The sequence below is a fragment of the Zootoca vivipara genome, chromosome 8 (genome assembly GCF_965207765.1).
Source record: "Zootoca vivipara chromosome 8, rZooViv2.hap1.1, whole genome shotgun sequence".
NCBI classification, from domain to species: Eukaryota; Metazoa; Chordata; class Lepidosauria; order Squamata; family Lacertidae; genus Zootoca; species Zootoca vivipara.
This window is the reverse complement of record NC_142591.1, coordinates 34,347,941-34,408,888: the sequence shown is the minus strand read 5'-3', so window position 1 is coordinate 34,408,888 and position 60,948 is coordinate 34,347,941. Positions and strand designations below refer to the sequence as shown.

Below are 60,948 nucleotides of genomic sequence, written 5' to 3'. Positions count from 1 at the left end.
TTCAGTTGACATTCCTGCATTGCCCGGGGGGGGGGGGTTGGGCTAGAGGACCTTCAGGTTCCCTTCAAATTCTACAATTCTGCAATTCTATATTTTACCAAAGTTGCCTTCTTGCTTTTACCGCTTTCTTAATTTGTTCCTTTACTATACTTGTAACCCAGAAATTGTTTGGTGGAAGATATAATCCTCTTGCCTCTCCCTTTCAGCTAACCCCATATCTTCTAGAAACATCCTCTTGTGAAATTAAAATTTTCATGCACGCTAACCAGAGGGGACATCCTTGCACCTGGCCTTCGATTTGGCACGCTCTCTGTCTCTCTCTCTGTCTCTCTCTCTGTCTCTCTCCCTTCACACACACAGACACACACATTATATTATCAAAACCGAACCCCATCGTTCCTTCACCAACCGACTAAGCAAACTCGCCCTTCCCTTGCGAATAAATAGGCTGTGCATCTCGGTGGTACTTATATCTAAACTTTGGGCAATCTGTTCCACAATCCGGTCCGTGTGTGCCATGGGAGAGGCTTCCCTTTCTGAGTCTGTCCCATGCCTGAGACCCGCTGTGCCAGCCCCTTGACGCAGCTCTAGCAACAGGTCGGCATATTCCCCGGCTCCTAACCGGAAAGCTCACGACTCCCAAGACCTTACGGCCGGGAAGCACCGACGTGAGTCCTTTAAAGGCTGGGCCAGCGGGCTTCTGGGGCTCCTCGCCGTCCGCTTCGCTTCCCTTCTGGCCTTCTCTCCTTCCTGCTTCGCGGCCAATGATACCGAACCGAGCCGCCCGGACGGGCGCTGATTGGCCTTCGCGCCGTTCCAAAGGGGCGGGCCCCCGAGAGGATTTTAAGATCCGAGCGCTGTGCCTTTTGCTCGCTCTTCCATCGCTGCTGGACTGCAACTGCGAAAGGTGCACGTGGGAACGCGGCGCAGGGTGAGTAGCGGCTGAGTCTCGGCACAGCTAGTTCAAGGGAGAGAGGGGGAAGGGAAGGGAAGGGGGCTGCAGATCCGGGGTGCCGAGTTGGCAAACTTTGCCGGGATCCGCTTCCCTTCCCCACCGCCGCCGCTGCCCGCTTCTCATCGTGGGCAGATGGCGAGGAGGAGCCGCAGGGGATTTGCGCTTGTCGCCTCATCCCTTGGTCCCCTCCCATCCCCCGGCGGCCTCCCTCCGCTTCCCCCCGCCACCCTGCAGCTATGGCTGCGGCGCTGATCCTGTCCAGGGGTTGCAGGGCACTTCTCCGCCCTGGATGCCGTGCGAGGAGGTGGAAACCCGCCCCGATCCGCAGGGTGAGTGGGCTCCATCCAGGCGGTGCTGCCTCCAGCAGGGCGGTGCTGCGGCTGCGGGACGGGACGGGAGGATTCCTCTTTGGGGAGCTGAATGGGCCTAATTCGGCCTTGGTGGGTCTCCGCCCTGCTTCCTTGGGAGCTGCGTGTCAAAGGGGCGAAGGGCGGGGCCTTTGTTTTCTCAGGGGCTTGAAGGTGTCCCGCAAATGGAGCTGCCCGATGTGCTCAGGGCCGGCCCACCCATGAGGTGAGGTGACTGCCTCCGTTGGCAGGATTCACAGGGTAGCAGTAGCTGCTGTACTGTATATCTTTAGCCGCCCCTCCACCCACGTGCCTGACTTAGATACTTCCTCACTCCTCCTTCCCTGGCAGGGAGGTGGGGGGGGGTGTCCTCATGTGGTGGTTGACAAAAATGTCTTGGGCCCAGGATCTCATCCCCGCTGCTGCTGCTTCCTGCTGCTATGTCTTTATGCTCTTTAAGGCAAATGGCGGGGGGGGGGGGGCTCCAAACTGCAGGCTTCTGTGAGTTGTGCCACTGAGGAAGGAAAACAAGTGCCTCTTGAAAGTGACAGGCCAATGCAGGATGCACCCTAAAGTGGAATGAACCTGCACAACAAACTGAACAAGGCAGGCTTCTTAAAATTGTAAGCATCTGAGTTGAACTGTGGGAAGAAAGATAAAAGTAGCTTTGTTGAATGCAGGAGCACATATCTCTTGTCATTGCTGACTACTGTGGTCTGTTTTAGGAATGGGCCTTCCATAGCCTCTGCATTTCCACACTGTAGCAATGGCACTGTGGCAACTTCTTGTACCCTTTCCTTCTTTCTGCCAGTTCCAGTTCCAGTTCCCTTTTGCTTCTCTCTTGTGCAGTGTATCTTCACTGGCTGTTTTTGCACACGTGCACAAGACAGCTTTATAGCGTGATGTAGGACTATTTGGATTTTTGTGTGAGAAGACTGACCTCTGTTCTGGGACTGAAAACAATATTCTGGGCTAAGTATGTGCTCAAAGGCACATTCCTTCCCTAATTCTAAGAATGCTGCCCCCTCCAACTTTGCACCTTACTGAAATTGGCAAAACTGAGGCGTCTGTGACAAAAAAGAATCCCACAAACTAGATGACTCTATTTGATCCCAAAAACCTGGTATGCTAGTTCAGTGTGTCCTCATGCCCACAAGCCATAAAAACTGTTTTAAATTAATGTTAGTCTAGTCTGTAGGCGTGAGTGATATGGCCAAAAGGTTCTGGGTTTTTTCTCTCTCATATTTGTAAATACTTCTGTGCTGAATGTCTTAAAAATATTTAAAGGTGGTTATCAAGCAACAATCAATTAAAAATACCCATGAATGCTGCCCCCTCCAACTTTGCACCTTACTGAAATTGGCAAAACTCAGGCATCTGACAAAAAAGAATTCCACAAACTGGAAGACTCTTTGATCTAAAGAACCTGGTATGCTAGTTCAGTGTGTCCTCATGCCCACAAGCCATAAAAAATGTTTTAAATTAATGTTAGTCTAGTCTGTAGGTGTGAGTGATATGGCCAAAAGGTTATGGGTTTTTTTTCTCTCATATTTGTAAATACTTCTGTGCTGAATGTCTTTAAAAATATTTAAAGTGGTTATCAAGCAACAATCAATTAAAAATACCTAAAAACAAAAATAACTAGAGAGTTTAAAAATTTAGAGTTTTGCTGAGCTGTCACACGCTCAGTGAAAAAATATAAATAAATCACATCAACAGCTGGCTTATATTGAATTAGACCATTGGTTCATTTATTGTTTGTACTGACTGACAGTTGCTCTCCAGAGTTTCAGACAGCATATTGAACCTGATACTGTACCACTTACCTCCCTGCTTGTGCAAAATCATAGAATCATAGAGTTGGAAGAGACCACAAGGGCCATCCAGTCCAACCCCCTGCCAAGCAGGAAACACCATCAAAGCATTCTTGACATATGGCTGTCAAGCCTCTGCTTAAAGACCTCCAAAGAAGGAGACTCCACCACACTCCTTGGCAGCAAATTCCACTGCCAAACAGCTCTTACTGTCAGGAAGTTCTTCCTAATGTTTAGGTGGAATCTTCTTTCTTGTAGCTTGAATCCATTGCTCCGTGTCCGCTTCTCTGGAGCAGCAGAAAACAATCTTTCTCCCTCCTCCATATGACATCCTTTCATATATTTGAACATGGCTATCATATCACCCTTTAACCTTCTCTTCCCCAGGCTAAACATACCCAGCTCCCTAAGCCGTTCCTCATAAGGCACCGTTTCCAGGCCTTTGACCATTTTGGTTGCCCTCCTCTGGACACGTTCCAGCTTGTCAGTATCCTTCTTGAACTGTGGTGCCCAGAAAAGCTTGAGAAAGAAGTAATTCTTTGGAAAGCCCAAATCCCAGATATCAAAGCAGGAAGCCCCTGGAAGAAGGACCTAGAAATGTGCCACATTGGGCAATGCATTCAGATATTGCAGCTGAGAGTGGAGTGGAAAGTGATTTGAAATCCTCCTCGTGTGGTGTACTTGGACTCAAATCTGGACGAAGCCCACTAAAGTAGGCAGCATGAATACTTGATTCTATATTTACTGCCAAATGACACTCTACCTACAGCACTGCTGGAAAACTGCTGGCTGCAGAAATTGTTCTATTAGGACTTGGTGTATGTGGGTGGGAATACTGTACTAAGGAACGAAGTAAACAGTAACTGCCATTGTTAAAGTGACACTCCAGAGTAGATCAGTTGTGTGATAACAGAAGACCAATTGAAACGTTAAACTCTGCGAAAACCTGTTTGCCAAGCATGAAAATTCTTCCAAGGCTGGCACAAAGCAAATTTAAAAGTTCAGGTGCTCAGCCACTTTCCATTGGTGCTGATTAGTTGTGGCATGTTCCTGAAGATGGCACACACAAAAATGTGCACAACCACTTTCTTTCTTTTGCTTATATTGCAAAATGTTGATTGTTGAATGGCTGGGCTGGGTGATATATTGTCCAAAACCTGTTTGAAGTCCATATCATCATATCAGTTTCATAATTTTTGGCCTGGCAATATATCTTGAATCGTGTGTGTGCACACCCTATGCAAAAATCACAATGTGGGAAAAGCCATGAATCCAGCCAATGCTTTTCCTAATTCCTGCAGTCCCTGTTAACTCTACTGGCTCACCTCTCCCCCTGGCTCCTGCAGAACGAGCTAGTTCATGAACACACCTTGATTTTGAAACTTGCTGTTGAGCCTTTGCTGTTGTATGTAACAATCCCTGCAGATGATTTTCTCACCACAAGTACAGTGGAGTCTGTCAAGCAAAGTGGGACAAGATATACACAGCTCATCTTAAATTGATGCTTGTCACAAGAGTGACCTCCCCTGAAACTGCAGAGTTTTAAGTAGAGAGCTGACACTGCTTTTCTTAGTTTGCTTACTTCCATCATGTGATCTGCAGAATGATTCACGGTGAGGTGCCTCGTTTATCAAGTCCTCATGACTTCCCTGAAACTGCAGTGAGGCAGTTTAGAGGCAGACATTCACGTGTAAAGTATAAAGGCACCCTCTTGTCAGTTAATACTGCAAACTTTTGGAAAGCTCTGGAGTCTAAATATCATTTTCTCCCTCCCCTTTCTTCTTTTTTCAATTTGCCTTTTAGATTTTTCAGCCGCACTATTCAGATCAGAAAATGTCATCTGTCCTTGAGCCCCTCTTTGAGTACGTTGACAAACACCAGGACCTGTATGTTGAGGTAAGTAGCCTCTTCTGTGGATATTTTAAATCCAGTCTTTGCTTTCTCAGGCTGCAGAGCCCTATACCTTACATCCTGATTTTGCTGCCACCAGTAGGAGCTTCACTCAGGGGACATCCCACTGGCAGAGGAGAAAACGTTTGCTACTGTGCTACGGCAGACTCTTGTCTCCAAAAATCCACTGGGGACAAGTTGGGAGATCCTCTAGAAATGGGGGTTGGGGGAGGAATCCATTAAAACTACCACCTACCCCATTCTCCTTCTGCTGGATCAAAAGTCTTCCCTGGACTGAAAGATGCTTTTTATTCCCAGAAGGCTTAAGTTTGGATTCAAACCTGTATGCATATGTTGAGCTGCAAAATTCCTTCTCTAAATAACAGACTTGTGAAGCAAGTGTTGCAGAGCAGTTGCTGGCTAGTCTTAGGTGACAGCCAAAAAGTTGATCTGCCTGTTCTAAAACCCACATGCTGAGTGGGAGGACTGTATCCTTAGTGGCTTGGGAATTTTTCATTTGCAGAGCCGCCCATCTCTAAATGCTTCCTGTTCCATAATTTTCTTAAACCACAAAGTTGGTGCAGACATACTATTCCAGTCTCAGTTAATAAACTGAAGAGTATTGCATGCTTCTCTCACTCTGTCTCCACACCTACCACACCTTAACAATGGTTAAGGTTTCCATCAGTGCATTAATAGTACTAGCCAAGGAATAAAGAACATTAATTTGGTGCATGCTCTAGTTATCTCCCGCTTGGACTACTGCAATGCACTCTACGTGGGGCTACCTTTGAAGGTGACTTGGAAACTGCAGTTAATCCAGAATGCGGCAGCTAGACTGGTGACTGGGAGTGGCCGCTGAGATCATATAACACCGGTCCTGAGAGATCTGCATTGGTTCCCAGTATGTTTCCGAGCACTATTCGAAATGTTGGTGCTGCCCCTTAAAGCCCTAAACGGCATCGGTTCTGTATACCTGAAGGAGCATCTCCACCCCCATCGTCCAGCACGGACACTGAGGTCCAGCACCGAGGGCCTTCTGGCAGTTCCCTTGCTGCAAGAAGTGAGGTTACAGGGAACCAGACAGAGGGCCTTCTCGGTAGTGGTGCCTGCCCTGTGGAATGCCCTCCCAGCAGATGTCAAGGCAATAAGCAACAATTTACTTTTAAAAAACTGTTTAGGGAAGTTTTTAATGTTTGATGCTGTATTGTGTTTTTGATATTTGGTTGGAGGCCGGCCAGAGTGGCTGGGGAAGCCCATCTAGATGGGCGGGGTATAAATAATAAATTACAGTCATACCTCGACATCCGAACGCTTCGACTTCCGAAGGTTTCAACTTCCGAAGTCGACAACCCCCGGAAGTCCTTTTGCCCTGCGCACGTTCTGCGCATGCGCAGAAGCACGAAATCGCGCTTTGACAAGCGAAAACCTCGACTTGCGAAGATGGCCGTGGAATGGATCGTCTTCGTGAGTCGAGGTACCACTGTATTATTATTAGTAGTAGTAAGCCTGTGTTAGCCATAAATGATTCATGGGCTGCAATGAAACCTATCTAGTTGTTGTTTCCTTTGCAGAGAAAAATACATACAGATGATCAAGAGGTTGGAGGAAACTAATATAATTAATGACTTATTTCTGTGAAGATTTTCAAAATTCTTTACTACTTAGATTGAGGAAAGTGTACATTTTCTGAATCTGGATAATATCAGTTCAGACTGCAAGTGTGCGTGCGTGCGTGCGCACACGCTTTTGTGTAGAGGAGCATTCATTCATATGATTCCTTAGCAGCAATCGGAACTGGTATAGCTTAGACACAGGTTTGCTGCCTCATTTAGAGGCCCTTAGATGCTTTGTGAAATGAATGGAAGACTGGGAAATAGGAACAGTGTTTTGCAGTTGCGTCCACACACACACATATATTTTGAGTAGCACTATCACTTGGCTGGAGGAAATGAGCCTAGTTGTGCCTAGCAAGTTTTTTGTTGACAGGAGCTAGAAGCTCCAACAGCCCTTGTAAACGGCCACTTGTCACCATGATAGCCATATTGGATAGAAAAAGCCTGTGTGTAGTCATAGGAAACATGGGAAGCTGCCTTTATATCGACTCAGGCCCTTGGTCTATCTGGCTAACTGATTTTGTCTACACTAACTTTGCCAAAGCTTACCAAGATTTCAAACAGGGGTCTTTCTCACTTCAATTTGGAGACACTGAGGATTGAACTTGTGGCCCTTGGTGTGCAAATCAGGTGGTCTGCTACAGTGCTGTGGCTCTGAAGTGGGCTTTACTTGCTCCCGCATTGTGCTTTGAACTAGGCAAATGCAAAGAGGAGTGCTGGAGTGTGACCATAACCTGTTGTGATAGATTTCAACTTTACTTTAAAGTCAGAAGGTGTACTAAATGGTAAAAGGGTTGGGAGCTGCTGGGTAAGAATAGAGTGAAAACATCATTTAAGACATGACATTGTTCAAAAAAGCCTGGCTTTTTCCACTCTGGGTTCCACCCCAACTTCCAAGATTGGCGGGGTGGGGGTGTCTCTCGTTCTCACCAGTAATGGGGCAACGGCGCATGTGTGTGTGTTTGCACATGCACACACACAGAGTTGGAAAATAGAGAGGAGCATTAGTGTTTTGTCTTCCAAAACACCCACCTTTGCAGCTTGCCTCCTCTAAAATCCTAGCCAAGCAAAATAAAAGCCTCAGATGTTTTATTATCTTACCTCCGGTCCTGCTTCTTTCCTGAACTACTTACCTATAGCGGCTGGCCCAATGGGTGGCTATCCAGAGTGTGTCGGCATGGCCGGAAAAGAGGGGAGAAATCAAACGAATGATGGAAGTTGCTGCCAAGGACATTGAGCGGCTGGGTGGCACAACGGAGCTGAAGGATATCGGAAAACAGAAGGTAGGTAGATTTAGCCAAGGTAGTGCTTTCAATTGGATACAGCAGCCTGGGTTAGGGGTGTTTCCTATGTCCTGTTATGGCCTGTGGACAATTGCTGTACTTGTCTGGTCCTGGTGGGGGGAGGGGGGGAGGCGGCTTAGAAGCAAATAGCAGCACCCAGCTGCCAGAGCTGTGTTACATGTGCTTAGTTTACTGCCTGAAGAGCTCCATTTGTGGCTTGCTTCACATCTTATAAATATTGCTGCTTTCGCGGTCTTCTTTCTAAGACCTTGGGAACTAGCATGGCTTGGCTGTTGATGGGGGACAAATTTCTGTATGATCTGGAGGGAGTCATGGAGGGTGCTACTTGAACCATGAGCCTTGCTTGCTCTTCAAAGCCTTGTATTATGCCCAGTCTGTTCTATTTATTTGTGGGTTGTGGGTGATTTTGTTTTGCGTTGCTTTTACTTTCAAGGGCAGGCTTGGTCTTTGTTTTCTGGTAGCCCTGCCTTTGTCTCAGGCTGTGTCTCAGTGGTTGAAAACCATTGCCATGTAATAAGAATAACTCTAGTTTTGCATTAGAGCCACTTGGATAAGTAACATTTTTTTCAATCCAGTGGCTGTTTTGAGAACCACAAAGGGAGGGAAGAGTTGTCTTCCCTGCCTGCTGCAACCCTGATAATGATCACACATCCCTTCTGATGCTATCTCCACTTTTTAAATACAGGTGTTAAATGCAAAGATGTGTTAGAGCCACAAGCTAGATGTGATATTTAAGTCTCCAAACTTAGTTTTGCCAATAGCAGCCTGCTCTTTTTCTGCTTAGGAAAACTTGCAGCTCACCATTCTGTCACTTGTGTCTACAGCAAAAGGAGTTTGCTGTAGACCAGATGTAGGGAACCTTTTGCTCTGCAGATGTTGCTGAATGTCCCATCATCCCCAGCCATTGCCCATGCTTGCCAGGGACTGATATTTTAGCAACAACGTGCAAATTTAATAAATAATAACATACCAAATAACATCTGAAGTGTGAAAGGTTCCCCACTCCTGCTGTAGACTGTCATCATGAGAACCAATCAAGTCAAACAAGCTCTAGCAGGAAACTTGAAAAGGAAACCACCATATTTCATGACTCATTTGGTTTTAATATGTAGAAATTAGATTCTGCTCTCTCTGTAACTGCCAGATGAGCTATTATTACCGTAACTATGTTATAGGAACTTCTTTAATGTATTGGACGGTTCCTTTTGAATTTGCATTCTTTCCCCCCTGCTTGCACAATGTAGCAGTGCATTGCTTACAGAAAGTTAAAATTATTGATAAATATTTCCTGCAAACTTAAACTGTGCACTCAATATTATTCATTTCAGAGTTGCGCATATTTTCTGATTGCAGACCACCACATGGGTTGCATTATAGAAGAAAAGACACTTCTTAAAACCTAATGTACCTTGTTTTTCAGAAGCGTAATGCAATGTTATCACATGAAAATGCATTGGCTGGGTGTTTTTACACTGCGTCCTTGCGTCCTTGGTATTTTAAGAAAATATGGAAGCTGCCACAGGAGTTTAGGCAGCCAAGGGGAGCAGCAGCAGCAGAGAAATACAGGGAAGGGGAAACAGGTCAGGGCTGCTAAGGAACAGCAGATCTTATATGGCCCACAATACCTTAAAGCAGGGATGGGGAACCTGTGGTCCTCTGAATTATGTTGAACTACAACTCCCATCAGCTCCAGGCAGTGTGGGCATGGATGGTGGGAGTTGTAGTCCAGCAGCATTCTTCATGACGACAGGTTCCTCCCTCCCTCTATGGAAACTCACAATAATAATAATATAGAAATGTGCTTCTGAGAACATTGGCTTATACCACCTTGCAATGGAATTCATGGTACCTCAGGTAAAAAGAAAAAAAAGCCCTTAAATGCATTTTGCTACTTAACGTTTGCATCTCTAATTCTAGCTGCCTGATGGTTCGGAGATTCCTCTGCCTCCAATCATTCTGGGCAAACTTGGCTCAGATCCTCGCAAGAAGACAGTTTGCGTCTACGGACACCTGGATGTACAACCTGCAGCACTAGAAGATGGCTGGGACAGCGAACCTTTCACCTTGGTGGAAAGAGACGGTAAGGCATGCAAACACCTGGCTCTCTGTGAATTTTTACCTGCAAAGATAAAATGCCTGTCAAACTAGACATTACTCTAAAAAAAGTAGCAGGAATTCCAACCACACAGTTAAATGCAGATAATGGTGAAAAATACAATAATGGTGCAATGGACCTGCTCTCCACCCATCTAAAGAAAAAACTAGTAAAGACTGAGTATGCTCAGTAGCCAGGAAATATTCCATTTTGTTCATTATAGTAATAAGTAGGCTTGTGGTTTTTGATTCAAAGGCTAACTACTAAGCTAATTCCAGACTTCACAAACTGACACTATGGTAACTATAGCTTCCTTGCAGCTCTCCACCCAAGGTTCCTTCATTGACCATTTCCTTGAATGGGACATTCCCCTGGTGGTGCAAGTGTGTCACTTGGGCTGGACCAATTCTTATTTTGGGGCTCCCTTATTGATTTGTGGCAGCTGTTGCCATTACGCAGAGATAACATTTTGCCCCAAAGAATGATGATGCAGCTTGAAGTGGAGAGTTTCCCAGTGATGAAGATGCATGATTTGGACTATTACCATTCACCTTTTTTGGTGTAGGGTCAAATAAACTTAGGTTGTTCACAGAGCTCTTTATTGAATAAGGAACTGGGAACTTGAAACATCAGAATCATAAAAAATGTATAAGACTGTGATAACTAAGGTCTCCAGATATTTTCCAACTACTTGCCCTCAGTAGTACCAATTTGCTACTAGATTTGGTCCTGGCTCATGTAGGCTCCTACTATAAATAATTTTCTTAATTATTATTATTTAAATAATAAAATAATTATTATTACGGTATGCTGTTTTGGAAGGATCTGTGCCTCTGAAAAGTGGCACTGCCTGTGAATTGCTTTAATTAAGAGTATTGTCACTCCTTCTGCCTAGGAAAGCTGTATGGCCGAGGGTCGACAGATGATAAAGGCCCAGTGCTTGCCTGGCTGAATGCCCTGGAGGCTTATCAACAAACTAAACAGGTATGGTTTGCCTTCTCTTTCAGCTTGCTTGGCTCGTAAAAGATTAAATTCTTGACCTTTGCTGCTTTAAACTACTGCAGTTATCAGTAAAGATTAAACCTGCTGGATACGGAATTAGTCCAAGAGCCATGGTTTGTTATCTGCTGAATGGCAAGGTTTTTTGACACTCTGGAAGTACTTGCTTGGTTTCCCCCCAGGTTGTTCTGCTCTCCAAGGCTGCAACAAGGCAACACTAGGCAGGCTATGTTTTAGGTTTGCTCCTTTTACCCCTTTCTTAGCCTTCATCATTGTCATTACCTATCTAGTTCTGAAAATTTCCTAGACACTATACAAAGATGAAAAAATGAGAGTGATCTTGTCCTTAGGTTTACAAGTATTGGAAGGGAAGATCAAACAGATATGAATACCCAAGACTTTTAGTTGCATCATGGCTGAGTGGATTGGCCATTGAGGAGGAGCCAAACAGCAATTGGTCTCAGTGAAGATGGTGGAAGGGGTTGTGCTGCCTCTCCCCATGCTCAGCTGCAGCCAGGTGGAATGACTGCAATTGCCCCATAGCACTAGATTGCTGACATTCAGCACCAGTTAAGTCGGGAGCTGCTCTGGTCCCAAGCCTGAGCACAGCTCTGTGCTCCTGCTCACTGTGCTGTGCTATAGAATCGTAGCGTTGGAAGGTGCCCCGATGGCCATCTAGTCCAATGCAGGAATCTTTTGCCCAATGTGGGGCTCAAACCCACAACCCTGAGATTAAGAGTCTCATACTCTACCAACTGAGTTACCCTAGCTTTTGCCAACCTGCTGCCCTCCTGATGGGTTTGGAGCACTACTGCCATCAGCCCCAGCCAGCCACCAAGTTGGTGAATGCTATTGTACTGGATAAATGACAAGGACAAGTTGGGGTTGGCAGCGGGGAGTGACTCCCACAGCACATGTCCCCTGTGGCACCGCCCATTCTATTAGTTGTTTAAGGCTGGAGGAAGGCGAGGCTGTTCTAGTCCTGAGTAATTTGCCACTAGGGTCATTTGCTATTCATAACAGAAGAGCAGTAATTTACGGGCTGATGTGCTCAAGGACTGGTACAGACATTATGTCCTCTAATCAAGGGGTGGGGGAAACCTGTTTCAGCCAGAGGAATCCGTAACCTTCTGGGGGCTCCATGCTGCCATGTGGGACAGAGACAAAAGCGAGTGAAGCAACAGATTTTATCTTTATACAATAGCCTAGTTTCTACACCCACCCACCCCCTCTGGTATCCTCCACCAGGCAAGCAAGCAGCATTATCAGAATTCAAGAACACAATCTAGGCAGGCAAAAACTCTCAAGGGCAGTGAGGGGTGTGGCTAGGGAAGATATATGGCCTAAAGCAGTGATGGCCAAACTTGGCTATCCAGCTGTTTTGGGACTACAACTCCCATCATCCTTAGCTAACAGAACCAGTGGTCAGGGATGATGGGAACTGTAGTCCCAAAACAGCTGGAGGGCCAGGTTTGGCCATCACTGGCCTAAAATGTATCCAGAGGACCAGATAGAGAGGCATAGAGGGCTGCATTTGGCAAAGGTTCTCCACTCCTAGTCTAATCCACAGGTTTGGAACCACCCAAATCAGTCAAGTGCCACTTTGATGTGGGCTAATATAAGACGGCCACATCAGTACATCAAGCAACAAAAAACGTTGCAAATGAAACTTTTGTCTCAATGGAAATAGTAATGTGCCCCCCACCAATCTGGATCAGAACCATAGCAGAGGGACTAAAGGGTCCAACTCCTTATCACCCATCCTGTACCACCCCTGCTATCTACTCTTAATAAGTTCACAGAGTTTCCAAGGTGTGGCGTCTGGTCCCTACATGATTTGCATTTCTCATTTCCAGTTGTTAAACAATAGCAACAACCTCCACCCCACACCTCCCAAATTATGCTGCTCCAGGAATGGAGCTTTGTGTGAAGGGACTGTAAGCTCAATTCTGGTACTGAAAACAGATTCCTGGACTCTGATGTACTTGTGGATGACCTATCCTATCTGCCTCTCTTTCTGAGCCACTATTTTGCACTTTGCTCCAACTGCTGGATCTTGGGGTACTAGGAAAAAAATATCAACGGAAATATCTCAAGTTTGTGGAATGCTCTCCCACAGGATGCTTGCCTGGTGAAAAGTTTTCTCTTCAACTATGCGTTTGACTGATTAAAACCTGCTGCAAGCTTAAATTGTGAAAAGCACTGTGCACACCCTCTTCAGCTCATTCTGTTCCACTTTCTCCATACAGGAAATTCCGGTTAATGTCAAGTTCTGCCTAGAAGGTATGGAGGAGTCTGGCTCTGAAGGCCTTGATGATTTGATTTTTGCACAGAAAGATGCCTTCTTCAAAGGTGTAGACTACGTTTGCATCTCTGACAACTACTGGCTGGGCAAGAAGAAGCCCTGCATCACCTATGGCCTTAGGGGCATCTGCTATTACTTCATAGAGGTAAAGATTAAATGAACAAATATTCCTATTAAAGAAGCTGGAACAAGTATACTTTATGAGTGGTATTCAACTAAGTTTTACTCAGAACAGACCAGTTGAAATACCAAGACGTAACTTAATTCTGTTCATTAATTTCATCAGATCTACTCTGAGAAAAACATACTTGAACAAAGATACTGATTTTAATTGTTGAAGGGTCGACATCTGTGTGGTTGACCTGTTTGGACAGAAGTATGCAGAACACCAAATCTTGCGTAGTTTTAGAAAACGCAATAGAACTTGGCTTATGAATATTATTTATATACAATTATAAGTGTGCATCTGTAACACAGTAATAATGGCATTCTAGTGTCTTTCAAACATTATAGGTGGAATTCAGTGTCACACTTTGACAAACATAGCATCTGTACAAGCATTTCAGCTTGTCAAATGGAATGATCCTGTCTCCTCCCCCCATGTGCTGTTCTTGGGGTTCTCCTGATGCTCCCCTCCCCCGCCACTTTCCATGGGAAGAGGGGGGGGGAAGCCCCAGTGAACTTTTTGGATGCAATTAACAGTCATTATTCAAAGGCTGTTGTACAGGCTGAACAAACCAGGTAGATCCTTGCAAAAACTGCTTGTTGGGCAAAAACGTGGACCTGGTAATCATCACTGCAGGTCCATCTTTGAAAGGCATGCCAGCCACCTATCATTAATGTACCTCAGGAGTAGATAAGCTGGATAAGAGGACAAAAGTATTTATGTTTGTTCTAAGTTCGTTTTCTGTTGCATGCAAAAAGAGAAATGAAAAAGGAAATCCTTGAGCAGAAATGTGGCTCATTCCTGTCACAGCAAAAGTGCTTTTAGTGGCCTGGTTCCTTCGGATGATTCTTTCAGCTTTGCATAAATATAGAACCAACAGTGCAATATTTTAGTCTATTTCAATTTTAAGCATAAGCAGGATACTGAAAATAAGTAGATTTTTTTAAAAAAGATTATCTGAAACAACAAACAGCCTAACTCTTACCTGGACCCAACGATCTAATAAGCTGATGGCTACCAGGTAATTCTGAAAGATGGAATGTATGTATGTGACTGTTGATGGATTGTGTTTGAGGTTTGTTTGTTTTTGACATACAGGTGGAATGCAGTGACAAAGACCTTCACTCTGGAGTTTATGGCGGCTCAGTACATGAGGCTATGACGGACCTTATTGCTTTGATGGGTAAGTCACCTATACTTCCTGGTTCTGCTCTTACCGTAGAAATGGGAATCTTCTAGTAACTGCAGAAGAAATAGCAATGTGGTTGCAGTTCAAAGGCCTTCTCACTGGGAGAAATATAAAAGCAACACCCCCACCCCTGCCGAGTTAGGGTTTATGATAATAGCAAGGTTAACAATTGATGGACTAGCCAGAGTGTTAATGAGGGCAAAGATCCGTTTGTGGGGCAAAGGTATACATAAATAATACAAGTGTAAATGTTATCTACAAGGCACAATCACAAGTTTCTTCTCACCTTTTTGAATACTGCTTTAGTTTATGCTGAAGCATGCAGTTGAGTGTGGCCTCTGGTTGCTACTCAAATCTTGCACAAGGCAGACAGCATTTAATAAGAAATCTGGTTTGTATGTGTTAAAAATGGTTAGGTGGGTGGACAGATAACCTAATTTATATTGTAAACCACCCTGTGATCTTTAGGTGAAGGGCGGTATAGAAGTTGTTGCTGTTGTTGTTATGGCTTGGCAAGACTTTTTCCCCTCCTGTAGGTTCTGGCCAATAAGTTGCGGCCCTTCTCTCTGTGCCCCCACCCCCAATCTGACACCTGAAGGGTGGCCATGAGACAGCCCAATTTGTTGTTCAATTGAGCTCCAGGCTAAGACATTTTCCTGTTCTCTCAAGTCTCATAACATTGTGTGACATGGTAAATGGAATGGAATGGGTCGATAAATAAATAAATAGAAGTTGTTGATACTTTCTCTCTTCCCCTCCTGCCCTCCCTGAGTGGTAAGAGTGTTGGACTGGAAGCAACTTTGGGGCAGCAGATCAGATGTGAGCCGGCCAATTTTACAGCACAATCTCATACTGCTGAGATGACCACATTCCCTGTCTAGAGTTCTTAATCCAAGTGGGTTGAGTGATTCACTTGGATTGAATAGGCAAGCATTCTGCTTCCGTACCAAAGGATGTGTTGGCTCATAGTGAATCTTTGCTGCCTCTGGCTGTATGCGAAAATAGTTGTGAACTGCTTCTGTTTGAAACAAATCATACTTCAACTGCACCGCTGCAGCTTGTGATTGTTGCTGGTGCATCAAACAATGGTTGTGGTATGCAGTCGCATGAACAGTTCAGTGCCTTGGTGCCTGTCCACTCATCCATCACTTTGGCCACATGGACAGGTCTCTCATCTTTACTTAAAGGAAGGCTGGGAATAATGATTTGGCTTACTGTTGTTCCAAATTTTCCTTGGCTCAATAAATAAATAGTTTGCTGCTTTTGCAGTGGATGAACAAGGGCAATCTCTGAAATCAGTCTTCACTCAGGATATCTTATGCAAGTAAACTCCTAGAAATTAATTACTAGAAATAAGTGGCTGGCTAACATCCTGCAAGACATCTGTAAGAATTGACTGTGCATAAGTTATGAGCAAGCAGCTGTAGCAAAAGACTTGGGGCTTGTTTTCTGTTTGTGTTTCTGACTTTTGCACTGGGAAAGGTGAATCCACATTGCAGTTATACCGGTAGTTATGCTCTAATTCAGGCTTCCTCAACCTCGGTCCTCCAGATTTATTTGGCCTACAACTCCCATTATCCCTAGCTAGCAGGACCCAGTGGTCAGGGATGATGGGAATTGTAGTCTCAAAACATCTGGAGGGCCGAGGTTGAGGAAGCCTGCTCTAATTCAAGCTTAAAGGTGAATTAGAACTTTTAAAAATGAGGTTCCTTAAATGAAAGGGAAATATTTGAGGCCCTTCATTGTTTTATGCCAAACGAATGACTGCTTAAGTCTCTGAATTTATCAGCCAAGTGAGTCAGCAGAAATGTCCTAAGAATCTGAGGTGGAAGCACAGCGGAGTGCTCAGATGACTATCGCCACGGTGTTCAGTCTGGGCTTGACCAAAACAACCACTCTGTGAATTGGCTGTAAGGCAGATAGCATAGCTGGCGGTGCTGAAAGCCAACGAAAATATCAGCAGTGAAGACTTCTCAGTTTATTTGTTTGATTTAAAGTTGCTGAGGAAGTTAAAACCACTTGGAAAACAGGATGCTGGCTGTGCTCCCTCTGTCACAGGGATTGAGGAACTTGTGGCTCTCTGGAAGGTGTTGGGACTTCAACTTCCATCAGCCTGAGCCAGCATGGCTGACAGTCAGAGATGATGGGATTTGTAGTCCATAAATATATGGATGGATAATGTTTCCCGTCTTAGTCCTATCAGCCCTCGATGATCAGGTGCTTGTACTCCATGTACTCTCCAGGTTGCTATTTCAGTTTGATTTATAGCTATGTGACATGGAAGCAAGAGGTTTGTGAATATCAGCAAGCAATATTTGAAGATTTTTGGTTTCTCTGGCTGCCTTTGGTATTATACGTCTTCTTTGTTGCAGGCTGCTTGGTGGATAAGAAAGGGAAGATTCTCATCCCTGGCATAAATGATGCAGTGGCTCCCGTCACTGACGAAGAGCATAAACTTTATGACCAAATTGACTTTGATATGGAGGAATATGCAAAAGATGTAGGAGCCACACGACTGCTGCATGCAACAAAGGTATGATGGGTCTCTTCATGTTTGGGATCTAGTTCCTCTAGCAATGAAGAATACTGTTGTTACATATTTCCCCCCATAACACTTCCTTGCCCCAGCAATATAAGATTAGTGACCTCCTAACTGGACTACGGCAACCTTTTCTGTGGTGCCCCCTCCCCATCTGTGCAACTCACTCCCTATGGGAGGAATTTGTCCCCCTCATTGAAGGTCTTTAAAATTGGAGTGGGGAAACTTTTTGGCTTGGTGGGCCAGATCACCATCTGTGCCCACTCCCTCAGGCCAACTTTGAAAGGTGGGTGGGACAATTCAACTGTCAGTCACCTAACATCATCATAAAGATTGACATGTGCTTTATCCCACCCCTTGCACAGTGCTTCCCAAGTGCTCAAAAACTAGCTAGTTGTGCAGCACTTGGGAACTGCAGGACTAGCCTTATGAACTTAAAGCTGCTTTCTGCAGGGATCAGCTGTACGATCAAGTTCCCCACGAGGAATTCTCTATCTCCCCACACCTGTTGTCACATATGATGTCAGGTGTGTGGTTTGCGGAAAGCTGCCCTACAAGCCAAATTGAGACTTCTGCCAGGCCTAATTTGGCTTGTGAGCTGGAGATTCAGCATCCCTGGTTTAGATGATCACATCTGTTCACAGAGGCAATGCCCCGGGGGGGGGGGGGAGGTAAGTGAAGGAATATGGTTCATTTTAGATGCTTTTGCCAAACTGTTAAAATGTTTTTCTTAGTTTAATGCGGTTTTAGTGTTTTAAGTTAATGTGTTGATTGTTGTTGTTCTGCTTTATTTACTTCCCTGAGATCCTGCGTGGTGAGGGGCTGTTTACAATAACACTTCCCTGGATAGCTCAGTCAGTAGAGCATGAGACTCTTAATCTCAGGGTTGTGAGTTTGAGCTCCACATTGGGCAAAAAGATTCCTGCATTGCAGGGGGTTGGACTAGATGGTCCTTGTGATCCCTTCCAACTCTACAATTCTATAATTCTACATATGCCATTTAGTGGACAGTAGTTGCCATGTTGGTCCTAAAAAATAGAAGGTACATAATGACTATCATTTTAGATTAGCACAGAAAGGTGGAAGAGTGTGTAAGCTTCCAAATGCAATGGTTTACATGTTCTTCTTCTATTCAAATTGGCCCAGTAAGTTGATAGTTTTATCGACTTAATTCTGGCTGTAGACTGAATACTCACAACTGCTTCCAGAATCCTATCATATCTCTCCTTCAATTCCCTCTCTAGAAAGACATACTGATGCACAGGTGGCGATACCCATCCTTGTCCCTGCATGGAATAGAAGGAGCTTTCTCTGGATCGGGAGCTAAAACTGTGATTCCGCGGAAAGTGATTGGCAAATTTTCAATCAGACTGGTTCCAGACATGACTCCAGAAGTTGTGACTAAGCAGGTATGTTTGTTTCTGTGTTTGTGTGTGATAATCCGTGTCTAAGGCCAGCCTGAGATAAATCTCACCATGGGTGGTACTCAGCCAGGTTTAACTCAAGAATAGACCCATTGAAATGAATGCACATATGCAGTTAGGCTCATTAATTTCTGTAGGACTACTCTTGAGTAAAACTAGTCTTCTTAAATAGAAGATGATAGTATGGAAAGCAGAAAGAACAGGTTGCATCTAGTGAAGTTCTACTTTGAGTTTCCCCCTTGAAATGAATGGATGTCAGCTAGTCATGCCCACTTATTTCAAGGGGTCTGCTCTGAATAGAATTATTATTATTTATTATTATTATTAATTAACATTTGATGCATCTCTGCTGTGGGGAGGGGGAGGGAGGCAGAAACATGTACCTCTGTATAGGACAAAAAGTAAACACGGGTCCCCTGAATTTAGTGTCCCTCCTCGCTTTATACTCAATCTTATATTTGTCCATCTTTTCCAGGACTGTCTGCTATGACTGGCAGTAATGGACCTTAGATGGACACAGTGTATTGTCTTCATGCTAGAAAGGCCCTCAATTTTCATAGAGCTCCGGTATTATAAGCTGCAGCTCTCAAACATCTTGATAGTAATGGTGTTGAAATTAATTGTGCTGTTTATTCCTTGATATGGAAAATACTAATTATGCACATTAGACAAACAGTTATTAATTGGAGCACTATTCTAGCAGCAAGAACAGCTGTTAAATTTACAATTGGGCAGATGCAGAGATCCTTTTCTGTGACAGGGAAAGGCATTCCCTCCTGGGTTAAGCGGTTTTTGTAGGTTTGGAGGGTTTTTTTTATATAAAAAAAATCTTCCTTCACATCCATCAGCCCCATCCACAAATTTATTTAGGTGAATCATTTGTTTTCTGTGTAGCTAGGCATTTTGTGGATTTTACACTAGGATAGTGTGAGACAGATGCATAATTGGGGTATAAAATACTTGTGCCTACGCAATTCCTGTTTTGTCCCTGCTCTGAAAGTGGGTGAACTGCATAAAGGTGATGCTTAGCATTTCATATGTAGTTTCAAAACTTGCTTTCCTGACTGCAGGTGAATTCATGCATAAAGAACTGAGCACCAATGCAATTTCAGCTATGCTCTTCTTAAAAGTCTTAAGGCTTATTGGTTTTTTTTATTAAAGGTCAAAGATTACTTGTCCAAAAAGTTTGCTGATCTGCACAGCCCCAATAAATTCAAAGTGTACTTGGGCCATGGTGGAAAGCCTTGGGTTTCAGATTTCAACCATCCCCACTACATGGCTGGAAGAAGAGCTATGAAAACAGGTGAGATACTGAAATCTTAATCAAAATGGCCCAATAAGAAAGAGACATATCCGGTTGGAATGTAGCAGAGAGATTAAAATAGGTTTCTTGTGTTATGAAAAGCAACCTTTTATCAGTTTTGTAATGCCCTGCTTAGCTGTAATGCTGTTGTGATTAATTATTGCTTTCTCACAGGGGCAAACATTATTCTCTTGGTGCTTGTACACATTCATAGAAATGTACTTGAGGGATATTAATCAGAAGAGCGAGAATTTGACTGATGGGTGATTTGTTAATCCCATCGGATCCCATCATTCATGCTAGCTTGCAAGTGATACAACCTGCAGTCCGACAACATCTGGATGGCATTATGTTGACTACCCGTTTGTTAGGTTTTCACTTAAAGATGAAAAATTGTCAGTATTGTGCACTGTATTTTCACTTCTCTCCCCTGCTAGTCTTTGGTGTAGAGCCAGATTTGACCAGAGAGGGAGGAAGCATTCCTGTCACTCTGACCTTCCAAGAAGCAACAGGCAAGAATGTAATGCTGCTTCCTGTTGGCTCTGCAGACGATGGAGCCCATTCTCAGAATGAGAAGCTCAACAGGTAAGGCATATCGTGCATAAGAGAGGCAGCTACTTAGGTTTCTATAGGTGCACCTGTCTAGACCTAAGAGAGGTAACTCAGGACAGTAAGTACCTGTGGTCCTCTAGGTTGACACAAATACATACTGTATTTCTGTGCCCTGCATTTTTTGCAGTGGTGTTGGTGAATTTTTATTGCATCCATTAATCCTAGATTTCTTCTTCGTAGATACAACTATATCCAAGGTGTCAAACTCCTGGGTGCATACCTTCATGAAGTTTCCCAGTTGAAGGACTGAATCTGTATTTCTTTCAAGCAAAGTTGCTTTGGGACCTGAAAGTTACTTCCTTGCAACTTTTTAAAAAGTGCATTATTTTTGTCTCCTCTTCTCCTGCCAGACTAATTCACACTGAGATGCCTGGTGAAATATTTTTGACTCCGTATTGAGCACTTTATAGCGGCAGATCAACAAACGACAAAATTAGTGTGCTCAGTTTTAAGTACAACTGCAGGACTTTAAGGCCCTAATCTACTTGTATACTGTTTCAAACGGAAGATAAAGGGTGGGGAGGAAGGAAGTCTATTATTTTTTTCGTAATCTGATGTGTCAAAGTAGCCGCAAATGACCAGTAATGCTTCACCCAACCTCTCTCACTTCTACATCCTCCTATAAGCTTCATTTTCTCTTTAAATTTCTCACATTAAATTTTACCAAACCAGAATCTGAGGGCAACTCCCATATTTTTTAACAAGGCAAAACCCCTTGTGTTTTCTGTTTAGAAAAAGAAATAAAATCATCATGAAAAGTTTTCAAATGACCTGGCAGGGGTCGGGGACTTCAGTGGGTGGTAAGAGAGTTGTCCATCCCTTCCCCACCATGGTACTCCTGGCTTTGAGGCTGAGTCTCGTCAGACACCTGTGCCTGTTAGGAATCTCTGCAGCCCTTGATGACATCATATATTCTGAGCTATTCATTACAACAAACTGGTAGTTTTTCTAAAACATTATTTGTACTCCATGTGGAAAGCTGCTAAATAAAAAAATTAGCTCTGGCACTACTAATTCTGTGGTGGCCTTGTTAAAAGGGAGAAAGCTTAGGTGATCAGTGCATCAGAAAGGCAAGATTGCACACCTTCATGGGTGGATGGGTTTGTGAATATATTTGTGATGAGAGAGGAGTTGTGTGTGAATGTCATAAGCCATGTTTTATTGTGATTGGAACAGGCTATAACGAACTTTTTGACCATGCACTCCTTTCTTTTCCAACATGGACCTGAGGCAGAGATTAGAAGCTTATTCTTTTCTTTTTGATGAACTGCAGTTTAGCGTTATGCCAAAACAATAAACCGTGGTTATCTTTAACAGTAATCATGCTAGCTTCACAGCCCATGGTTTGAAGCTGGCTTGTTTCAGCTGTTTGAAGGTAATGTGGGATACAGCCCACTGGTGTAGGAGGTAAGGAAGCAAAAAATAAGTACCTTCTTACGTAAAAAAGATTCAAAGATCCTTTTGTCAAAGTGTTAAGTGAATATTTGTTTCTTGAAGGTAAGAGATCAAAAGTACAAAGTTTGGCTAATTTTATTACTCTGCTTCCTAAATGCAATGAAACTAAAGACTCCCTTTAAATAGTATACTAGCTCTAAAGTCACTAACCCCCCGGATCAGGAACTTGATTTGTCCCACTTCCAAGCAACTTCTTCTGCACTCTCCAAGACCCTACCTATTGTTGGCAGCAGTGGCAAAAAGAAAGGGAAGAAGATGTGAATATAGCCCTGACTTGAGCAGAGCTCAGCACCCTGGTGGGGTGGGGGGTGGCTGCACACATTTTTGGCCACACATGCAGGTGGCATGCATTCCCTGCAGCCCTAAGGCCCCAAAGTTGGCCCAAACATGTGGGTTGATCATATGCATTGATACTGTTGGATCTGGGCTATTGATGCATATGCCTGAGTCATCTGAACATCCCACAACTTCAAGAACTGTTTAGTGGTTTCCACCTGCTTAACTACTGAACAAGACACTTAAGTATTTTAACTATTATATGTATATGAACACATGCTGGGGGCATGTCAGATATGTGTTGGATGTGTTTTTGAGACCGGGGGGGGGGGGTTATATGTTGCTATGGCTGAGAGCATATAGAGGCCCCTTAGTGTAAGAGGAGTAAGATGTGCAAAAAAATTGTGACACTTAGCCTCGCTTATTTATTACTTGTCATTCCGGCTCTTCAGTCTCAAGTCTCCCAGCGTGGCTTACAGCTTATTAACATAAATCAGAAATAATTGAACAGCAGCTGCATCATTTCACAGTTAAGACACAGAATTTCAGCGATCAACTGAGATAAAAACCATGAAAACGCCTGAGTGACTTAACAAGGGCTTTACTTTGTGCTAGAAAGGCATCAAGGTCTGTCTCATGCAAGTGTTCCTAGGGGGAGAGCATTCCACATTTGTGGTACCACAAAATAGAAGGCATTTTCCTTGGCCGTTATCCACCTCCCTTCAGGTAGGGAAGGGGGTCTCTCCAAAGCCCTCCACTGAACATCTTGGGCCAACTTATGTGGAGGAAGACAGCTCTCCAGGCACCAGATTTCTAAGATGTTTAGGGATTTAAAGATGAGAAGCAATATCTTGAATTGTATACTGGTAGGTGCTGCAGTTGTTTCAAGACAAGCGAGAGGTATTCCATTCAAGCATTCCTAAGGCTGAATTCGTAATCATACCATATTTTCTCTTGGGCAGCCTTCGAGAGCTGGCCTGTGCACAAGCAGTCAAGAACGTTACCGGAGCATATCCATAATTGAATTAGCTGTACGTTGGCAGGGTTGCATTTCAACTGGTGCTCTAACCAAAGTTAGTGTAATGTGCCTCAAGCCGCTGAATTGACACTGGTTGCCAAAGGCACTGTTGAAGTGACTCTGAAGTGCTCTCTGGACTCTGAAGTTGCTGGACTACGAATCCCATTATCCTTTACCTCTGGCCATGTTTGCTGGCTTTGATGGAAGCTGGAGTATAACAACATAGGGGAAGCCACAAGTTCCCCACCTCTGAAGGGTAAAATGCTTCATATTCAGGAACTGCATGTGCAAAGTGCAGTAGCAGTGTGAGTGGGCAGGGTGGCATGGATAAGTTAATGGGGAGTCTCTGGACTGGCAGCTGTAGCAGCCCTACATCTTGGACCCCACCCCCTCATTCATGGTGCCTATTCACACAATCCCCAGGGCTCCCCCCCCCCATCTCAGGTGGACGCCATTGTCATAAGAGAGCAAGGGAGGCATTTACAGTGTGTTCCAGCACCTCTTTTTCTAGAAAAATAGCACGGCCATCAGAGGGCACTCTTACTCCTGTTGTACCTGGCCGGCTGCTGCTGGCAAGATACAATGTCCATGTGGCTTCAATTATGGCTTCTAAATACATGGCGCACATTGGGTCACCAAGCTTCTGCTGGTCTTATCTACTCTAAAGTAAATCTAGTTCAGTTCAATATGACTTACTCCAAAGTAAGTGTGTTTGCAATTGCGGCCTTACCAAGGCTGTTCTTGTATGGGGGGGTGTATGAGTGGAAATGTTTGCTGGCTATCAGGAAAAAAATGCTCTATCTGCTTCACAGTTGCTTTCAATCTATGAGCTGAATATGTTCAATTAAAATGTAATGAATTTGTGATTTAATGCTTATGTGTTTGTTTGCTTTTTTAAAAAAGAAGGTGGTGGTGGTTTTTAAGCAGAGGCCAGGGATTCTTTAGTTGTGATTCCTGCATTGCAGGGAGTTGGCCCAGATGCCCCTTGGGATCACGTCCAGCTCCACAGTTTTATGACAGGAATTGTTTTTTTAACCTGACTAAAACACTTGCTCATTAATAAAATAAATACTCTTAGCAAACCAACACCAAACCTTGGTTACGTGAAATACATTCACAACCGCACACAACGTAACCGGCTGCACATAAATAATAAGTATTATTTATGTGCAGCCGGTTACATTGTGTGTGGTTGTCATTAATAAAATTATGCTGGGAATCTAAACCATTTGTCAACCAACATATAAAATGTATATTGAGAGAGATTCTTAGCAGCTAGCCTGATTGTGCTGTTATGTATAACCATGTTGACCTGTGAACCTTGGAATACCAAGGTGGCTTTTCCAGATTGCTTCAGTATTGGTTTCAGTGCTCTTTCTGCTGTGAATTTTTGGTGCAAGCTGCTTAAAGTGTTTGCCAGAGGCATCTGATGCTGGTGCATTAGTGCTTTCTGTTTCATCTTTTCTTTTTTCTGGAGACCACATTTCATTCCCATAATCTTCTACCCTCAAAGACTGAAACGTAAGAAAAATGTGAAATGGTTTCTTATAATTATTAACTTTGCTTTATATCAGTTCTTGAATGCACTTCAAGTGTCCATGTCCATGTCCCAATAAGGCTTCCACATCAAAATTATGGCCAAGTCAAAGAAAACACTCAACTTTGGGGAGGCTCAATGGTCCCCCCCCTTGCAGGTGTCTTTACATAGAACAAACAAGAGATGGCCTTAAAAGCAGGCAGGGGTTGGAGAACAGGAACGAGAGACGCAATGTTTTAGGAACATTTATTTTGAAGCTTGAACATAGAATGTTGGCCCCTTTCCTTATAAAATAAGGGAGTGCGTCCCATTGCCTTTGTTGACATGTCCTTTGTCCTGCTCCCACATGGCGATAAGAATGTTTTTAAAAATCAACAAATAAAAAGGCGGGGTGGGATTGCTTTTATAAGAAAGCTAGCAGAATCCTGAAAGAAGACCCGCAGTCAGGACAGGAGATTGAAATAGTATTGCTTTGTATGCTGAACCGCCAAGAGGCTTCTTTGCTGTCGGAACGCCTCATCATGGTATGTCTTCTTTAAGCTCCATACCTGGGGTTTGGATATAGAACAGGGATGGGAAATCTGTGGCCCTGCAGAAGTTACTGGATTCCTTCTCCCATCAGCCCCAGCCAGCATGGCCACAGATCAAGGATGATGGGAGTTGTAGTCTGACAACATCCAGAGGGTCACAGTTTCCTCATTACTAGTGTAGAACATCTGGGTGTGAAATTTAAAAAATGCACCTTGTATGCTGTCAAAGGAGTCTATCCTCTCTCCCTCTCTCTCTCTCTGCCGCATGTATCATCCTGAATGTATTTTTGTGAAAGTATACCAGAACTAGATTAGTAATTAGCTGAAGTGTAATAATAGTTGAGCCTCACTTTCTTGGACAACTTCCTATCGAGTTTGAAGGAAAGTGCTGTGTAAGTATTTATATATTTATATTATTGCTTATAGCAGTACCTTTCCATGGGCCACATGGCTCTGTGAATGCTGATGTTAACTGAAAGCAAAGTATTAATCACTCTTAAGTGAGCAGGGTGATTATTTTGCTCAGCAAAATACTCAGCATATTTTGATTTGTACGGTCTTTTGGTGTTATTTGAGTAATTAAAATACTGGGGGTGGGCACACATCTGATCCAGCTCTTGTTATATACAGCAAGCAATGGCCTCTGGGAGAGAAGTGTGTTCCCATGTGCACCAAACATGACATAAGGTCAAGTCAATGAGGTCTGGATAAGCATTGCGATGCTGATGTGCAACATGCATGTGTGAGTGCCTCTTACATGGGGGTCTCTCACTAGGCTAGGATAATTTAAGGTGCCTACTCCCCTGTCAATATTTTGCAGGAGAGATTCACGTGCATACCAGAGCTTTAGGGTGGTGTATTTAAATGGGGTTAAGTGATCTGTCGCCCTAGTGCAACAAATCCACTTCTTTTCTTTTTGAAAAATGACGTTTGTGGTTTGGAAAGGGACTGAGAAATGCACTGAAAATATGGGATGAACAAATGATTAATGAAAAGACTTGAAGACTTATTGCTACTAGTGAATCTTTACTGGGTTCTCAATGTGTTTCCAGTGTTGGGTTTTAATCAGTGTTTACACATTATCCAAAACACAGTGGTGGACTTTGGGCTTTCAATTTTCAGTGGTGCCCTGTGTGACACCAGAATTTGGTGCCCACCTTCCATTTTTCCATTGGTGCAGCACCCTTTGCTGCACCTTCTTGGCTCTGTCCCCAATACGGGTGAATCTGTCACACTCCTCCAATACAGATGTGTGTCCCATTTCTCTTGATGTTTCTCGTGCCTGAGTCATTGGATACCTACTGCCAGGTAGACCAGGAGTTCCCCAAATGTGGCCTGCGGACCACAAGCTTCGGCGACGTGACCTATGGAATTGTGAAGACCACGTGAAATATTCTTATTTGATCACATTAAATATTCTTATGTTGTCTTTTATTGTATTACCATTTAAATTCCAATTGTTTTTCCCCCAAGGGAGGTGGGGGCAGCATGGGAATCGCTGTTAGGGGAAACAATACAGTACTGAGCTGGGTGGCCCAAATAGTCTGAGGCTGCTTCCTGTGTTCGGTTTCTGTCCTTGGCAGCAAAAATAGAAAACAAAGAAGTCTATAGAGAAGCTAAGAAAATGCTGCTCCTTCCAAGGCTTAACAGTGTAATCCATTTTCAGGTTAGTCAGGGTGAGGGTGACTACTCAGGCACCCCAAAACCTACATCTTTGAGCAGCGTGGGGTAGATACTGTGTGCACTTGACCAGGGCTGGATTTAGGTTTGATGAGGCCCTAAGCTACTGAAGGTAATGGGGCCCTTTATATGTCCAGCTGTCCTTTGTCAACAACAAATTGTCACTGTTTTTTGTGTTGAATATACAATTTATGGCAATTTATGGACCTAATAAGTATCTAAAGCCATTTGCACATGTTGCCATGCAACCAGTCCATGCACAATGTAGGCACCCTATATGTAGAAATGAGCAAACCAGTGATATTTTAGGGAGCAGACTAGCAGGCGGGGCCCATTACTTACATCATAGGAGCCTACACAAAACACTGTTGCTGTGTGTAGGTTTTATTTGTTTTTTAACTTATATTTTGGAAATGTATATCAATTTCCCCTTTCATTTTTTAGGGCCCCCCAAGAGAATGGGGGAGGCAGGTGGCGCAGGGGGAGGCAGGTGGCGCTGTGGGTTAAACCACAGAGCCTAGGGCTTGCCGATTAGTAGGTCTGCGGTTCGAATCCCTGCGACTGGATGAACTCCCATTGCTCGGTCCCAGCTCCTGCCAAACTAGCAGTTGGAAAGCACGTCCAAGTGCAAGTAGATAAATAGGTACCGCTACAGCGGGAAGGTAAACAGTGTTTCCGTGTGCTGCTCTGGTTCGTCAGAAGTGGCTTTGTCATGCTGGCCACATGACCTGGAAGCTGTATGCCGGCTCCCTCGGCGAATAACGCGAGATGAGCGCCACAACCCCAGAGTCGGTCACGACTAGACCTAATGGTCAGGGGTCCCTTTACCTTTAAGAGAATGGGGCGCTAAGCTATAGCTTGTTTAGCTTATATGTAATTCCAGCACTGCACTTGACACGTGTGTGCCGCCCCCCACCCCCCAGTTGCTGCTCCTCTTCAATCGGCCAAATTTCTTGGGCGTGCTCTGATACCTCCTCGGAAACCTATGCAGTTCAGTGGAGTTTGCTCCCACTGGGAAGCGGATAAAGGCTCGCAGCCCAGCTTGCCGTCTAGATCAGCCCGTTTCTCAGTCGAAGGAAGCCGCCTTTCCCAAGGCCGTCCCTGCCCGAGGGCTCCCTGGGCTCCGCCTCCCTCTGCCTCGGGAGGTTCATAAGGCTCCGTGCCCAGCCCGCAATGACAGCGGCGCATCTCCGTCAGTCCCGAGCAAGCCGGGCGCTTGCGCGGCCTCCCTTCCCCAGCGCGAGGCGCGGGGAGCCAATCGCAAGCAGGGAACAGCCAGGCGCGCCAGGCTTCGGTTTGTGATTGGAGGATCGGTTTCTATTTAAGGCTCCCGCCTCAGTAAGTGCCGCATTCGCTCTCCGGGAAAGTTTGCTCAGAGGCGTCGAGCTGCTTCTCTGTTTTTTTCTCGCGCAGCAACTTCGTAAATGGTGGTACGGTATTGAGTGGGGTCTAAAGCGGCTGCTGCCCACCGGGAGCGCCTTTTAGCCTCAGAGGGATTTCTCAAAGTGCTCACCTTTTCCCTCCTCACCAGGGCTAGGGCAACCCAGCCAGGTGTGGCGGTGTATAAATAATAAAATTCTTATAATTATGCTGCTGCTGCTTGACAAAGGAAGAGACTCCCACGAGAGGTGATGGATTCTCCTTCCTTGGAGGTTTTTAAGCAGAGGTTGGATGGCCATCTGCCGTGGCTGCTCACGTTGAGATTACTGCCTTGCAGGGGGCTGGGCTAGATGACCCTTGGTGCCCCCTCCAACCGACAAAATGGATTTCAGTAGGGACGAATGTAAGGTTCTCACTTAGGCAGGAAGAACCAGCTGCACAAATATAAGATAGGGGACACTTGCCTTGCCAGTAGTACATGCGAAAAGGATCTAGGGGTCTTAGCAGACCACAAGCTGAACATGAGTCAAACAGGACTCTGTATTCTCAGAAGAATAATGTAAAAAAGAAAAGAAAAGCCGACACTCTAAGATAGTGATCTTCTTACAATTTGAAGTCAATGGCTTTTTTCTCTAGAGATCAGTGGGAGCATCTTTATCCTTGCACTATGTCCTCATCCAGGAATCAATAGGCTGATAACTGTATAAGCATAATGAATCTGTCCCACTCCTTGCTCTGTATTTGTGCAGAGACTTGCTGTGTCAGAAAAAAAGGTAATCCATTTTAACTATCACGAGACCCCTATCTGGGTACTGAAAAGACCCAGGTTTGTGCTGTTTTAGCAAACTTGCTGTGTGATGTACCCTTGGACTCTGTGTGGAACGTGATTATACCTCCTTCCTCCCAGAACTTAGTTCTCAACTCAGAGACACGGATGGATTAGAAAGACTACAAATGTGTTAACTCAGCACCCTTGTACTATGGATTCTAGTATACTTGATAATTGAAGCTGTACGTTTTTATTTTGTATTGCCGAGAAGCATACTGCTGGAGTAAGAATATACAATGTTTTTAGAGTTATAGAATGTTTTGGCTTTGCCCTATAATTTAATCATTGGCCCAAGCTGTTTATTGTCTGATATATGAAATATGGTCCTTGAAAGAAATTAAAATATTGGAAGCACTGTTTCAATTGGGTTCCCCCCCTTTCTTTTGAAAGTGAAATATGACATATGAGTATATGTCCTTGAGTTGATGTTTTTACATGCTTTCACATTTTGGTGAAAATCTATGCTGAAAGACTCATGCACATAAACTTTACTAGGGTGGTGATGGTAGAAATATTGCTAAATCGCCCTCATTTTTACTGTCTACTGTGTGTGTTAAAACAGCAGGTGCGCATAACCTTCTTTGGCCCGAGGGCTGCATTGTCTGCTTGTAACTCCTTCAGGGACTGCATGTGGCAAAAAATCAGTCATGGGTACTAAACGCTCTTGCAAATGCACAGGGGGAAACCATTACCCATCACTACCTCAGGGCAAAACCTAGCCCATGAACTAACAATTTGCCCTCTCTGTGTTAAAAGCAGTCCAGATAATCCTCCTTGTCTTTTCCATTCTGTAACAGTAGCATGTGGATGGCAGGCCATACAGTCAACAGTGCATTCAGTCTATCGCGCTGCATGTGCTTAAGGGTGCTCTTTAACACGCTGAACCTTGTCTCTCACCACTTGCAGGTCTTCCATATCGTCCTCGTCATGCTGCTCTCTGGTGTGGGCAGCTCCTCTGTTTTAAATTCCACATCGCTGGAGGACCAGCTTTTCCAGTACATTGACGACCATCAAGAAAAATTTGTTGAGGTAGAAGTAGCGCCAAATGTGAACTCTCTGCTAGCAAAAGATGAAGAAGTGTGCATGCACACGAAAGCTCATACCAATGACAAACTTAGTTGGTCTCTAAGGTGCTACTGGAAGGATTTTTATTATTATTATTTTTAGCAAAAGATGTGCCACTTAACCCCATGGTTCCTTACTTGGAAGCAATTCCTGTTGTATAACAAGGTTTACTGCCAGTTGAGTTTGCATAGGATAACAGCGCCAGCTTGAACCACAGAGCAGAGAGTAACCTCCTCTGCCTCTTTTTTCCAGTTGGTCAGCTAGGCAGTTACTTCGTTCCCAAGGTGCTTGGTGTTTATAAGCAAGGTATGACAAAAATGTTGTTTTTTCTCTTTCCTTTGGCAACACCAAATGATATCAACAGGCAAGGCAAATGTACTCAATGATACTCTGTTGCACAACACAACTGTCAGGCATAGGTCAAAGGGAATCAGTCAAAAACTGTTTATAAATAACCCTGCTAGGGGCAAACTATGTGGTATTTTGCAACATTTCCCCATTCAAGTATGAAGAAAGAATAATAGAATCATAGAGTTAGAAAGGATCCAGAGGGTCATCTAGTCCAACCCACTGCAACGCAGGAATCTTTTGCCCAGTGCAGGGCTCAAACTCACAACCATGGGAATAAGTCTCATGCTCTACCGACTGAGCTATCCTAAATGAAGTGGGGTTCTATTTTTTTTAATAACAAAAGGCATGCTTCATAGGCACATTCGCCCCTAGGCTTTACATGCCCACACACTGACATTACAAACACTTTTCTCTTAGTACCCAAGGCAGGGAAGAGAATTTTACAGAGCCACATCTATATATATTTTTTTGTAAACACAGGCTCCCCCACCCCATATTTTAGATCAGAACATAGCAGAGATCTAACTAAATAGACAGAGCTGCCCCCATCACTATTAGTTTGGCCCTGAGAATTAATAAGTTAACTGCACTTGCATTACCTGCACTTGCATTCATGGGTGTTCCTGAAATCAGACAAAGGTTATCTGGTAATACAGAATGAATGCAATTACATAATCCAAACAAAATTTCAGGATGGAGAAAATGGTGGGGGTGGACATCCTTATTGCTGCTCTGATTCTTCCATGCTTCCTCTTAAAAAGGGAAGATTTTATAGTGACAGGTCCCTTAGATGTAATTAGAAGGAAATAGGATTTACCAAGACGGATTACCGCACCTTTAGATAGTGGTCCCACCCAGCGGCCATTTTTATCTAATTACTGAATTCTTAAATAGGAAGGGAAAAAATGACCACACAGGCAGTTGTTCATTTTAAACCTTTATATGACACTTCATAACACCATGCATGATCACTGTTTTTTTTATTTCAGACTCTTAAGGAATGGGTAGCTGTGGAGAGTGATTCCATACAACCAGCACAAAGATCAGAAGTGATACGAATGGTAAAAAAAGCTGAAAGTCGTCTCCAGGACTTAGGAGCAAATGTGATGTTGGTTGATATGCCCGTCCAGCAGGTAACAAGGGGTTTGAGGTGGGAATATATCAGTTTTCCGCATATTCCTCCCCAGCTGCAGCTCCTCATGCAGTACACATCATGGTGGGGTGGGGTGGGGGGGTTGACCTTCACGTTGCGATAGTGCGAAAGCAAGGCTGGTTCAGAAGACACATTCCATGAGCAAAAAAGATTTTGCCCATGATTCTTTGGATCCAAGCCTTTGCTTCAAAACGTTATGTCTTCCTGTTTTCCTAAGGTTTTGAATTTAATGGAGCAATAACCCAATATACCCCTGTAGGTGCTTGATGGCCCAGATATTTCATTACCTCCTGTCATTCTGGCAGAGCTTGGAGAGGATCCACTAAAGCCCACGGTGTGTTTTTACGGACATGTGGATGTGATGCCTGCTAAAAAGTCGGATGGGTGGGAAACAGAACCCTACAACTTGACTGAAATTGGTGGTATGTACACCACCATTGCTTTTGACACGGTTATGTTAATGTTGTATGCATTTCACACACCCACACACACCCATACACCCACACCCCTTCCCCAACTTTGTTTCATAATTCAGCTTCTGTTTAATGGCTGTCATTCAGCCATGCATTACTGGATCCAAGCACTGGTCTAACATCTGAACATCCTCAACTGATTCAGATGACATCTCTCTCCAAATCCCCTGATGGGATCACCCAGAGACTTTATATAGATGGAGCCCTGCAGAACTTCATAGAGCAAACACCTTTGAGTTGAGCAGCAGTCTTCTAAATGCTACTTTCTGAAAACAGCCCTGCAAATAGGAACAGATTCACTGTGCCCCCAGTTCAGTTATCTGAATTGCCGGAAGAGATCTTTTGATGAAGGGCGGTATATAAATTTGATTAATAAAATAATAAAATCAGATGCTGTGGATTAATGGTCCCAAGAAAACCCAACAAGTTCACGCTCCCCACTGTTTCCTAAAATAGGTCACCGTTGATTATCAAAGCCATCTTCAGAGCTAAATCAAAGCCCTAAACCCAGAGAAAAATGCTTCCTCTTGTGAACCACTCTGAGACTTGCAGGGATTGGGCAGTATACAAATTTAACAACAGCAACAACAACCATACCTAGAGTTGAGTCACCCTTACTCCCTTGAGCATTGTTTGAGGGGTAGTGAGGCTGAAGAGAATATAGTAAATTTGTGGCAGAGGCAAGAGACTTCCTGGGGTTCTTCCTGATTCATAGCTTAGTCTCTTCATGGTTGTGTTGTGTACCATTTCAGTTCTACCCTTAGCACTATCAGAAGTTTAAAAGTTTAATACAAGCTTTCTTTATCTGGAGGGAACCTTTATGGGCGTGGAGCAACAGATAACAAAGGACCTGTCCTAGCCTGGATACATGCAGTGAGTGCATTCAAAGAACTAAGAAAAGTAAGTAAAGTAAAAAAGTGAGCTGTTACCAGATTTGCTAGTATGCCAAAGGCACACATGGCTGTGATCTTTAGAACTTTGCTGGACAGTATTGCACACCACAGACCTTGTCACAATGGGCCTGATTACATTCAGACCAACACTGATTAAATTCGGAGAATCTACCAGTAATCACCTTGTATGAAAATCTGAGGTGGAGATTTGAAGAAAGACTAGGAAGGGTGTAAAACGCTAGAGATCAGATCTAAGAGAACTAGACTTGGACAAGAACTGTGAAATCAGAAAGTTAGAAAAAAGTGAGAGTTGAGACTTGGATATGATCTGTCCTGTTGTAAAGTAACTGCAGAGAAGCAAAAAGAAAAAAAAGGGGGGGATTCACTGTAACATGGTGGTACACTATCACAGCCAGGGTAGAGTTGGTGTTCCAAGAGTCACAATTTTCTTGGGTTGTTGGGAGAAAACAGGGTCGGGGTCTCCTTCTCCTAAATGGAGACCACCACCAGCAGTCTCCCCTCAAGCCTCCCCTAATCCACCAGGACCCTTAAGAGCCTCCCTTCATTTTTAAGTGTCTCCATATATACTTTATTTTGGGTTCTGCAGAGCTCTCTTATTCTAGTAAAAGGAAGGAGGAATGAAAACAAAAATCTGCTAGCTAGTGCCTTGTCCTAACTAGCTCCAAAAAGAAATATAATAGACATGATAAAGAAGCAGCCAGGCTTTATGAGATTTCTGAAACAGAGCAGCGTGGTGCAGCGTTTAGGATGCATTCTGAAAAGCTGAACAAGGCATCTTAGGGCTCACCCCACACTTCTGTTCTTCCATGATTTCTAGTCATGGGTCCGAGAGATTTTTCTATTGTCCTGCTGCTTGCTTCTGAATCAGAACAAACCCCAATCCACACAAAACCCGATTGACGTTTGGTCTGATTCAGCAGTAAATAGCAGGCACGAAAGTCATTACATAACAAAAGGGTGAAGGTGAAAAACAATAATAGGAGATCATGAATCACTTCGGTTAAATTTCCCACTACAGATGTAAGGCAAACACCCTCATGCATCTTAGCCAATCAAATTTGTATTTTTATAAGGTGACCCTGTCTCTTCTGAAAAGGACAGCCTTAGATTTCTCAAGAAATGCAAAAGAGGGCATTCGTCTTAATCAAGGAAGGATATTCTTGTGGGACAGAATCCAGTTACTCACAAGGGATGATTAATGGCCGTTCTTGATTTGGGTAGAGAAATGAATCAGCAGCCAAATGCATATTGTTCCAAACTGGGTGCATATGTGTCAAGGAACAGCCATCAGCACCCTGGCCATTGCATCATGCAAGAGTTGTTATGGCCGCCTACATAGAACACATTACAGTAGTTGAGCCCAGAGGTAACTGGACAAAAAAAAAATAGAATTGACTTTTTACTGAGAGTGCATTTTCCTTCAGGTAACTTGATGTTTTTTGTTTTTAGGACTTGCCAGTAAACCTCAAGTTTCTTATTGAAGGCATGGAAGAAGCAATCTCCACTGGACTAGAAGAAGTGATTGAAAGAGAGAAAGAGCAGTTTTTCTCCAATGTTGACTATATTGTGATTTCGGATAATACTTGGCTCAGCACGGAAAAGCCAGCTCTTACGTATGGGACTCGGGGAAATGCCGGCTTCACTGTGGAGGTAAAAGAGCAACAATGGAGTCACATGTCCTGTCCCACCTCAACTGTCAGGCGAGTGCCTTCTTTAGCTAAAACTTTATTGAAGAAGCACTTCCAGCAACTCCCGCAGTGCTCCAGAGGCACACACGTGCTTCAGGCCACTAGGCAGCTCTCCCTCATATCTGTGCCCACTGGAGCAGTTGCAGCAACAGTGAGAACCCACCCTTCTGCTGGCTTATATACCCTCCCCCTGATGGGTTGTGCACCTGCAACCAGAGACTTCTCCTTCGTGGAAGTTGCCACTGCTCTTCCTGCTCCAGGCCCCTCCTGCTCCATCACCAGAACAACCTCTTCTTCTTCCACCACATCCTGCCCGTCTTTCTCCTTCTCGGACTGCCCTGACTCTTCCTTCTTCCCCTTTCCTGGCTCTTGCCTTGTGGGCAGTGCCAAACCCTACATATCACTGACCCCCTCTCCTGGGTCATTCCCCTGATCCCAGGTCCCCTGCCTCTGCCCCACACTCTTTGGAGCCCTGCCAGTCTCTGACATCATATGTGTCTAAAACATTATTTTTCTGGCTTTGATGTTAGGTAGAAAGGATGCAAATTGTGCTACCAAAAGAGTATTCCTTCCACCCTTTCTCCCGCTTCTACTCCCCCTTTTAATTGGTATTCCAGAACATTTAATCATCGCTCCCAAGGTCATACTGGTAGTCACTGTCTCCTTAGCTTATATCAAACATTTATTTTGCAAAAAACAGAAAGTGTCTGGCACTCCCCAGGAATTTGTAGAATCAAAATACACTGCACTTTTTAAATGGATAGTATACTTTGTGAGTTTGGACCAGTCGTGCCACAAATTGGGAGAGGTCATGCAGAAGTCACATTTCAGTCCACCATCTTGATTCAAAATGGTGCCTGGCATCCAAACAGTGATGAAGACCACCACCTCAGGAGCGTTCATGCTGAGAGGTGGCCAAAACTATGTCAAAAACCAAAGTAATGCTGAAGTGATGTTTGGTCCACCATCTTGATCCATAATGGTGTCCAGTATCCAAACAGTGACAAAGTCTGCTCACACCCTGCATCAAAAACTATTGTGTCAAGTTATCTCAAGAGACAGCCAAATCTATGCCAAGAAACAGTAACCAAAGTCACATTTCAGCCTGTCATCTTGAATCAAAATGGCATCCAAACATTGACAAAGAATGCCATCCTCACCTTGGAAACCCTTGTGCCTAGTTTGGCAACGATGCCTTGAGTGGCGTTCAAATGTACAAGCAGACAGACAGGCAAACTTTCCAAAATGTATAGCAGATAAATAAATACATGAGTACTAATCATGCTGATGCAACCCAGGATACTTCTGGTGGAGATAGTAGTATTTGCATAATTCTTCCTTCACAGATAGGTGTGTGTGTGTGTGTGTGTGTGTGTGTGTGTGTGTGTGTGTAAAACACATTCCACGTTATCTTGGGGTTCATGCAGAGAGTCATGCAGGGCAACAGAAACAACTGGCCGTTCATATGTTGTTGATGAAATGCAGAGGGGTTGAATGTTAAAAGGAATCGATGCAAGATTTATGCTATATAAATAAAGAAGATGTAAGCTTCCGGTGCAAACATAAAAGGAATGTCAATATTACAAGCTCCAATCCTACTCAGAACTATGATGCTCATTCTGAGTAGGATTGGAGCTTGTAGTATTGACATTCCTAATTATACTAATTAATTCCTATGATGCAAATTAAAACAATGATAATGTGTCGGTCGTGATGTTGTCTTCATGTTTCAATTAGGTACAAGGTGGCGAAAGAGATCTTCATTCAGGAGCTCTAGGTGGCATCGTCCAGGAACCCATGTCTGATCTGATAGCCTTGCTTGGTAAAAATTCTGTTCATTTGTCTAAATAGTCTTTAATCAGAAATTAAGGTCTGCAACAAATGATAAAAATGCTTGGTTTAGTTTGCATAGGCAAGTTAGGAATTTAGGGTAGTAGAGTGTGCAATTAGTTGGCAAACCTAAGGTTTCTATAGATGAATATTCACAAGTATACATGTACACAAGACTGAGGACTCTTTTAGAACAGGTGGAGAAGTAGGGGCAGGTTATAGTAGCCAGGACTGAGGGTATTGCCAAATGTTCATTCCTTTGGTATTCTCAAGTAACAGAGTGGTAAACTGAGAATTATTTTATAAGGCACTAACTGTGGTGTTAAAAACACTGAAGTGGAATCCTAATTGGACATGAAACTACATGCTGTTTTTCAGAGTACTCATTGCATTTGCTGCGACAATTTCTTTGAACATTATGTTGTAGAGTTGCTTGAAACTGAATCACACCTGAAGGTTAAGTTGCTTTTGCTGAAGCTGGCTTGCAATGCAAACATAAAATGACCAGACCATACTGCCTTTAATATTTTATGTAATTTTTCAGCATTAACAAATAAAGAGACATAAATTTCACCTAACAATAACAATTGTCCCCACCCCCTAATAACCCCTTGCCCAACACAATGGAAATCCTAAGCACACAACAGCCATTTGCAGAGATGGAAAAGATGACAGACGATAAGAAGAAATCCGTTTCAATTCCAGTTCACCCACACATACGGCCGGTTATATCTAGGAAGGAAATATACTACTACTACTACTACTACTACTACATCTGCTACTAATAATAAATATTTTCATTACTATTTGAAATTATATCCCACCCTTCCTTCCTCAACCTCCTTGATTGGTTGGTGGTACTGACCCACCCTGTGACTTCTTTTTTTTTAAAACGTTCTCTTTCAATTTCTTCTCACCCAGACACAGCACAAATAGCATGCAAGCCCATAGCATTCTGTCATTCCTTCTCGTACTCTCGTACAGGGTTAAGGAGGCCAAGGAGGGTCACACAGATAGATCTCATATGACTGAGCATGGAACAACAGCAATTGTGTGTTTTGCAAAATGTGTTTGTTCCATAGGCAGTCTTGTGGATTCATCAGGCCACATTCTGATTCCTGGAATCTATGATGGCGTTGCTAATTTTACAGAAGAGGAGAAGAAGCTGTATGAGCCAATAGAATTTGACTTAGAGCAATACAAGTTTAACGTTGGTGTGAAGAAATTTCTCTATGATACCAAGGTACAGTACTGTCAATGGAAATTGAAAGCATGACAGGACATCTAAAATAAGGGAATTGCAGAAAGATGTTGAGAGAAGCCATGACTGGCTAACTCCTATTTTTGTTTCATTCTTTATGTTTCTAAGGAGGAAATACTTTCACACTTGTGGCGCTTCCCATCTCTCTCTATTCATGGGATAGAAGGAGCTTTTCATGAAAAAGGGATCAAAACAGTTATACCATCAAGAGTCATAGGAAAGTTTTCAATCCGGCTAGTTCCTCACATGAACCTTTCCACTGTGCAATGTCAGGTAATGTTGGTTAGACACACTTGATTATGATTCAGCTTATTTGCACAACAGGTCCAGGCACTGTTTCAGCTTTTGCATTTGAAGTAAAAAAAAGGCATGTGATGATGTATTGTTATCCCACCAGTGAAAGTCAGAGACCCCGATTCCTTGACTTTCTCATTTTACAAATTAAGCACTGAAGAGATAACACAGTCTGCTTGGTATTAACAGTTCACAGTAGAAGCCTATGTCCAAAGATTTGCTTGCCTAGGTTGAAATTCACTTCCCTCCTCCTCTTGCTTTGGTCTCATGTCTCTTTAGGATTGACATGTCACAATGATGCATTTGATGCTGACAGTGAAAAAGCCACAACTAACTGAATTCCACTGTCAATGTTTAGAGCAGAGCTTTCCAAACTATGTGTTGTGACACGTTAGTGTGTCAGCATGTTGCACGAACGCTCCCCATGTTCCTCCCAAGAGTTGGAAAGGGGTTAGTTTAACCTCTGGATTGCTAGTAAAACTGAATTACTGTGTCGCAAAATGATGCATGTCTAAAAAGCGTGTCACCAACATGAAAAGTTTGGAAAGCTCTGGTCTAGAGAGAGCAACCTCTTCCTTCAATCACGACAGCCCAGCCCTCTTCACTCCTTCTCCTCCATAAATCTACTTCTGTGTAGAAGTTGGAATAGGGCTGTACCTGCTGACCCTTATGTTGTCCCACACTGCCTCTTTCCATGCATGAAGTTTGAGTCTCAGCCCAGGCAAACTGATAACTATCCCTTCCCACACAGAAGTTGGACTGCAAACTATTTAGTTCCCTGTGCAACCAACTAGTCCGTCCTGCCATACCAGTTCAATCAATTAGTGGCAGAGGCTTCACTGCTAACAAACATCATGGAATATAGGTAATATAAAGACACCACAAACATTTTTATTGAAAACATTTTCTTTTCAGGTGGAATGGTATTTAGAAAAGGTATTCTCTAAACGAAACAGCCCAAACAAACTGACAGTGATTGCTGCAGAGGGTGCATTGCCATGGGTTACTAACATCAATGATCCTCAGTATAAAGCAGCTGCAAAGGCAATTCAGCGAGGTTTGAAATGTTTTTTGAAATATATATATATATATTTGTTTAGAACATTATTTGACTTACACATGCTCATTTTCATCTCTCTAAAGATGTGAAATATGTGTAAACCTCCTGAAAACCTAATTTGCATCCCCTGGTGAAATTATTTTGTTTCAGACACACAAAAAGTGTGTGTGTGAGAGAGTGAGTGAGAGAGAGAGAACAGGAAAATTACTTGACTTTTATCATTCTAGTTTTTTTCTGCCTCCCTTCATGGAATTTTTAAATAGTTCCCTTATCTTCACTATACAGTGGTACCTCGGTTTATGAACACAATTGGTTCCGGAAGTCTGTTCATAAACTGAAGCGTTCATAAACTGAAGCGAACTTTCCCATTGAAAGTAATGGAAAGTGAATTAATCTGTTCCAGATGGGTCCGCGGCGTTCATAAACCGAAAATTCGTAAACCGAGGTGTTCATAAACCGAGGTTCCACTGTATATCTAGGCTCCCTTAATTTTAATTTAAAAAATTATTCCCCTCTTATTAATGATTTTAGAGAAAATTGACCTATTTGACCCTGCCATTCTGCCAAATCTATTCTGGTTTTCCAGTGTGTTTTTAATAATATTTATAGCTTCAAAAATGTTTATTATTATTATTATTATTATTATTATTATTATTATTATTACATTTTCATCCTGTCCTTCCTTTAAAAAAGCTCAAAGTGGCATAAGTGTGAGGTAGCTTAGGCTGAGAGATATCTTAATGCCGTGGTAGACAACATCACAGCTTTGCATGCCCACTATGACATCTGTCCTTCCCTTACCAAAAAACAAAACAAACCCAGAGATCCAACATGCAAACCTGTGTGCTGCATCAGGCCACTTTTGAAGGCATCCCAGAGGCAACTTTTCATGCCCTTCCCCTCAACTAAATAAGCTAGCTCTGCCACACCCATAACATATTATACACATAAGGCTGAAATGGGGGGGGGGGGAAGCTTGTCAGTGTAATCAGCTCCAACTTGAAGCACAGGTACAGTTTGGGGGCTTGTATCTTGGAAAATATAGTACTCTGCTTATGGCTACCTGTGTGTTGATTTTTCTAACCAACACCACAACAGTAGAATTTCTTTAAACAAAAACAAAAGCCAAGATCACATTCTTCCCACTACCGCTTCCATATGTTTCAGTTTTTAAAAAGGATCCAGATATGATTCGGGATGGATCAACAATTCCAATTGCTCAGATGCTTCAGGCTATTACAAAGAAAAGCGTGATGATGTTTCCGATTGGAGCAGTAGATGATGGGGAGCACTCTCAGAAAGAGAAGATAAGCAGGTAAACAGGTAGACTAATTTCATATAGAGGGAAGTAAGGTATTTCCACATTACCTAAACTTTAATACTGTACATGCATAGAGCAGAATCCCTAATTACTAGGAAAACAGAGTATTTGTACTTCTCTGCTTCAAAACGGGAGGAAGGGTTTTTTTATCTCCATATGTTTAAAATATTTCCAAAGCACGTCAGAGTCTAAAACCTAGCACATACAAAGTCCACAACACCCTTGTTGTTAGAAAAGGTTTAGAAATGGAATATGTCTACATCTGTCCCTCAAAATGGCAACAAGGAAGAGAAAAAGTAGTCTCCTCACAGCCCTCCCTGTACACACACACACAAATACAAGTGTGCATGTTTCTCTGTGGGAATGCATGTATATAAATAATGGCAAGACACGGATTCCACCCTTTCCCTACCATTTCATTTCATTGAACAACCATCTGGTTTCATACTTTGGTTTACAATCCAGATGTAGTTCTTTGTTTCTGAAACATGCATGTATACAGTGTTCTATGTACCATCAGGTTATATTGTACAGTATATGTAAAATGTCCCAAGGAGTTGAAGAAATGAATTTTGGGCATTTCACACAATATAGCAACTTTAATATTTAGATTGTTTGACAGTTGGTTTTCTCTTCTTTCCCAATCAGAAAAAATTACATTGATGGAACAAAAGTGTTTTCCTCCTTTTTACTGGAGATCTCAAAGCTCCATAAGGAATTACTGAGAGGCTCCAAGTGACAACTGCAACTTCATGGCAGATCAAGTGCACTTTGACTACTGGATTTGTAGTTCTGTTATGTATGGTTACAATTTCAGAAAAATGTCAAAGGGCTCTTCCATAAGTTCAGTTCCAGGACTGACAGACACTTGTTCTACCCCGCAACTACCTCCCGCCACCTCCATTATGAATGCATTTTGTCTTTTAAATCTGTGTTCCAATCATCCCTATATCTCGTAATGCACTTCAGAGCACAAATATACACTCATATTACTACAGGCTGGCTGTTCACTGCTGTATGTTAATGATTGTTATTAATGTATTATAAATCATTGTCAACTGGTTTGTGAGATGGTTATTCTGACAAGTGGTGTCTTATATAAACCTTATAATAAAATAAAGTAGGTCTGCTTCTATTACTACTACTCCTCCTCTTATTGCTATTATTACTATTATTATTTATTAAATTTCTATACCAGTTTACAACATAAAAGCACAAAATACTGTACACACCTTAATAACAAACAGTAACCCCTCCTCACGCAGTTCAAAAGGCCATAGATTGTTTAATTAGCCAAAGACCAGGGAGAAGAGATATGTTTTTGCTTGGCTCCTAAAGATATTTAATGAAGGTGCCAAGCAAGCTTCTCTGGGGAGCTACCGGTACCACTGAACGTGGGGAGCTACCACTGAAAAGGCACATTATTGTGTTGCTGCCCTCTGGACCTCTTGCGGAGAAGGCACAGAAGAAGGGTATTTTGTGCCACATAGTTTCCCCTGTCACTCAGTTTCTGGGTCCACAACACAGCAGAATATGCTTCATCTTCCTTTTCAGCTTTTGTGGGCTTGGTGCCATGGGAAGACTAAACCATGGTACATGCAGTGTTGAGGATCTGATGCTAGTGTCATCCTTAGAATTTTAGTAGTACAGTTATTACATTTTACATTGTCTGCTTATTTATATTTGAGACTGGGTTTGGTTCTAGAAAACAGGAAGCTATTCAGGAGTGTCTGAATGTATACAAAAAACCAAGAGCACACCCAGGGCTTTTTTCAGCCAGAACTCACAGGAACTCAGTTCCAGCACCTGCCAAGTGGGCACCATTGCCGTTATAAGAGAACAAGGGAGGCGTTCATGGTGAGTTCTGGCACCTCTTTTTCTAGAAAAATAGCACTGAGCACATCTATTTTGGAAAACACATACTGTTGGGTCGCCATGCAGATTGAAGAAACTTCGCCATGCAGCAATAGAGAAAAGGAAAGTAAATGTTATTGTTTGCTGACAGCAAACAATGGCTCAGAGGATACTTCCTGAAGCTGAGCCCAGAACAATGGGTGTCTCAAACATTTATACCTTTTGGGTAGCCATACATTACAGAACAACCAATCGGATTGGCTCATTTAGAACAAAGAACTACCAATTGGTGAAGGCAAGGTCCTTTCCATTTACCATTTATGAATTTCATCTCCTCCTTCTTGGAAGAGATTGTCCCAAACCCATATTTGGGACATCCTGGATTACACCTTCTCGGAAGAGCTCATCCCAACCATATTTGGAACATCCTGGGTTACAGTGACCCACTAAGTTGCAAGAAGAATACCTTTGTCCCAGATCCTGTATCCTGCATCCTCTGAGGGCAAGCATCCAAGGCAACATGTCAGCTCATGACCGCATCCAGCTGTCACAGGCTGCTACAATGCCGGGGTGCTTACCAGCCCATCAGGGAAACATAGACACAGCTAGGTCCTGGCAAATGTTAGAAAGCAATAGAATACATAGGGAATACATAGGGAACACTCTATATCAATGCACTGAGTATCAACAGAACACAATGATTATCAATAAAACTTATAAGAAATCTCAATAAGCACACTGGCGTCTGTAGGGCAAAACGGTAAAAGACATTTTACATTTTCGCATGGACACTCTCTAGTTCCTGTAGAAACATCCTCTTGTCCAAGGCCGCCTTATCAGAGTTCCAGGCGTCCCGCCAGGAATATTCTCCTACTAGGTAGCAAGGAGAGACAAGAGGGTCTTCTTAAATGAGCAATGCAAAGAAATAGAGGAAAACAATAGAATGGGGAAAACCAGAGATCTGTTCAAGAAAATTGGAGATATGAAAGGAACATTTTGTACAAAGATTACCATAATAAAGGACAAAAGTGGTAAGGACCTAACAGAAGCAGAAGACATCAAGAAGAGGTGGCAAGAATACACAGAGGAATTATACCAGAAAGATATGGAGGTCTCGTACATCCCAGGTAGTGTGGTTGCTGACCTTGAGCCAGACATCTTGGAGAGTGAAGTCAAATGGGCCTTAGAAAGCACTGCTAATAACAAGGCCAGTGGAAGTGATTATATTCCAGCTGAACTATTTAAAATTTTAAAAGATGATGCTGTTAAGGTGCTACACTCAATATGCCAGCAAGTTTGGAAAACTCAGCAATGGCCAGAGGATTGGAGAAGATCAGTCTACATCCCAATTCCAAAGAAGGGCAGTGCCAAAGAATGCTCCAACTACCGCACAATTGCGCTCATTTCACACGCTAGCAAGGTTATGCTTAAAATTCTACAAGGCAGGCTTAGGCAGTATGTGGACCGAGAACTCCCAGAAGTGCAAGCTGGATTTCGAAGGGGCAGAGGAACCAGAAACCAAATAGCAAACATGCGCTGGATTATGGAGAAAGCTAGAGAGTTCCAGAAAAACGTCTACTTCTGCTTCATTGACTATGCAAAAGCCTTTGACTGTGTCGACCACAGCAAACTATGGCAAGTTCTTAAAGAAATGGGAGTGCCTGATCACCTCATCTGTCTCCTGAGAAATCTCTATGTGGGACAAGAAGCTACAGTTAGAACTGGATATGGAACAACTGATTGGTTCAAAATTGGGAAAGGAGTACGACAAGGTTGTATATTGTCTCCCTGCTTATTTAACTTATATGCAGAATTCATCATGCGAAAGGCTGGACTAGATGAATCCCATTCATTGATTGCCGGAAGAAATATCAACAACCTCAGATATGCAGATGACACAACCTTGATGGCAGAAAGTGAGGAGGAATTAAAGAAGCTTTTAATGAGGGTGAAAGAGGAGAGCGCAAAATATGGTCTGAAGCTCAACATCAAAAAAACCAAGATCATGGCCACTGGTCCCATCACCTCCTGGCAAATAGAAGGGGAAGAAATGGAGGCAGTGAGAGATTTTACTTTCTTGGGCTCCTTGATCACTGCAGATGGTGACAGCAGTCACGAAATTAAAAGACGCCTGCTTCTTGGGAGAAAAGCAATGACAAACCTAGACAGCATCTTAAAAAGCAGAGACATCACCTTGCCTACAAAGGTCCGTATAGTTAAAGCTATGGTTTTCCCAGTAGTGATGTATGGAAGTGAGAGCTGGACCATAAAGAAGGCTGATCGCCGAAGAATTGATGCTTTTGAATTATGGTGCTGGAGGAGACTCTTGAGAGTTCCATGGACTGCAAGAAGATCAAACCTATCCATTCTTAAGGAAATCAGCCCTGAGTGCTCACTGGAGGACAGATCGTGAAGCTGAGGCTCCAATACTTTGGCCACCTCATGAGAAGAGAAGAATCCTTGGAAAAGACCTTGATGTTGGGAAAGATGGAGGGCACTAGGAGAAGGGGACGACAGAGGACGAGATGGTTGGACAGTGTTCTCGAAGCTACGAACATGAGTTTGACCAAACTGCGGGAGGCAGTGGAAGACAGGAGTGCCTGGCGTGCTATGGTCCATGGGGTCACGAAGAGTCGGACACGACTAAACGACTAAACAACAACAACAAAGGTGGCTTATGTAAGCACAGAATCATAGAATCATAGAGTTGGAAGAGACCACAAGGACCATCCAGTCCAACTCCCTGCCAAGCAGGAATCACCATCAAAGCATTCCTGACAGATGGCTGTCAAGCCTCTGCTTAAAGACCTCCAAAGAAGGAGTCTCCACCACACTCCTTGGCAGCAAATTCCACTGTCGAACAGCTCTTACTGTCAGGAAGTTCTTCCTAATGTTTAGGTGGAATCTTCTTTCTTGAAGTTTGAATCCATTGCTCCGTGTCCGCTTCTCTGGAGCAGCAGAAAACAATCTTTCTCCCTCCTCCATATGACATCCTTTCATATCACCTGCGTGTCACCTGCGTCGGCACAGCCTCCCTGGTCGCCTCTTCTTCCCCACTGAGGAGTTGGGGGTTCTGTGGGCGGCAGTTAGACAGAGGGCCCGATGACCTTCCTTTTAATTAGGAAACTAATGGGTCATCAATGCTCGAACATTCCATTTGCCTTTGGAGGAGCTGTCTGCCCTGAAGGAAGTTATTTTGTAATACTTCCTCTGTAACGACTGATGCTATGGCTGGGTGGTCTGAATCGATTGCTCCGTGTCCGCTTCTCTGGAGCAACAGAAAACAACTTTTCTCCCTCCTCTATATGGCATCCTTTAATATATTTGAACATGGCTATAATATAACCCCTTAACCTTCTCTTCTCCAGGCTAAACATGCCCAGCTCCCTAAGCCATTCCTCATAAGGCATCGTTTCCAGGCCTTTGACCATTTTGGTTGACCTCTTCTGGACACGTTCCAGCTTGTCAGTATCTTTCTTGAACTGTGGTGCCCAGAACTGGACACAGTACTCCAGGTGAGGTCTGACCAGAGCAGAATACAGTGGTACTATTACTTCCCTTGATCTAGATGCTATACTCCTATAGCAATGAAATGCTGACTGTCAGGGACAGCATCTTAGTAAGGCAAAGAGAGACAGAAAATAGGATTTCTCAGAAAGACAAAAATGGCTAATTTACCTGAGAAGCATAGGCCTGTTTATTCATTGCCTCCAACCCTGTGCCCACTTGCCACAACACTACCTTGTTTCACGCACAGATACTGTCTTCTTTACAGCATCAAACTCAGGGGGAACAGAACCTGCTGATTTGAAGCGGCTGTGCAAAGTGGTGTTGGCCAAACATCTCTGATATCATGACAAACCCTCTCTTCAGAGTAGTTTTCAGCTTAAAACAAATGTAATTGTATGTTGAATGGTTCTACAAATAACATTTGAACTAAACATGAAGTGGCTAGTCCACCTAAACATGATGAGTGGGTCGAAACTGGTAAGGAAAACTGTGTTTGCTGCATGGTGTTTGATATATTTGTCATTCAAAGAGCAAAGACAGAAGAAAGCTGGACTCATTGAACATTTGCAATGACAAAATCAAAATGTTTGGCTCAGTGGCATAAATTGCATGGAATCAGTGGATATCTGGGCTGATACAATGCTGTACCAGTAGTACAAAGTAATTGTACAAATTACTGCCAGTTTAATTATAGAAAATCTAAGATATTGATGTTTTCTTATAAAGAGCCTGAGAATGAAGACAGAGGAGAGGGGTTTTTCTTTTTGACAAATGACAGAAATTTATTGAATATACTAAAAGATATTTAGAACCAGATAGGATTTATGGGTTCACAATATATTAATATTTTGGGGAAGATATACAATGCAAAATGGATATAGACATGTCTGGTTTAATTATGAAAAGACTAGTGAAATTGGAAACAAAGTGATAAAGTCTTCTAACAGATCAAGAAAAAAATATAGTAGATTATGAGAGCCTTCTGTTAAGATTTGAGTTATTAGTAATATAATTACATGATACAACTTATTGTTCAAGTTGTGCATTTTGTTAAAATTAATAATACCTTTGTGATACGATGGAATTGTGATAGGATGATGTTATTGTAGCTTCTTAATATACAATATGAAGTTTTGTGTTAACATTAAATAATGCACACGCAAATACTGGATAGCCGAGAGCTTGAAACTTGTCCCAGATTAACCATTTACTTGAGTGAGAATTAGCTGAGCTCAAGCATTATCAATATTTGTTCATCCCAAATAGACAAAGGTTCAAGGACCTATTGAATAAGTTATGTTCATACCAGGCCAATATGACATACAGAGGGAAATCAGAACAGAAAAAATAGTGCCTCCTTCACGTTTATTTCTGAGATGCTTATATAATTGCAATTTACAACAATACCGTGGTACCTCGGTTTACAAACACAATTGGTTCCGGAAGTCTGCACTTAAAGTGGATTAATCCGTTCCAGACGGTCCGTGGATTACTTAACCTGAAGCGTACTTAACCTGAAGCGAACTGTCCCATTGAAAGTAATGGAAAGTGGATTAATCTGTTCCAGACGGGTCTGCGGAGTGCTCAACCTGAAGCGTACTTAACCCGAAGTATGAGTGTAATTGGTTCTGGAAGTCCGTACTTAACCTGAAGCGTACTTAACCTGAAGTGGACTTTCCCATTGAAAGTAATGGAAAGTGGATTAATCCATTCCAGACGGGTCCACGGAGTACTTAAACTGAAAATACTCAAACCAAGGTGTACTTAAACCGAGGCATGACTGTAAAGATGACTGAATCTCAGTTCTCAAACACTGATCATTGCCACTTAAAGTATGTTAGGTTCGTCTTAAAAGTTTTTCTGTAAATTTAAACGGGATTTTGAAATGCAGCAAAACAACAGCAACGACAATAACATGAATTTTCTTCACCAGACAGAAGGAGAAACTAAAAAGTGAAGGGGCCAGATGAACCACACAATTCTGCATCTGGGCTATGTCCCCAGAAAAGGCCCCCTAACTCATTGAATCAGTAACAACAAAATGCAGTAAATAAAATCTACAATGTGCACCGTCTTTGTATATTTTGTCCCATCCACAAGCCAAAGTCTTAATGTTTGCCTAATGTTCCACAAAAGCCCTGATTTGTTCATTAGAGCAGATGTATCTCTTTCCAACTCTTTAATCTCTTTGAACAGCAATCTTTAGTTCTCTTCTCTTTTGGTGACAGCCATTTTACGCGGAGTTTTGTGCATATGTTTTTGTCAATAGGTAATTTAAGGCTGTTAAAAGACCTCTCAATGCATCTGTCTTTACTGGTGCAATCCTCTGTGAAGCATTAATTGCTTGCAGCGTTTCATCAGAATCAACTGCTCTGATGCTAATTACACTGGAAAACCACTAAAGCTGAAAACAAAAACAATTATAGCACATTAATATGTGAGAACTTGCTTGTGGCTATTTCTGATGAGCAGGGGGGGGGAGATAAATATTTTCCCAGCACATTCATAATGGCATGATGATGATCATTATTATATCAGGGCTGCAAGCACTCATCAACATTGCAATTACATTTCAAATTCCATTAGAAAAGCGAACTTTCTGCAGAATCACATTTCATGCTTGTCTTGTGCATGGTCACACAGGTCTTCTCTCATAACCCTTCCCACAATTTTGAGCACAGTTGGAAAGTGTGGTTGGGCACATATGGGCTATTATTTTGTGACATGATTAGTGATGCCCATCATGACTCCTGCCCACCAATATGCTTGCTGTGAACCTAACCAGCAAATCTATATCCCCATCAGCTGTGGGCTGGCTGGCGCACGTTTGACACTGAGAAGTCGTTGCAGAAGAGTTGTGAAATGGGTACAATCTGCTTGCGGTACACTTGACGTGTGTCCTTGCAGAAAGGCCCTGAGTAATCGGATCTGCCCTGGCCTACTGCACCTTCCAAGAACCTGCAGGCATCTGCCTTGCATTTTCCCTCTTACAGCACCCCACACCAACATACTTCCCAATGGGGAAACCTCACAAGGACCTCTCAAACCTTCAGGGAAAGAGACACAGATAATTGATAAAAATGTGACATGACCCTCTGAGAACTAATCTTTCTCCTCGCAGATTTCAGTAACAAATCAGAATAGGAATAATTTGGGCAGTAGGTTGTGGGCAGTCAAAGGGCCAGTAATTTTGTGACTGTTATTAAGTGGGTCTATTTAGATGGCCATGTGTCCTACTTTGCAGATGACAGTTCTCTAGTTGAAGGGCCCAAATCCACCTGGAAGATAAAGATCCCTTGGAAGAAAGAGCAGCAGCCTTGAAGCAGTTCACTCCACAAGAGAAGACTGAGCAGAAACCTGGGTTAGTCTTCACAGCTATGATGAGATTTAAATAATAGCAGTGCTATTTAAATAATGCTCATTATTTCTAAATTTGTAGCTCTGCATATGAATTAACACATGCAAATGCTATGCAAATATGTGGCCTTTTTGGCAATGCATAAGTGGCCACCCTGTCTGTCCATTCCAGTTATCCAAGGATATACAGTGGTACCTCTAGTTACGAACTTAATTTGTTCCAGAGGCCCGTTCTTAACCTGAAACTGTTCTTAACTAGAGGCGTGCTTTCACTAATGGGGCCTCTTGCTGCCGCTGCGCCGCAAGCACACAATTTCTGTTCTCATCCTGGGGCAAAGTTCTCAACTTGAGGTAACTCTTCCAGATTAGCGGAGTTTATAACCTGAAGCGTTTGTAACCTGAGGCGTTTGCAACTCGAGGTACCACTGCACCTAATTTCAGATACGGTGGAAGTTGAACTTGTAGTGTAGTGCACATCTAATTGAGTACATAAAGGTAAAGGTAAAGGGACCCCTGACCGTTAGGTCCTGTCGCGGACGACTCTGGGGTTGCGGCACTCATCTCGCTTTACTGGCCTAGGGAGCCAGCGTACAGCTTCTGGGTCATGTGGCCAGCATGACAAAGCCGCTTCTGGCAAAACCAGAGCAGCACACAGAAACGCCGTTTACCTTCCTACTTGCACTTGACATGCTTTCGAACTGCTAGGTTGGCAGGAGCAGGGACTGAGCAACGGGAACTCACCCCGTCGCAGGGATTCGACCCGCCGACCTTCTGGTCAGCAAGTCCTAGGCTCAGTGGTTTAACCCACAGCGCCACCCGTGTCCCATAATTGAGTACATAGTTAAGGCATTATTTGTGGGTTTGGCTACTGGGGAATTGGTACTATTTAAAAGAGATTCTGATTTCCCTGCAACCTGGTGTTAGCACTGGACATCTTTTGGTGCTTGTCCTTGTAGGGCTCACTAAAATGCAATAAATTCCAGTGTTCAAATCTGGATCATTTTAATTTCCAACAAAATACCTTCAACTTTGCACTGTTTTGAGATGTTGCAGGAATTTAAAATAGTGACAAGTGGGTAATGGCACCAGCATCCACTTCTCCCAGGGACATTTCAAACCTGGAATTGCAATGTCTGGTCCTGTGAGTTTTTTGCTCAAAATACTTTTTACTCTTTTTTCAAATTTTACAGTTAAAGTAAAAATAATGAGAACAAAACTAAAAGCGGGAAGTGCTTTGAAGGGGGAGTGAGGGAGCAAAGTTGGGGGAAGGTTTTGCTTATTGAATCTTTGTTTATGCTTAATACAGCAAAAACTTCTTTTCTGGGCATATTGGACTCCTCATCACTTCTACCAGAAGCAACTTGCACCCACAACTGTGCGACACTGAAACATTGAATGGCCATGCCCTATAGTGGCACAGTGCTGGACAGCACTCATTCTCCATACAGTATTAACTTTTACAATCCTTAAATTTCTCTGATGCCCACACTATACTCAATTATTTTCCAACACTGGGGGCGTTGATGGATCGGCTTGTGTTTACTGCACAGTAACTGTAAATTCCTGGAAAAAACACATCAACCAGACAGTTAACAAATTAGCAAACTGTTTGCTCAGGCTAAAATAAACAGTGGGAACAGTGGGAACGGAGATAAAATTAGTGGTGCAGAATGGCTTGTAAAGCAAAAGCTTCCTGGATTTTGAAATAAGAGGACATTTCACAGCCTCTGCTTACTGACTCTACTGGCAAAGAAGGATAAATTCTGCCACTACTTGTCTCTACTGCCATGGTGAAGTATTGCCTGTTTCTCTTACTATTTGCAAATGCTAAGTATGGGTGAGAACAACCCATCAGTCTGCTTTTGGACTGATGGAACATATGCAGAAGAGGTATATAATAATCCTTAAAAACACTCTGTGTATTGGGGGTTCGTACTCACAAAAGGCACTGTAAGTCAATAGTGAACTGTATAGAAAACTAAATTGCATAGAGCACTGTCCTTGGAACATCTCACCGCTCAGGCAAGTGGTAAAAATTGTAAGCAGCCAGGAAACGGAACTATTGCAATGGAAGGGTTTGCCAGAGGTTTGTTTTTTAAAACACTCAAAGGTCAAAGATTAATCAAGACTAAGACAGCAGTGATAGAATAACAAACAGCAATCTTAACTTATTGGGCAAACTCTAGTCTCACCCCCTGCCCCCTGGATAATGTGGAATCTTCTGCAACCAAACAGTCCATGTCAAACTGTATGGAATTTTGGCTCTGAGAATTGCAGGCTACTAATAATAGTAATTATTCTTTCAGATGTCCCTTATATTTCTTCTTGCTTTCACAACTATTACCTATGAAGCATCACTTGCCCCTGCAGATCAAATATTTCAGTATATTGATGCACATCAACATGAATATGTACAGGTACAAGCGGGTGTACTATTTTGGGATAAGCTGGAAAACTAGAGTGAAGGAGTGTTACCTGGAATGTGGATTCCATCCCCCTCATAATTTCCTCTTTTCACAGAGACTCAGGGAATGGGTGGCCATTGAAAGTGACTCCAGTAACCTTCTGAAGAGGCAAGATCTGATTGAAATGATACATTTAGCAGAAGAGAGGATAAAATATTTAGGAGGAACTGTTGAGTTGGTGGAACTGGGTGTACAAGAGGTAATCTATTGTGTTTCAGCATGAAATCTATCTTCATATATAATGAGGATCACTTTAAGGCTACTGCTTAATGTCTCTAAAGAGGCTTTGTTAATCCGCCTAAAACATTCCAGTCTTTCATGCTATGTGTTTTGGTCACCCACTCTCCTCCTCCTCCTATATTTGCTGAAGTATAGAAGATAGAAATAAAATCTCTGTCCACTGACTCACAATTGAAAAATATGATCTAAAGGAAAGATAGAATTGCCAGTAACAAAGGTTACTTAAGAAGCAGCTATTTAATAATAATAATAATAATAATAATAATAAATAATTTATTATTTATACCCCACCCATCTGGCTGGGTTTCCTCAGCCATTCTGGGCGGCTTCCAACAAAACATTAAAATACAGAAATCCATCAAACATTAAAAGCTTCCCTAAACAGGGCTGCCTTAAGATGCCTTCTAAAGGTCTGGTAATTGTTGTTCTCTTTGACCTCTGGTGGGAGGGCGTTCCACAGGGTGGGGGCCACTACCGAGAAGGTAACTTGGCTTCTCGTAGCGAGGGAAGTGCCAGAAGGCCCTCGGCGCTGGACCTCAGTGTCCAGGTAGAACAATGGGGGTGGAGACGCTCCTTCAGGTATACTGGACCGAGGCCGTTTAGGGCTTTAAAGGTCAGCACCAACACTTTGAATTGTGCTTGGAAACGTACTGGAAGCCAATGTAGGTCTTTCCAAGGGCGTACCCACCACGGGGCAAGTTAGGGCAGCTGCCCTACTCTAGAAGCAGGGCTGGTGGGCAGAGGCGGAGCACAGCCCGGCGGAGCGCGAGTTCGCCATTCCCGCCGCGCTGCACCCTCCCTCCAGCTCCCCGTCGCGCCCTCTGGCAAGGCCAAGCGCGGCGGGGAACCAGAGAGCGCGGCGCGGCAGGCGGGAACGCCGAACTCGCGCTCCGCTGGGCTGGGCTCCGCCTCCGCCCACCAGCCCTGCTTCTAGGGAGGGGCACAGCCCGGCGGAGCGCTAGTTCGCCGTTCCCGCCCGCCGCGCTGCGCCCTCCCTCCAGCTCCCCATCGCGCCCTCTGGCAAGGCCAAGCACGGCGGGGAACCAGGGAGCGCGGCGCGGTGGGCGGGAAAGCCGAACTCGCGCTCCGCTGGGCTGGGCTCCGCCTCCGCCCACCAGCCCTGCTTCTAGGGAGGGGCACAGCCCGGCGGAGCGCGAGTTCGCCGTTCCCGCCCACTTTGTGGCCCCTCCCCTTCCGTGCCTTGGCCCCTCCCCTTGCCCCCCCTAGTTTTGATCCTGGGTACGCCCATGGGTCTTTCAGGACCGGTGTTATGTGGTCACGGCGGCCGCTCCCAGTCACCAATCTAGCTGCCGCATTTTGGATTAATTGTATATAATTCTGGATTAATATATATAGATGGACTATACGGTAACATGGTCAGGAGGTGAGGAGATTGGGTAAAAGAGGCAAGTGATAGCTTCTAGCACATGTATAGGATTGCACTGTTAATGCATCACTTCTGCTTTAGCTGCATAATGGAAGTACAACTCGTTTGCCACCAGTCATTCTGGCAGAACTTAAAAAGGACCCTAAAAAACATACAGTTTGTTTTTATGGACATCTGGATGTGCAGCCAGCCAGATTAGAGGATGGATGGGCATCAGAGCCATACAATTTGACAGAAAAAAATGGTGAGCATTTATTATTATTCAATGGCAGCAATACAGAGACAGAATGTCTCCGAATACCAGTTCTTGGGTGGCAATAGTGGGAGAAGGTATCGCTTCAGGCTCTGCTTGTGAACTTCCTGCAGGCATCTGATTGGCCACTGTGAAAACAGGATGGTGAACCAAATGGACCTTTTATCTGGTACAACAGGACTGCCACCTCTGAAACTTGTCAAACACTGTACAATTGTAACTGGATTCTATCAGCTTCTCTTTGCTTCACTTCTATTTCAAGGTAGTCTGTATGGACGTGGAACCTCGGATGACAAAGGGCAAATTCTGGCTGTACTGAATGCAGTAGAAGCACTTCAACAATATGTATGTGATTTTTTGTTTTTTGTTTAACAAGTCTTTCCTATTTCATGAAATCTGCCATCAAAAACAAACAAGCACATCGTTTACTACATTTTAAACCACTCTCTGTCAGGAACTTCCTGTGAATGTAAAGTTTCTCCTTGAAGCCATGGAAGAAGTAGGATCCCCTGGACTATTGAAACTGGTTGAAGAGAGAAATAGTACGTTTTTTTCAGATGTCGATTACATTGTGATCACTGATTCTGCGTGGATCAGCAACAAACCAAGTATTACATATGGAACAAGGGGGAACAGCTATTTCTTAATTGAGGTATTTGGGGCTCTTTAATATTGTTACAATTAGTAGAATCAGTGTGGTGTAATGGTTGAACTATGCCCTAGAAGACTTGGGTTCTAATCCGACGCAGCCATGAAGCCCAGTTTAACCTACCTCACAGGGTTGTTAGAATAAAATAGATATGATGAGAACCATGGACCACCTTGAGCTACTTGGAGGAAAGTTGGGATATAATAATAATGCAAATTTTTCAGACACATCTTATCATTCATTTTATTATCATTCGCCTGTAAAGTTTCTAACAAATAAGCTGCTAAGCAAGGATGACAATTTTTAATTGATGCATGTCGGAGAGGGATGAGCACACAAACGTGAAGCTTGTGCCTGTTCATCTTCCTGATGCAAAATCTTTGTATGGCCTGGCATGGCCTACTAATACAGTGGTACCTCAGGTTAAGAACTTAATTCGTTCTGGAGGACCGTTCTTAACCTGAAACTGTTCTTAACCTTAGCCACTTTAGCTAATGGGGCCCCCCTCTGCCGCCACACGATTTCTGTTCACATCCTGAAGCAAAGTTCTTAACCCGAGGTACTACTTCAGGGTTAGCGGAGTCTGTAACCAGAAGCATCTGTAACCTGCTGAAGCGTCTGTAACCCGAGGTACAACTGTACACCCTCTGATTCCTTTATCTACTTTTTTTCTAGGTTGAATGTGCTAAAAAAGACTTGCATTCAGGAACCTTTGGAGGTATAGTTCCTGAAGCAACCAGTGACTTAATATATCTGTTGAGTAAGTACAGTTTCTACTAGTGAACAACTAGCTCACACATTCTAGGCTGCTTCAAAGCTTGACTGCTGAGATTTCAGCATTGGTAACCTCAACGCTGGTTACCACAATGTGCTTTATGTGGGGTTCTCACAAGATCTTGCTGGAAGCTTCAGCTGGTAACCCTAGTAAGCAAGGCTTCGGCGAGGGCAGTAAGAGGGGGCAGGCTGCTCCTGAAATAAGACTATTACGTGTATAGACATTCCCATGAACATTCATAGGTTGGGGTCAGAGCTTGCCACATGTATGCTATTACAGGTATTGCCACTACCTTCCCCCATTATTCTTATTCTTGTTTAGCCATTATCTTACTCTGGGGATCTGGTTTTATAGGTTTATATATATACTAATGGTGGTCCTTACCAGTAGGAATGGTTGTGCATGTTCCATGATGCCGAAGAAACATAGCTCTTCATAGAGATTCTTAGAGAACAGCAAAGTTTATCATGTAACATGTTTTGTTTAAAAATAAAAGGGAAATGGGGCAGCTCTTGATTTTTAAATAGAAATTAAGAGAAATATTCAATAAATTTAAAAAAGGACTATTTTGAGGCTTGCCTTCTTTATTCCCTAGTTTTAAAATAAAAAAATTAATTGATGTTTGGTATTACATTCTGTCCATTAAATAAGTTCTGTTATTTCTGTAGTTCTTCTTCAGAACTTGTACATTTGTTTTCAGGTACCCTTGTCGATTCTTCTGGTCATATACTGATACCTGGGATTTATGATGCAGTTGCTCCTCTTACGGAAAAAGAAAAGAAACTCTATGAAAAAATTGAATGGGATTTCAAGAAGCAGAAGGACATATTTGGGATAAGAAACTTCACATATAGCACTAAAGTATATGCCACATTGATTTTGCATTGAATTCTAAGCTGGGCTTTTGATAGCTGGTTTCGGAATTTTCAGTTAGGATGGGGCAAATTGTGGGAATTCCTTTATAGTTGATGTAGAAGCAAGGTCAAATCTGGGTCTGCTCTACCATTAGGCAGTGTGGGATGGCTACTACAGGCAGCTGATATTGAGTGTAATGAAAGGGGAGCATTTCCCTTTTTGCAAGAATATGCTTGTAAAATATGTATACAAGTCACTAGCACCATTTTCTTAGCCTGTATTAATGAATTCCACCTTGTGTGGAACTGTCAGCCCCAAGTGTACTGTCAGATTGGGGGTTCTAGAGTAATCCCAAGTCTAGTATCATGAGATAGAAAAATGTCAGCCAACCACTCTCTCCATGATTAGTCTGAATTAGTTCTGCCGCCAGGAATGATTTTTGGTCCAAAGTCTAGCACCCCACTCAGTAGAATGAGTGGGGGTGGGGAGATGACAAACATACATGAAATAAGTGATGCAATAGGCATTACCATTTAAAGAAAGGGGAGGGTGCCATAAGACCACGTATTCCAGGCTCAAAAAATGATTCAGTTTTCAGAATCTAGTTTTCATGTTTTATTAGTTTGTAGGTCACTTTGGATCATATTTCATGAAAAAGCAACTAAAAATGCAAATGATAATGATGATATAAATAACCATTTGTCGTGTAAAATAATAGGAATGGTGAGCAAACTGCAACTTTTTGTTTAAGACTCGATATATTGCTTTAAAAGTTGGAGGTTTTTTTTTTGTTTAGGAAGAATTATTAATGCGGAAGTCGCGCTACCCATCTTTGTCCATCCATGGAATTGAAGGAGCTTTCTCTGCACCTGGAACTAAGACTGTAATCCCTGCAAGGGTAATCGGGAAATTTTCAATACGCCTGGTTCCCCATATGGATCGCTCTGTAGTAACAAAACAGGTAGAGTTCTGGGTTGTGTGTCTTTAAAATCTCTTTATTCTCTTGTGGAGAACAGTGTAATTTGCGTTCCTCAATTGACGTGATGTTTCTAGCAACCTAGCCTAAATAGGCCTACTGAGAAGTAGTTCCCCACTGTGTTCAATAGGGCTTATTCCCAGGTAGGTGTATACAACATTGTTGCCATGCAATGGAATACAATGCATGTTCATTCATAAATAATCCCTACTGAGTTCTATAGGACTTTTTATCAAATAGGTGTGTAAAGCATTGTAGCCTAAGGCTGCAACTCAAGTATGCTTACTTCACATGAATTAAACTGAGGCTTACTTCTGGGTAACATTCCATCACATTGCTAGTGAATTAACTCAAAATGAAGTTGATAATATATTTAAGGTACTAGCTTGAATCAGAGAATGGGAGTTTGAATAATGGCCAGCACATTGAAGCACCAAAAGATAATCACCAGCACATTGATCAGCCTTTATTCGAAGCTCAAAGTGTGCTAGACCATGAATACTGCAGGTCATTATCCCACAATGCATCTTCATAAGCAGATAATTAATATATTATTGTGTTATTACGACAGATTTAATTTTTACCAGGAGCATACTAGAATAAACTTTCACTATTATTCTCTCGAGGTAATGGATCATTTGAACAAGAAATTTGCTGAACGGAACAGCCCTAATCATATTGAAATAACCAATGTCCAAGCATCAAAGCCGTGGCTTTCTGATACAGATGAACCTCTGTATTTGGCTGGAAGAAAGGCAATAGAGAAAGGTCTGGTCACTTTACTGCAACAAATTACAAAACTTTGAGGCTGTTGTGATTATTATGAAGCACCCAGCATACTAAAAAGCAGTGTAGAAGAAAACTTCATAGCAATGGCTGCATCATTACAAAAAATCCAAAGTAATCTACACATGCATCTAATACTAAACCTGCAATGCTATATGAATGTGTATGTAAGTCACACAGTATTTTGAAGGAGCATTTTGGCTTTGGAAGAGGCTCGTTTTGTTTTGTGAAAATATATTTTAAAGAACAGTCATGGGACACGTTAAGACAGAACTGTTTTTGCTGCAGAAGGTTTAAAACAGTTATTTTTGTGGATTTTGTCAGTTATAGACAGGATCACAACTTTAAGTTTAGGAAGTAGTTAACTTTTAACTCAAGATTGCAACAAAGACAAATGCATCTGCTCTGGGACTTAGGTGGATAAAATGTTAAGTAACCAGTCTATGAAAATTAAGTTTTCTTTTATTCCTATTTCTTAGTATTCCACACCGAGGCTGACTTGACCCGAATAGGTGGAACAATTCCAATTGCTTCACATTTCCAAGACGTAACTGGAAAGAGTATAATGCTTCTAGGAATAGGAGGACCAGATGATGCCCCTCATGGTCAAAATGAAAAGATCAACAGGTAATCTGTAGGCCTTTAAAATAATGAAGTCTTTTAATAGTGGGAGAAAATGCTATGGTAAATGAATTTTAAGCATAATCTCTGGAGAGAAGTCAACTTTGGGACTGCTGTTTTGTGTGCAATAAAAGCCACCTAGAAGCTGTATGTTTAGTTTTTCCATCTTCAAGAAGCTTCTAGCCTAGAAGCTTCTTGAAGATGGAAAAACTAAACATACAGCATTGGAAATACTGATGTAAATGAAGTAGAAAAAGCGTGAATAATAAAACCAGATGTAGTATTGGCCATAAATTATGACGCTTACCCATTAACGTAGTCATACATTTTTGCAAAGTTGTAATTTAGACAACTCATATTCCATCTGCGCTATACCTGCTTATGCATGCCCACTATTCCCACTATTAATCTTGTTTTCTTCTTAAATGTAGGTACAACTTCATTGAGGGAACCAAACTATATGCAGCCTTCCTTCAAGAACTTGCTTCTATCTAGAGAAGTTGGCATGATAATAAAAACCCTCTAAAGCACAGCTGCATACATCCTTTTTTGAAATGTTCTTAAAGGAACACACACACACACACACACACAAATATATTGAGTAATTTAAATGTGATTAAGTCCATACTTGTGTGAAAAAGAGATTCCCCCTGCAATAAAATGATTTATTATTATTATTTTACATTTGGAGGTTCCATTCCTCTTTTCTTAATGTGCCTGTACAGAATTTTCTTTCTTCCTTAAGAACTCTGGACTCTCAGAAAGGAAAAGGAATACTGCCACCTGGGTTTTCTAAATTTAAGACGACCCTCTTACTATGTTTTTGTAAAAGATGTGCTACCCACAAATGACACATCACATTCCTAAATGGTTTTAAGTCTGTTTAAAGGTGTGGTTGCACCCTGTGTGATTGAACTACAGTACTACCGTGTTTCCCCCTTTTTAAGGCGTAGTCATAAAATAAGCCATAGCAGCATTTCTAAGCATTTGAGAAATATAAACCGTACCCCGAAAATAAGCCATAGTGATAGGCGCTGTGCGGAAGAGAGCACTGAGCTCCCCGAGTCAGCAGCAGCAACGCCGGCCGCAGCAGTGTTTGCTGAGTCCTTTCTTGCTTTTGGGACTTGGTTACTGTGCTGGCTTGGGATGGTGTGTGTGCAATTGCTGTTGCTGCTTCGTGTTTTTCAGCAGGATTCTCTGGGTGCTAAGCACTTTCCCCCGTTTGTTTGCGAAGCAGCACTCGGCTGCAGCCCCTGCCTCTCCCGGCGGCTGCATGAATGCGAGGCTGGTCGATCCCCAGGAGGCTGTAGTTGATCGCTATCTCCTTTTCCATTTCTTTTGTCTTTGAGCACCCGGCCCCGCCCCCTCTCCCCTTCGTGGAATGAAGAACAGAGTTTTAGCAGCATTTCCTCATTATAAAAAAAAGGTCAGGAACTTTTACTTTAACCTCAAAAATTGGATATTTCCTCTCTCTAAAAACAACTCTGACCTGAACACCAATAAAACGGGGGTAGATCACCTCCAGTTTATAAATCCGCAAGTAGATCGCAGTCTCCTGGAAGTTGGGCTATATACTTTGGCTGATTGCAAGCCTTTGCATCTTTAAAAAACAAAAACCATGCGCTTCTCAGTCTTAATTTTCCTTTAATTCATCCCCCTATACCCTCCTCCAACCATTGCCTCCTTCCATTCCTTACCCCCCTCCCTCTCTCCCCACTTCCCTCACTCCTGTGCGATCTCATTTAGTCATATACTTGCTTTTTCTGTTGTGTTGTCTATTTTATATTAAATATTATTACCCTTTATGATGTTATTTTTCCCCTTGCGATAATTATTTATTTTTTTATCTTTAACTAACTTTCCTTTCCATATTTTTCCATATATAACTCAACACTTTCCCATTCCTTCTTAACTCTTTGGATAGAGTGCCCCCCGCATTATTGTTGTTAATTTTACAATTCCTGGATTTTTTATGGAACCGAACAGCTCGGGTGCTTCAGAATGTGCCTTCTGTTGCTACAGGGCTTCACTATTTGACCCCCCCCCCCAGGTTGGGATTTTTAAAGTAGTTCTGTGGGTCCCAGGGCGCAGAATCACCCCCGATCCTTTCCTTTGTCTAAACAGACCTCTTCCCCCCTGACTTTGGAAGGCTGTGCTTCAAGGGTGATACCAGGGGTTTTTTAAGACCTGCGCATCTTAAGGATTGTTACAGTCCATAACTTCCATTGCTTTCTACAGGGTTGGGGGTTTAAAGCACTGCCACCCCCCACCCCACCCTGCAGGCGCTCGGAACTGGCAGCGCCAACAACGCGTCCAGCAGCGTGCAGAAGAGAGCACTGAGCGTCCTGAGCCAGTGGGTCCCACTTGTACCAGCACTTTTTTTTAAAAAAAAGACACCCCCTGAAAATAAGCCACTGTGTGTTTTTTTGAGGGAAAAAAGTTATAAGACGGTGTCTTAAAAAAGGGGAAACACGGTATGTGCACTATACACCCTCTGCTGGCTGCACACTTATTTACAGCATCTTTTTCCTAAATGTGGCAACTGCA

General features: G+C 43.0%; 3 protein-coding genes across 10 annotated transcripts; all 3 read left to right on the top strand.

Moving 5' to 3' along the window:
- The first annotated feature begins 888 nt into the window (after positions 1 to 888).
- LOC118089898 (cytosolic non-specific dipeptidase) lies at positions 889 to 24,178 on the top strand. 4 transcript variants are annotated; one of them, XM_088675282.1, is made up of 13 exons: positions 889 to 931; positions 3,504 to 3,828; positions 4,920 to 5,012; positions 7,762 to 7,905; positions 9,844 to 10,006; positions 10,917 to 11,005; positions 13,270 to 13,470; positions 14,590 to 14,674; positions 17,053 to 17,213; positions 18,464 to 18,628; positions 19,805 to 19,946; positions 20,384 to 20,531; positions 20,739 to 24,178. In XM_088675282.1, exons 3-13 carry the CDS (start codon positions 4,950 to 4,952, stop codon positions 20,806 to 20,808), a joined length of 1,431 nt encoding a protein of 476 aa, XP_088531408.1. In that variant the 5' UTR covers positions 889 to 931; positions 3,504 to 3,828; positions 4,920 to 4,949; the 3' UTR covers positions 20,809 to 24,178. The 4 variants fall into 4 exon arrangements, with proteins under 4 accessions (XP_088531408.1, XP_034980914.1, XP_034980913.1 ...); XM_035125023.3 differs by lacking the exon at positions 3,504 to 3,828; XM_035125022.3 differs by lacking the exon at positions 3,504 to 3,828 and having other exon boundaries at positions 889 to 1,284.
- A 1,033-nt stretch (positions 24,179 to 25,211) lies between these two features.
- Positions 25,212 to 41,808, top strand: LOC118089897 (beta-Ala-His dipeptidase). Of its 5 annotated transcripts, none has more exons than XM_088675276.1 (12): positions 25,212 to 25,368; positions 30,170 to 30,292; positions 31,669 to 31,812; positions 32,092 to 32,254; positions 33,117 to 33,205; positions 34,669 to 34,869; positions 36,645 to 36,729; positions 37,820 to 37,980; positions 38,107 to 38,271; positions 39,208 to 39,349; positions 40,520 to 40,667; positions 41,322 to 41,808. In XM_088675276.1, the coding sequence occupies exons 1-12, from the start codon at positions 25,321 to 25,323 to the stop codon at positions 41,410 to 41,412; spliced, it is 1,560 nt and encodes a 519-aa protein (XP_088531402.1). In that variant the 5' UTR covers positions 25,212 to 25,320; the 3' UTR covers positions 41,413 to 41,808. The 5 variants fall into 5 exon arrangements, with proteins under 5 accessions (XP_088531402.1, XP_088531405.1, XP_088531406.1 ...); XM_088675279.1 differs by lacking the exon at positions 25,212 to 25,368 and adding an exon at positions 28,230 to 28,392; XM_088675280.1 differs by lacking the exon at positions 25,212 to 25,368 and adding an exon at positions 28,256 to 28,392 and having other exon boundaries at positions 30,170 to 30,393.
- A 9,215-nt stretch (positions 41,809 to 51,023) lies between these two features.
- Positions 51,024 to 58,931, top strand: LOC118090242 (beta-Ala-His dipeptidase-like). The gene is made up of 12 exons (XM_035125695.3): positions 51,024 to 51,184; positions 51,701 to 51,811; positions 51,915 to 52,058; positions 53,568 to 53,730; positions 54,002 to 54,084; positions 54,194 to 54,391; positions 55,064 to 55,148; positions 55,864 to 56,024; positions 56,815 to 56,979; positions 57,621 to 57,762; positions 58,260 to 58,407; positions 58,833 to 58,931. The coding sequence occupies exons 1-12, from the start codon at positions 51,182 to 51,184 to the stop codon at positions 58,894 to 58,896; spliced, it is 1,467 nt and encodes a 488-aa protein (XP_034981586.1). The 5' UTR covers positions 51,024 to 51,181; the 3' UTR covers positions 58,897 to 58,931.
- The last annotated feature ends 2,017 nt before the right edge of the window (positions 58,932 to 60,948 follow it).

Bases quoted from the DNA above. Each gene is read 5' to 3' on its own strand.
- LOC118090242 (XM_035125695.3), top strand. The intron at 51,812-51,914 runs GTACAAGCGGGT...CTCTTTTCACAG, and splicing joins ATCAACATGAATATGTACAG to AGACTCAGGGAATGGGTGGC. The intron at 55,149-55,863 runs GTAAGTACAGTT...ATTTGTTTTCAG, and splicing joins TGACTTAATATATCTGTTGA to GTACCCTTGTCGATTCTTCT.
- LOC118089898 (XM_035125022.3), top strand. From the start codon at position 1,192: ATGGCTGCGGCGCTGATCCTGTCCAGGGGTTGCAGGGCACTTCTCCGC. The intron at 11,006-13,269 runs GTATGGTTTGCC...TTCTCCATACAG, and splicing joins CTTATCAACAAACTAAACAG to GAAATTCCGGTTAATGTCAA. The intron at 13,471-14,589 runs GTAAAGATTAAA...TTTGACATACAG, and splicing joins TCTGCTATTACTTCATAGAG to GTGGAATGCAGTGACAAAGA.
- LOC118089897 (XM_088675276.1), top strand. From the start codon at position 25,321: ATGCTGAACCGCCAAGAGGCTTCTTTGCTGTCGGAACGCCTCATCATG. The intron at 39,350-40,519 runs GTTTGAAATGTT...CATATGTTTCAG, and splicing joins TGCAAAGGCAATTCAGCGAG to TTTTTAAAAAGGATCCAGAT. The intron at 40,668-41,321 runs GTAAACAGGTAG...TTTCCCAATCAG, and splicing joins CAGAAAGAGAAGATAAGCAG to AAAAAATTACATTGATGGAA.